General features: G+C 39.0%; 4 protein-coding genes across 6 annotated transcripts; 3 read left to right on the forward strand and 1 right to left on the reverse strand.

Moving 5' to 3' along the window:
* Window positions 1-6307: 6307 nt before the first annotated feature.
* Window positions 6308-15441, reverse strand: LOC102776931 (uncharacterized). The gene is given in 9 exon segments (XM_087848824.1): window positions 6308-7600; window positions 8767-8914; window positions 9107-9286; window positions 9952-10051; window positions 10127-10768; window positions 12355-12421; window positions 14509-15221; window positions 15224-15250; window positions 15253-15441. Coding segments are annotated over 9 exon segments (3000 nt in total). The 5' UTR covers window positions 15374-15441; the 3' UTR covers window positions 6308-6598.
* A 13716-nt stretch (window positions 15442-29157) lies between these two features.
* Window positions 29158-32500, forward strand: LOC118453760 (cobalamin binding intrinsic factor-like). Of its 2 annotated transcripts, XM_087848703.1 has the most exons (5): window positions 29158-29226; window positions 30020-30096; window positions 30250-30374; window positions 30895-31010; window positions 31125-32500. In XM_087848703.1, exons 2-5 carry the CDS (start codon window positions 30025-30027, stop codon window positions 31184-31186), a joined length of 375 nt encoding a protein of 124 aa, XP_087704829.1. In that variant the 5' UTR covers window positions 29158-29226; window positions 30020-30024; the 3' UTR covers window positions 31187-32500. The 2 variants fall into 2 exon arrangements, with proteins under 2 accessions (XP_087704829.1, XP_087704828.1); XM_087848702.1 differs by lacking the exon at window positions 29158-29226 and having other exon boundaries at window positions 29917-30096.
* A 6772-nt stretch (window positions 32501-39272) lies between these two features.
* On the forward strand, window positions 39273-41098 carry LOC148100214 (transcobalamin-1-like). The gene is made up of 5 exons (XM_087849079.1): window positions 39273-39359; window positions 39701-39795; window positions 39915-40050; window positions 40488-40603; window positions 40710-41098. The coding sequence occupies exons 2-5, from the start codon at window positions 39729-39731 to the stop codon at window positions 40802-40804; spliced, it is 414 nt and encodes a 137-aa protein (XP_087705205.1). The 5' UTR covers window positions 39273-39359; window positions 39701-39728; the 3' UTR covers window positions 40805-41098.
* A 7436-nt stretch (window positions 41099-48534) lies between these two features.
* Window positions 48535-52258, forward strand: LOC148100215 (cobalamin binding intrinsic factor-like). Of its 2 annotated transcripts, XM_087849081.1 has the most exons (5): window positions 48535-48915; window positions 49717-49788; window positions 49939-50068; window positions 50726-50841; window positions 50959-52258. In XM_087849081.1, the coding sequence occupies exons 2-5, from the start codon at window positions 49722-49724 to the stop codon at window positions 51018-51020; spliced, it is 375 nt and encodes a 124-aa protein (XP_087705207.1). In that variant the 5' UTR covers window positions 48535-48915; window positions 49717-49721; the 3' UTR covers window positions 51021-52258. The 2 variants fall into 2 exon arrangements, with proteins under 2 accessions (XP_087705207.1, XP_087705206.1); XM_087849080.1 differs by lacking the exon at window positions 48535-48915 and having other exon boundaries at window positions 49114-49788.
* Window positions 52259-60948: the final 8690 nt, after the last annotated feature.

Genomic DNA, 60948 nt, shown 5'->3' on the forward strand with positions numbered 1-60948 from the left:
ACAACAACGTCACATTAGAAAGGTATAGTAATCATCCACAACTATTTTCAGTTGCAGATGATAAAGAATTCAGAAAGTTTATTCATGCAGGCCCATATGACAGAGAATATGCGTCTTCTTTTTGTTTTCATATTATAATTTATATTTGTGTTGTGGTTTGCAGTGTTTTGTGTTTTTTCACTTTAAATTTGTAAAAGGAAAAAGCTGAAAATGTAAATATTTAAAAGTTGAAATGTGAATAGTTGATTTTTGTATTATATGATTTATTTATTACATTTTATGTGGAGTGAGTGAATAAATAAAAGTATATTTACGGTGGCCCCTACAGACAAAGCACATACAAACTTCAAATCACGTACAAACTCCAAAACACGTACAAACTCCAAAACAGGTTAAAACACGTAAAAACTCCAAAACACGTAAAAAACTCAAAACACATAAAAACACGTACAAACTCCAAAACACGTAAAAACTCAGAAGCACAGAAGTGTGTGGTAATAACGGGTAAATGAACATTTTTTTAAATTATTTGACTATATATGAATGCTTGTGTATAAATACATAAACAATACACATATGGTTTCATGCTTTCAATTGTGTAATTTAAGTGATCTAGGTAGCTCTGTTTTGGAAGTTCAGTCCATGCTAGAAATGTGTTTTGGAGTTTGTACGTGTTTTGTCTCTAGGGGCTACCGCATATATTTATATATAAACATATATAAATAAAACCACTTTTTTTTGTACATTAGTAATTCCTTTTGTGCATAATTTTATATTATTGTTAATAATAAATTAATTAAAGCAACAAAACAACCTGAAGAGCCGGTTCGGAGCCGAAAGAGCCGGCTCTTTTTTAGTGAGCCAAACCGAAAGAGCCGGTTCTCTAAAAAGAGCCGCAAATCCCATCACTAGTGACTACAGGGAAGCTCTCTGTCCATATTTCTTCCTGCCATACTGCCCTCTGATGACTTCTTTGCCCTTCTCTCAATCTTTTCTATCCTTTCTTCACATCTTTCAAACATAAATCACTTTTTCACACCTCCTGATATAAAACTCCAGTGTTGTTCTCATTCTACATAAATCTCAGCTTTTTTCACCTCCTCTGCTATAGTCCATCCTTTCTCCCTTTTACCAGGATAAGAATCTGATTCTTAATACTTAGATTTAATTTGGATTGAATTGTTCTCCCAAATGCTGCCAAAAGCCAGGTTTTACTGATAAATCTTTGTTTGATGGGGGGACTTTAAATGTTTTCTTCTCTCTGCTCCTTTTCATTTTATAATGACCGTATTTATTTTATCCTGCAGTCAAGTCAGGCGTGCATGCTGTTTGTAAGGCAAAGCAGAGGGAAAGTTGGGATTATAAATGCACAAGGGGCTGATTAGACAATGAGACACAGGACAGCGCAAAAGTAAAGATGTAAGCCAAACAAACCAAACCAAACTTTTTCCACAGCTTGGTGAGTAGTTGGCATCCAACATGCAAACTGCAGGTGACCATGGCAATCTGATTGCAGCCAAAGCAATCACAATCAGTGTTGGTCAAGTTACTTGAAAAAAGTAATCAGTAACTAATTGCTGATTATTTCCTCCCCAAAGTAATCCGGTTACTTTACTGATTACTTATTTTCAAAAGTAATTAGTTACTTAGGTACTTAAAAAAAAACATGATTTACAACCTGAATAGGTAATAAAGCAATAGATCTTTCAGCCCAATTCTACTTTTTCTTCATAATCCATCATATAAAATGTGATCCAATGAAAAAGTCTCTTTTTAAAACTTGTTTTATTAGTTTTAATCTTTTAACTTTATGCGTCAAGCAAAAATTTAATTATATGCCACATTCTCTGACTGGAAGAAATTTGTTTAACATTCAAACCTATTTTCTGCACATTCCAGCACATAAAATAAAAATAGTTTTTTGTGTTTACACTCAGTCTTTCAAATAAATGCATGTAAAACACAGCAGAAAATAAATAAAATCAAACACTCAGCGGTCCTGTTGCTCTATTTTCCCCTGCTTAACAGGAGTGGGGCAGGCGGAGGTTTGCCCTGGTGCAGGTGTGCCACAGCAGTCAGTGGAAGAATCCGCGAGTTTCTCTGTGAATTTCGCATTCCCGTGGCAGCGTACTCGGCGCTTGCTTGGAAGTTTAGGCGTTTTTCCACTGTAAAAATAAGTTTTCTTCCCACCCAGTGTACAGCAGATGCTAATGTTTTTGTCACTTTTTACAGAATCAAACTCAAAGTAAGGTCAGTACTTCCACGCTGCACGGTCATGCTCTCTCCCGCACTTGTTATATTATCCATTTTTGATCTGCACACAGCTGTTGCCACTAGTGATGTGTGGTCTCAAACGAAATGGCTTTGACGTGAACGACACCAGCCAGCCATGTTTTTTTTTTCTTTTCTTTCTCTCTCTCTCTCTCTCCCTCGCACTTTTTCCCGCCACTCTGCACACAGCCTCGTGCTTTGCGCTGGGATGAGGGGGGAGGTGCGGTAGTTACACTGGCAGTAGCACAGGAACAGAGCGGGAGAGAAAGAGAGCCAGGGACAACAACATCACATTAGAAAGTAGAAAGGTATAGTAATCATCCACAACTATTTTCAGTTGCAGATGATAAAGGATTCAGAAAGTTTATTCATGCAGGCCCAATTGACAGAGAATGTGCATCTTCTTTTTGTTTTCATATTTTAATGTATATTTAATTGTATTGTGGTTTGCAGTGTTTTGTGTTGTTTCACTTTAAATTTGTTTAAAAGGAAAAAGCTAAAAAATTAAATAGTTAAAAGTTGAAATGTGAATAGTTGGTTTTTATATTATATGATGTATTTATTACATTTTATGTGGAGTGAATAAATAAAAGTATATTTACGGTGGCCCCTACAGACAAAGCACATACAAACTGCAAAACACGTAAAAACTCCAAAGCACATAAAAACTCAAAACACATACAAAATACAACAGAAGTGCTCCAGGATGCTAGGCGCAGTGTTGAGCTTTAGTTACCTAGTGGCTACACGAGCCAGCAAGTACCAACGACTGGATTTGGTGTGTGGTAGTAACAGGTAAATTAACACTTTTTAAAAATTATTTGAATATATATATGAGTGCTTGTGTATAAATACACAAACAATACACATATGCTTTCAATTGTGTAATTTAAGAGATCTAGGTAGCTCTATTTTGGAAGCTCAGTTAATGCTAGAAATGTGTTTTGGAGTTTATACGTGCTTTGGGGCCACCGCATATATTTATATATAAACATATATAAATAAAACCACTTCTTTTTTTGTACATTAGTAATTCCTTTTGTGCATAATTTTATATTATTGTTAATAATAAATTAATTAAAGCAACAAAACAACCTGAAGAGCCAGTTCTCTAAAAAGAGCCGGAAATCCCATCACTAGTTGCCACGAATGCCGCACTCGCTTACGTCATTGTAATGAGACACTCACGCAAACGAAATCACGGCGGATTAGTACCACAGTACCGCAGCGTGCTTACGGGAAAGTAACAGTAATCTAATTACCCTTTTTTGTAATAGTAATCCCTTACTTTACTCGTTACTTGAAAAAAGTAATCAGACTATGCGGTGTTTCCCATCTCTGGTCCACATACAGAAAGTATCATAGAAAGATTTAAGTATCGTGCCACATTTGACCTCTGACCTCTTGTTTATGGTTAATAAATTAAGAGTCAAAGTGAAAGACAAATTTGAATCTTTGTTACTTACTACTGTTGTTTGGAATTGATAGGAATATAGGGAATTATATATTTTTATTTAAAGACAGTGTTGTCAAGAGAAAGAGAATGACCTGCCTAGTTAATAGGAAATATACTTTAATATATAATAAGCTCAAGTTATTCATGTACTTTATTATTAAACATTTAAACAATGAAATGAATGTTACACATGTAGTATATCTGCATATCTGTATAAATAAAAAAGAATGTCAAGTATAGTAAAGTGGATTTCATCAAGACAAAAGAAAAGCCCTTGCTCTTGTTCTTATTTCAATACAAATTTCTTTAAGGAAAAACAAAGGAAATAAATAAATACAAAACATCACACTGTTGCCCTTTAATTATTTTTAAAAACCTGACATCTGTGCAGACCACAACTAGACAGATAAGCACATCGAATTCAGATTTGATTTAAACTAACATCAGTCAGTCTCTAGAAGTCTAAAAAGTCTGTTTCTACCATTACACATCCAATATACTCAACTTCCCAGAAAGATTTGACTTCACGTATGAAAATAGGAACAATTTTTGTGGTGTTTTGTAGCACGATATCAGCTCAGATATTAACCTGCATAGCATTCAGCCCGTGTTTAAACAAAATGTGGGATTTTCTGCTATTTCCTGTCAGGACAAATGGAAATGAAAATGTAATTTCCTTTAATATGATGGAACTAAAAAAGCTTGATTTTCATCATTGGCTGAGAATACTGGATCTGTCTCCCAGCCTGGCTGTCCTGATTATAATGATGTATAAACTAGTGATGGGATTTCCGGCTCTTTTTAGAGAACCGGCTCTTTCGGCTCGGATCACTAAAAAGAGCCGGCTCTGAACCGGCTCTTCAGGTTGTTTTGTTGCTTTAATTAATTTATTATTAACAATAATATAAAATTATGCACAAAAGGAATTACTAATGTAAAAAAAAAGTGGTTTTATTTGTATATGTTTATATAAATAATATGTAATATAAATATATGCGGCGGCCCCTAGAGACAAAGCACGTACAAACTCCAAAGAACGAACAAACTCCAAAACACATTTCTAGCTTTAACTGAACTTCTAAACAGGGCTACCTAGATCACTTAAATTACACAATTGAAAGCATATGTGTATTGTTTGTGTATTTATACACAAGCACTCATATATATATTCAAATAATTAAAAAAAAACCCCATTCATTTACCTGTTACTACCACAAACCAAATCTGGTCATTGGTACTTGCTGGCTTGTGTAGCCACTAGGTAACAAAAGCTCAACACTGCGCTTAACATCCTGGAGCACTTCTGTTGTGTTTTGTACGTGTTTTGAATTTTTATGTGCTTATGAGTTTTTACGTGTTTTGGAGTTTGTACGTGCTTCGGAGTTCGTACGTGTTTGTACGTGCTTTGTCTGTAGGGGCCACCGTAAATATACTTTTATTTATTCACTCTACAGAAAATGTAATAAATAAATCATATAATACAAAAACCAACTATTCACATTTCAACTTTTAACTATTTAAATTTTCAGCTTTTTCCTTTTAAACAAATTTAAAGTGAAACAATACAAAACACTGTAAACCACAACACAATTAAATATAAATTAAAATATGAAAACAAAAAGAAGATGCATATTCTCTGTCATTTGGGCCTGCATGAATAAACTTTCTGAATCCTTTATCATCCGCAACTGAAAATAGTTGTGGATGATTACTATACCTTTCTAATGTGACGTTGTTGTCCCTGGCTCTCTTTCTCTCTCTCTCCCTCCGGCTCTGTTCCTGTGCTACAGAGTGTAACTACCGCCCCTCCCCCTCATCCCAGCGCAAAGCACAAGGCTCGTATGCGGAGTGAAGCGGAAAAAAAGTGCGAGATAGAGGGTGAGAAGAAGAAGAAAAAAAACCACGGCTTGCGATTAGGAGCCGGCTCGCGTCGTTCACGTCAAAGATCCAGCTCTAAGAGCCATTTCGTTCGCGACCGACACATCACTAGTATAAAACTTCAGCTGAGGAATAGATGCCAAAAGCCAAGAAGACCATAGAATTGTGCTTATTTAGCTGTCAGTAGACGACATGAATAGAGCTGATACTGAGATGTCTTTATTTCCTTGATGCCTTGTTGGCACGTTGAATGAGTTATTGCCTTCCTTGTGTAATGTTTACAAGTTTTAATTTTTTTGACTTTGTGAAATTCCCTCCCCTCTGTGGTGAGAAATAACTTTGCTATTGCAGAGCTAAATTATTCAACAAGTTAATACCTTTGCGGCAAGGTCACCTGCGGCAGGTGAAATCCATTTTCATGTTATTTAACGTACCTCGGTACAATGACAGTCCTGTAGTGAAGTCCCAAATTTAAAATGTAACATCACCTATTGGTGAAACGAGCTTCGACTATAAGACTCACATGTTTTCATTTCTAGTCTTTAAAACCTGTCTCTACCCATCTAGTATTAATTCCTTCTGGGATACAAGTTAAGTATGTATATTATGCACACACACAAACACACATGCAGCTATTACCCATTTCTTGTTTTTATACCTAAGATGAATTATTGTTGAATGAAGACATTTTTCAAACACATGTAAAATGTGACCAATTGTGTTTATTGGGTAAACAAAAAGGTAGAAGGGGGGATAGAAAGAAGGAAAGAGAGAGAGGAGAGAAAACCCCAACAATCCCCTCTGAGCAAGCACCAGGCGACAGTGGATAGGAAAAACTCCTTTAAAGTGAAAGAAACCTAAAGGAGAAACCTATGGCAGAACCAGGCTCAGGAAGGGGCGGTCAACTGCCAGGACTGGTCGGGGGGTGAAGGTGAAAAAAGAAAAGGAGGGAGGGGGAAAATGAAGATGGAATAGAGGTGGAGGAAGACGAGGTTACATCAGGTGAGAAGCAGCAGTGTCCCTCCTCCAGAACCAGTTGAAGCGTTTTTTCTTTTTTTTCAGATACTCTTCCACGAGCACTATTTTCTCAATGATGAGGGTTTTCAGCTCATCCATTGTTTCTGTGTTTTCTTTCTCAAGTTTGTTGCATCTTTTCACCATGTCTTCTAATTGTTCTTTTTTTTCTTTAAGCTTGTCTTTCAGTTCTTTAACTGTTGCCTCCTCTATTCGCATTGCCTTGTGCACATCTGTGTGCATGTCTTGCAGCTGCTGGTTTCTCTTCTGGATATCTTGAAGTCTACACTGCAGGTCTTCATGTGTTTTCTGTTGTTCTTGCTTTTGCGCCTGGATTTCAGTGTTTTTGTACTTCAAGTTCTTAGAAAGTTCCTCAAGTTCTGTATTTTTTCTCAGCATTTCATTGATGCTACTCTGCATCACTGAGCATTGTTCTTCCATTTTTTTATTTTCCCCTTCCAGTACAGTTGTTTTGTACCTCGTTTCATTATACAATTCTTGGAGTGCTTGATTTTTTCTCTGAAGAATAAGTTTGTCTTCTTCCTGTTGTATTTTCTGTTGGTCTTTTTCTTGAAGCAGCTCTTTATTTCTGCCCAGACCACCAGAGTGGTGGTATCTGGGCTTGTCTGTTAAGGCGGGGTCGACATGCCGTCCAGGTGGGGCATCTTCAAGTCCATGTCTGATTTTCTTGAAAAATGAGGCATTCCTGACAATTGAGTGTCCATCCCTTATAGCTGTAATTTCAGAACCCTTAACTTTAGTCACTTTATAGGGTTTTGCACTGTATGGTGTGGATAATTTGTTGTGCTTGGGTTGGCGATGCAGCACTGTATCACCCAGACTTAGTGAGTGTGGTCTGGCGCGACGAGTTGCATCTGCGATCACCTTCATCTTGATCTTTGCACTATCATCCCTTGCTCTCACTTCAGCATCTGAACACTTCCGTGGAGTGGTGTTAACAAAAGGGAGCATGGTGTATAGCTGGCGTTGAAACAGTACAGTAGATCTGTACTCGCGAAGAAAGATGTTTAGTTGCTGTTTCCATGGTGTGCCCTGCATCTCGGCAACTCTCAGTGCTTTGCCTAGGGTTCTCATAAATCTCTCAGCAATGGCATTCGCAGGCCAACAAAGGTGTGATTTTGCGATGATGAAATCCTAGGTAGTCTGCAAACTGTGAGAAAGCCTCACTGTTGAAAAGAGGACCATTGTCAGTTTTTACTGTCCTTGGGATTCCAAACATGGAGAACACTTTGTCAATGACTGGGATAACAGAAGATGCTGATGTTGAGCGTACACTTTCAACGACTGGATAGCGAGAATACTCGTCTGTGATAACGAGCAGTTATTCCCCCGTAGGGAGTGGTCCATAAAAGTCTGCACTGACACTTTGCCAGGGCGTTTCGGGTAATGGTGACAACTGCAGAGGGTCAGTGTGTGTGACAGGTGTGCTAGCTTGGCATGGCAGACAGTTTTGAACTGCAGATTCTGCTTTCCGATCGATCTCTGGGAACCATACTTTGGTACGTAGCAGCGCTTTGGTCTTGGCGATACCCTGGTGCCCTTCTTGTGCCAGTTGTATTGCTCTTTCTTGTAGGACAGTTGGAATAACTATCCTCGTGCCTCTGAGTATGAAGTCAGATGAGTCAGCTACTGTTAGTTCACTTTGAACATATTTGAATGATTTCAAAATGTCAGCATGCTGGGATTTATCTGTTAGATGCCACGTGTTGTTCCTGATGTGACCGATGACTTCCTGCAGAACCTGGTCTTTCAGAGTCTCTGTTTTTATTTCGTGAAGTGTCATGGCTTTTGGCTCACAGTTCATTTGCTTCACTTGTTTTTTCACATCGGCTGTGAGATGCATAGAGTCACAGATCAACAGCGATGGTGATGCGTGGAAAAAAACACCTGGTCTCCTTACATACACCTACCTCAGCCACTCTTTCATCATTTCCTCATCCATCCAGCCCTTTTCATTTGCCTTAATGATGATTCCTGCTGGAAACTTTTTCTCTTAAAAATTACCATAGGCGGCAGTTTCTGTCCATTAGCATGGCAGCCAAGCTAAACAGTAAAAGAAAACTTTTCGTGCCCCGTTGTGCGTATCGCTACCGTGCTGGTCCCTGCTTCTCCACAGTGTGACTCACCGGGATGTCGAAAGTGAGCGGCACCTCGTCCATGTTAGTGATGTGGCTGGGCTGGATGTGTTTGTCGGCGATGTGTTTGCTGCAGTAGGAGCGGAAGATGGCCAGCTTTTCATTATAATCCGCTGGAAGTTGATGCGCTACCGTAGTCCTGGTCCGGATGGAAAAATGTCACCGTTTCATGAAACGAAAGCACCAAGACGGACCTCCTTGGAAATGTTCAATTTTCATTTCTTCTGCTAGCGAAACTGCTTTTAGTCGAATGGTGACCGTCGAAACGCTTCTCCCACTCGTTCTTTGCTCGATGATCCACTGCTCGAGTCTTTCCTCCAACTTGGCCCACCTCGCCTTATGTCCGCGGAAACTCAGCTGCGTCTTCTTGACCTGTCGGAGCTTGCTTTCCAGCTTCCTCCACTTGTGAACCATCGATTCATTAATCTTAAATTTTCTCGCGGCTGCTCGATTTCCATGTTCCTCCGTGTAGCTGATGGCCTTCAGTTTAAACTGTGCTTCATAAGCGTGTCTATTTGCCATTTTCAGGGTTGTTAAAACAACGATGTTCTGCATAACGCACATACCTGTTCTTTTATATACAATCAACGCCCACACTTCCCCCTTTTGTGTTCTCATGGTGTTCTCTACTACGTCCTCCTTACAACAACAACACACACAGGACGCACTGCACTATAGGGTGCGCCGCACTTTTTGAAGAAAATCTAAGACTTTTATGTGCGCCTCAGTCCCCGTCTTTCTATTCTGGCAGGTGGTTTTGATCTTGGGTTATTCCAGATGATTTTGAGTGCCTTGTGATCGGTCACCAGTGTGAATGGATGTCCATAAACATACAAATGGAAATGTTCGCAACTCCACACAATGGCGAGGGCTTCTTTCTCAGTCTGCGAGTATCTCGTTTCCACATCACTCAGTGCTCTGCTTGCATATGCAATAATGTGCTTCATCCCCTTTTCATCCTTTTGACAGAGAATGGCGCCCAGTCCTACTGGACTAGCATCAACTATCAGTTCAGTCTGTCTGCTGGGATAGAAGTAGGACATTGTCGTGTCGCTTGTGAGACTGACCTTGAGTGCCTGCAACGCAGTTTCTTGGTCTTGAGCCCATGTCCAAGGGGTGGCCTTGTGTGTGAGCCTGCGCAGTGGCTCAGAGATCTATGAGAAGTCTCTGATGAACCTTGAGCAGTAATTGGCCATGCCAAGGAGACTTTTGATGTCAGCAGGTGTTTTTGGGTTGGGAGCGTGTTGAACTGCTGCAACCTTTTTAGGATCTGCACCTGCAGAGAAGATGAAACCAAAAAACTCAAGTTTCGTTTTATTAAATTCACACTTCTCTCGATTCAGAGTAAGACCTGACTCTGATAGTTGCTTAAAGAGAGCTGTAAGATTGCTGTCATGATCAGCCCGGTCCCTGCCAAAGACTATAATGTCATCACTGAGATTTTTGACTCTGTTCAGTCCTTGCAGCATCTGCTGAATAGCATTTTGGAACACTTCAGCTGCAGAAGAGACTCCAAAGCTCAGTCTTTTATAGCGCCGAAATCCCAGATGAGTAGTGAACGTTGTAATGTAGCGGCTGTCAGGGTGTAGTTCAAGTTGGTGGTATCCTGCCCTGAGATCAAGTTTTGAGAACTCCGTAGATCCATTCAGCTCATGGATTACATCATCAATCGTGGGCGTGACGTGTCGTTCTCGTTCGATTGCAGTGTTTGCTTGTCTCATGTCCACACATATCCGTACGTCGTCCGGATTCTTTGGTTTTGGCAGTGTTACCATGGGTGAAACCCACGGTGTTGGTCCCGTAACCTTTTCAATAATGTCATCAGCTTCTAATTTCTGAAGTTCGTCCTCCACTTTTTGACGTAGATGAAAAGGAACACGTCTGTGTAGTTGACAGGTTGATTTTACATCTGTGTTTATGTGCAGTTTCACTTGAAAATCTTTGAGTTTTCCAATTCCCTTGAAAAGTTCTGGGTGCTGTTCTACTAGCTTGTCTGCAACAGAACGTTGAGACTGAGAAGAGACCGCAGTGACAATATGGAGGAGTCCCAAGGCTTTTCAGGTTTCAAAACTCAAAATATTGAAACCTCCTCCTTTAATGACAAAGAAGGAACACCTAACTGTTTTGTCTTGTTTTTCCACACTGCACCTGAATGCACCACACACAGGGAGAGACGTAGATGAGGGATATGGGTAAATCTTGATGTCTGTAGAAGTCAATGTAGGACGTGGTGTCAGTTTGTTGTAGGTGGCTTCAGTTAAGCAGTTAGCAGTGGCCCCAGAATCGATTAGCACCAGTATCTGGGTGCCCATTACTCTGACTTCAGTATGTGGGAGTTTAGGATGTTGAGCTGTGTTCACCACATATACATAGGCGTCTTCACTGCTGGATGTGTGCCCTGTCTCCACATGTGCAGCGCTATCTGTTACTTGATGAACAGTTTGCGGTGGCAGATTTTTCTTATACTTCTTTCCACAATGTGTCACTTTTCTCTTTGAGTGACATTGCTTTGCAAAATGATTGTATTTGCCACAAGAATTACAGATTTTGTCTTTGGCTGGGCAGCCTTGCTCATGAGGATATCTGCCTCCACAGTTTCGACAGCGGTTATTTGGCTGCCATGAGGGTGTCCATTTGTTTCTAGCCGTGGTGTCACGTCCTGTTTTGTGCTGTACTTTATTAACTGCAGCTGTCTTGTCAGCTTCCATCCCTGTAGCTTGCAATTCAGACAACTTACATGCACGCCCATGATTTAATAAATCATCCAACGTTAAATCAGGTTCTCTGAGTGCTTTTCTACGCAGTTGTGATGATGTACAGCTTTGGATAATTTGTGTTTTGATTTCTGCAGTCATGTCTGCAAACTCACAGTTTTTGGCTAGAATCCTAAGCCTGGTGTGATAGTTGTCCAACGTTTCACCTGATTCCTGCACCGCTTTCCTGAACAGATAAATCTGATACTGCACGTTTTTCTTAGGCGCAAAGTATGCTGACAATTTCTGTTTTGTATCTGCGTACTTGTCTCCATCCGTTGCTAACGTGTCGTAAACGTCATGCACTTTTTCACCAGCCACATGCAGCAATAATGCTCTTAATCTCGCATCTCCAGTAATATTCATTGCTGTGGTGTAGTTTTCAAACCTCTGAAGCCATTTCGTCCAGCGAGGTCCGACGGAACCGAGGTCGGTCTCCGCGTCGAAGGGTGGAAGTGGAGTAGCCTGTGCAGCCACATTACATTATCTACATTATCTACAGCTACATTATCTGGTATGTAAGTGCAGCATGTGGTGTTGAATAAGATGCACAATCCTCCTTTCTCAGCCAGGATCATGTCCAGTGCTACACGATGTTGCATTCCAGCAATTCTGAGAGTGTCTATTTCTTGGTTTTTGTCCCTCGTTGACCTTGCAGGATGCATTGAGGAACAAGCCAAATCTATAGTCCAGTGTCTCAAATCCGAGAGCATGCTTTCCAACTCCTACCCACGGGAAGAGTGAGTTGAGTACCTTTTGTCCAGTTGTCCAGAGTTTGAATTCTTCAGGTACAGTCGGTTCCCCAGATTGAGTCATGTGGTCTGACTGTTGAAGTTGAGCGTTCCTTTCTGGATGAGGATGGTGATGTTGATGTGCAGTTTACACAAGTCATTCTGAAGATGTGGTCAGAGATCAGAATTGGTGCACATGTTCCAGGGTGTTTCCCATATATGATTGGTTGTGCTGATGTGCTCGGCATGTGCAAGCAGACGTAACAGTCTTTTATCTGTATCAGGCATTGTTCATCCAAAGATGGATGTGGTCTTGTGTCATGTCCGGTAGATGTGAGTTGTCATGTGTCCATCTCTTATCTCGGCTCGTGTATGGGTTTCTGCCGTCTTCCAGGGCTGATAGTCTGATGAATAGAGCTGTTGCCAGTAGTAAGACTCCAGTCATCACCTGAGAACACTTCATGCTTGAGGTTGGTCACACCCAAATGTATCAGTAAGCCTAAAGTTGGTCAGTGGCTGGAGAGAATGAGAGTGCGAGTTGAGCTCAATCAGCACCCCTCCCTCGCCACTGGACCTACTGACACCTGGTGAAACACCCCTTACACTTGTGAATCTCTGGTGGTCTGGGCTTCAAGTTCTACTTTCTTGCAGTGGCTCTGATGAATCCAAGATGGTCTCTCTGCTATTTTACAGGCTGTGGGTGTGGTCAGTAAAACTTGGTATGGGCCCTCCCAGTGGGGTACACTCCAATTTTTCCTCTGGAGTACCCGTATTAGGACCCAATCGCCTGGTTTCAACCTGCAAGAGACTGGAGAAGAGTCGTACGGCAGTTTATTGTTCAAAACAATATCCTTATTTTCTAATAGTTTTGTCATCCATTCTGCCAGAGTTGTTTCTCTGACAGATTTGTCTAAGGGTTCACTTGTCACTGGTAGTGGAAAAGGTCTCCCATGAACGACCTCAAATGGTGTTAGTTTTTGAGAGCCTTGTGTTAATCTCATCCACATTTTTACTAGGCCTATGCATTCAGGCCATGGTCTTCCTGTTTCTTCCATGCATTTTCTGAGTCTCTGTTTTATGGTGCCGTTAGTTCTCTCCACTAACCCTGCACTTTGTGGGTGATAAGCACAATGGTTTCTTATGCTGAATCCTAGTGCTTCAGAGACTTTGCTGATCACATCATTGACAAAATGTGTCCTGTTATCTGATCTTATCAAAGTAGGGATGCCATATTTTGGGATGAAATGATTACATAGACATTTTGCAACTGAGATTGCATCTGCTTTTTTCACTGGATAAATCTCTGGCCATTTTGAGAATCACTAGAGCGTATTTTGAGCCTTGACTTTCACTTAATTCAATAAAGTCCATGTGAATGATGTGAAATGGATGAGGTGGTGTGGGGAAATGTCCTCTTATGGGCCTCAGATTGCCTTGTGAATTGTGTTTTTGACAGATCATGCATGTTCTCACAAATTCTTTTGCTGAAGTTTCAAAATTTAGAGTGTAAAAGTGTGTATTAACGATCTGTATCATCCCTCCTGATGACACATGGGTCACCCCATGGGTCACTAATGCTGCTGTTCTGTGTAGGGACTTAGGAAGTATTGGTTTTCCCTCACAAGTCATTAGATCATCTTCTATAAGTGCTCCACACTTTAACCATTTCTTCTGTTCTGTAGTTGGTGCTGCTTTCTGTTCATCTTTAAGTACGTCAAGTGGTATTTGCATAGTGGATGCAGACATTAATGTGTCTACAGTTTGTTGTGCGGCTAACTTAGCTGCTTGGTCTGCAAAGTTATTGCCTTTAGTTATTTCTGATTTATCTTTCTGATGTGCAGCACATTTACATAATGCTAACCGTTTTGGCAATATTATTACATCTAATAGTGTTTTCAGAAGATTTCCATGTTGTACTGGGTGTCCAGTAGATGTAATCATACCTCTGTTCTGCCAAATTTTTGCAAAGTGATGTACTGCTGAAAAAACATACTAACTGTCTATGTATATATTTATATCTTGGCCTGCGTGCAATTCACCTGCACGTATTACTGCTTTGAGTTCTGCACTTTGAGCTGAGTATGAGGATGTGAGTTTTGTCATGCTTCACCTGCAGCGCTTTGTATTTTTTCTCCATGGCTTGGAGTTTGCTCTGCAAGTCTCTCTGCTCTACGGGCTCTTGTTTCTTGTCTTGGAGGATCTCTTTATTTCTTTCCAGAGCTTCATCAAGAATTACTTGCAAGCCTTCGTTGTGTTTCTCGATGCAGCTTGCAATCCATTTCTTCCTGGTGTATTTTCTGTTGGTCTTTCTCGTGAAGCAACTCTTTATTTTTGAGGAGTGTTTCCTCAAGAGTTATTTGGAGCATTTTCAGTTTTTCCTCCAAGACTTCAAGCTTGGAGTCCGTTTCTTTCTTCAGCATTTCTTGTTGCTCTTTCTCTTGAATGAACTCTTTATTTCTCTGCACTTTTTTACCGAGCCTGATTTGGAGCAATCTGTGTTCTTCCTCCATCTCTTCAAACTTGGAGTCCATTTCTTTCTGTTTCATTTCCATTTGCTTCTTGTCTTGAAGCAACTGTTGATTTTTGTGCAGAGTTTTATTATACTTTACCTGCAGCGTTTTGTATTTTTCCTGCATGCCTTGGAGTTTGCTCTGCATGTCTCTCTGCTCGGCCTGTTGTTTTTCTTCTTGGTGGATTTCTTTAAGTTTTTCCAGAGCTTCATCAAGCTTTTCTTGAAGTTCCTGATTCTTCTTATCTTGGAGAGCCGATTGTTTCTCCTCAATAATACCTTCCCTTTCCTGAAGCTGGTAGGATAATTTTTCTAATTCGGCGCTCTGTCTCTCATTTTGTTCCGTCAGGATCTTAATCTTCTCTCTGTTCATGAGATTTTCATTCTCCATTTCTTCCAATCGCTTTTCCTCTAATTCTACTTGTTCGTTCCAAGGAAGAGAGCTGATATAAGTTCTAGGGACTCATACCATGGAATAGAGCGGGGTCAACTTCTGGTCTTTCTTGCTCTTTCTGAGACATGTTGGAGTCTGTATACCGTGAGTACGAAAAGGATCCAAATGTTTCAAAATGCTTTACTGGTGAACGTTTGAATGCTGCTAACATAAGTGCTGCAAATAACGGACTAAAAGTTGTACATCCTCACCCCTACTTAAGGATTCGAGGCTCAAAGCTTCAAAGGATCAAAGCTTTAGAAGCCTGTGACATCAGAATTCCATAAGCCAATGAGGTTGTCACATGACATTTTTGAATGAGGTCATATTTTTGTATGAATTCTTTTTAAATAACATCAACATTCCGTAAGCCAATGAGGTTCTTACATGACTTTTGAATGAGGATAATTTTTTTGCTTGGAAAATTCCAATAAAGTTTCAATTCTTGTTATTTTTGTAAAAAAAAAAAAAAAAAAAAAGTGTTATTGCAATAACATAAAAAGTGAGTAAAGTACAAATCAGGATTTGAAACCATGTTTTGTTTGTTTTTCATTTTGACTCCTTGTTTTGTTTAATATTGCAATTTATATGATAGTATTATGGGTTTGTTAAACTTTCCGATGTGCAAATGTTGGAAAATGAAATATCACAGCTGGAAATCAATGAAAGTGGAAATTCAGAAGAATTTCTGTTCAATATCTCAGTCTTTCCATGTTCTGTGCAAAATATTTTGGCTCATGTGCAATATCTTGGTCCCAGTAGAACTACCATCTCCACCCTAAATGACCATAGCCCCTCCACCCTTATTTATTTATTACATTATATAACTGCCCTTGTATACAGACCCATAATGTTTCTGTTTCAATATTTCTTACACATACACCATGTATATAGTTTCACTCACATATATGTATACATATACATTGCTTTTTATTTTATTTATTTTATTTTATTTATTTATTTTCCCCCTCTGTTGTATATTGGTTTCTCTTCTTCTTCTTACTTTTGCACCTTTGTGGTCAAGCCACCCAATTTCGCTGTGCAAGAAACTGCACAATGACAATAAAAAGCTCTAAGTTTAAGTCTTTTCCTCATTAACGCACATCATAGATAACTATGTAATGTGTCTGTTGCACACTTTGTATGTCAGGAATAACCATAAATGTGTTGTCTTACAAACGGCTGTATCAGGTCTTTGCATCCACAATAAGCGAGGATAACAGGACTCCTGGAAAGCAAAAAAAAATCTGGTTCTTGTTTTCAAGACATTCACCTTTAGTTTCACGCTGAGTGATGCTGATTATGTTTCCCACTGGGTTTTGATCTTCAGAGGCAACACAGAGTAAAGAGCAGCATTGTTATTTCAGTTTAACTTTAGTCTCAGTTTAGTTTTATCCCCTTGTAAATTTGATGAAATGTGTGTGGCCAGAAAATGTCATGGTGGCTTACAAACACATGTCACAACAAAATACGAAGGATAAGACATCACACGTATAACGGAAAGAGACGCAGAAGAATTCATCTCTGAAATTTCTCACTTTATTGAACTGGCATTTGCCCGAGACCACCGGAATTGGTGGAGTGGACACAAAGAAAATCAAAGGTAGACAAAAATCTGTCAGGAGGGATCAGGAGAGAACAACGGTCTGCCAAGCCATTCCCTGTTTCAGAGTTTTGTGGTTTTGCACCTGCTGTCGCTTTATTATTAAACTAATGAGGTTGAAATGGACTCACAGTGGTTTCTGCTTCTTAATTGGACAGATTTATATCCCTTAAGTATAACTAACTTTGTGTTATCATCAAGCATAACCTATTTTTTTTAGCAGTGTAAAACCATCTCATACGAACGATCTCATATGAAAGATCAAATAACAAACATAATGGAAGTTTTGGGCTTAACGACTACTTTTCTCTCTTTTGTCTCTATAAGCACTAGAATCAGCACCTTCACGCAGGCTGACCTGACATCACGCAGCATCCAGTATGTCGACACCAGTGAAGAAGAGAAACATGCCGACCGTTTCTCCTTCACCGTGTCCGACGGGACAAATAAGGTGAATGGCAGAAGATTTTTACGATGCCTGGTAGCTTAACATGTTTTAAAATTAATTTATGAAGGAGGTCTTGATTCAGATATCTACTGACTACAACAGAAGCTCTGAAATATTATTTGTTCTTCCTAAAGACTAATTGGCTCAGCCCTTCCCATGAAGGTGGCACGGATGCCCCTCCGGTGGTCCTCCTTGGGCTCTTGCACTCTGGGGCCTCTGGATGTCTGGGGCCTGGATCTCCTCCATGCCTGCTTCATGCCCTGGGGGACAGGGCTATGGCTCTCTACATCCTCTTGCAGACCATTACATGGGGAAACCATTTGAATACAAGCGCGCCGATCCACACAGGTGTGCACACAGGTGTTCACTGTTTGTAGACTTAAATCACACCTTTCTTGGCTGCTACTTCAAAGCACATTGTGCGCTGTCTGTCCTGCGTGCTGCACAACAACATTCAATATTTAGTATTTACTGCTGTTTACACTTAGCTAGATTAATGCGATGGTGTTGTGTATAGTATGTTGCTTTGTTTTTTGTTTTTTTTTGCTTGTTTTCTATTCTTTTTCTCTCAACAGGTGATCCCGGAGATATTTTTTTTCCCCCCCTTTCTCACTGTCCCTCTCCCCTTCTGTTTTTCTTTTCCTTCCTCTTTCTTTCTCCCTTTCCTATCCCTCACTCATGTCTGTCCCGTCTGTAACAACTGAAAATAAAATAAAATAAATAATAAAAACAAAGGTCGATCAAATGGACCAATACGGCAATGCCATGATGATCCATTTGGCAAAATAAATCCATTGGGTATCCTTGTTGGTCTTCAGACAACAATTCTGACGGCTAAAGAACCAAATGGGACAGGCAAAAAAAAAAAAAAAAAAAAAGACTAATTGGGTTTTAAAAATAACTTTGTTCCCATTTTGGCCAAGAAATAAGTCAACAGTCCTTGTGTGTCCAAATAGGGACATTTAATCTTTAAAGTGCAGGGAACAACCTTAATTGGTGCAGAAAACAAGCTGTTGACAGGAATTAAGAAAGAAAACCAGAAAGAGAAATGTTTTCTGATCACTTAAATGCTTAGCTTAATTAAAAAAAAAACCTTAATGATGTAATTAGATTTAAATATATTAAAGAAATGTGAAAACTAACAAACTCTACAGCTTTTATAACAGCGGGAAAGTAGCAGCTTCCTGTCCTGGTCACCTCGTGCATAAATCTGCCTTCAAACTAACTAAAACTAAAATTCAAACTAATGAGGATCACAAGGACTCGAGTAAACATGTGAAAAAGGTCATCTGACCTTCACGCCTGGCTGACTGCAATGTGTGGAAGCTTTGTGGCCACTGTGGTGCTTGGTGAAGTTGTGTAGCCCTTTGGGGTTAAACTTTTTCATCACAATGAGACTTTTCTATTTGCTGAATTGTTGAGAAAGTTCTCAGTGAAAAGTAGGAAGTTGATGGCAGGATGTAGTTTTGGTTACACATATGTGTAATGCTCTTAGGTTGTTTCATCATCTTATTATTGTTCTTTGTCTTCAGGTTGCTCAGACTTTCTACATCACTATCAAGCCTGTGGACGACTCCCTGCCTCTTCTTCAGGTCCCTGGCATGAGGGTGCAGGAGGGTGGGGGAAAGACCATCACTGAGTTTAAGCTGAAAGCCACCGATGCGGACACAGAGGTAACACACTGGCTACATACGTTTTCTGCAAATCTTTCACAGCTTTAATTACAGTATATGCATGACATTATGACTAGAATCAGGTGTCACCTTCTGTGGCGGGAACTACAACAGAGACGCTTTGAGCACTTCAGAAGGTCTTAAAATAAAACAAAACAAAACTTTTCAAATGTTTAACTGAAGTCAAAATACAGCATTCAAGGGCTGATTTCTTCAGCATGCACACTCATACTTCTCCTTTAAAGGCTAAACTAAAGCAAATGTTGCTCTCCATCCTCTGCTGCATATATTGTAGAGTTAATAATATGTATGAAGTAATTTAAATTAGCTTATTTGCCTTTTTCCTTCTTTAAGTATCTGATTCTCTTTATGAGCTGCACAATATAAACAGATCATATCTTTGAAGCTTGGTATGATTTGTGAACTAATTGGCATCATGTTTGGAATCATCCCAAAGCACTACAGTTACCAGTTTAGAAAAGAGCTGGACCTCTGAATGTTTATTTTGAGATCATTACCTAAGCTGGCTAAACTAAGCAGCCGGTTTAAAGGATAATTCAACACTGTCAATCCCATAAATCTGTAATTCTCAGTAAAAACTTGAAGATTTATTTTCTACTGCCTTATTGTAGAATTTTAGAGAATAACACCCAAAAGTGATGTTAAGGTTCGCCACTATAGATATTTTGAAGCTGATTCCTGAATTTGAGTTCTCATTTTTTGCTGGTTTGTTGGTTGTGGAGAACAAACACTGACTCCTTAAAATGAAGCCATGGCTTTCTGACTCCCTTCAAGTTCAATCTTTTTTCTATTCTGAGATAGTTTCATTTGAAGGACTTTTTAATGCCTGAGGATCAGCTATGCCTCAGAGCTGTTGGGACTCACAAATTGGAAACCACTGCTCCTGGGCTTTCCTTCTAAACTCCCTCAGTGGATGACATAAACCACAAAGACTTCTCTATCAGTGTATAGAGAGCCACCCGTTTCCTTCACTGCATCCAGTTTAGTGTTGCATCGGTGCCCTCTTCTGTTCATCCTGCATCCTTCGTGCTGCTGCAGATAAAACTCTGTGCCTGTTGGAAGGTAGAGGAGGGGGAAACAAGACTCCTTTACATTTGGCCTTCACAGTGAGAACGAGGGCCAAAAGCTTGACCCCACATTCTTCGCCCTGATCATTTCTCCTGAATGACACCATGTATCTGCTGTGTTTTCTGTTGCGCACGTTTACTCAGCTAATTTTCAGTTTAAATCAGCAGTTCTCTCATTATGAGCCTGCGTATGTTCACCTCAAGGTTGCAGATGAGGATCAGTGTCCGCCTGCTGTTGTAAAATGTTGGTCCTCCAGGCTGCAGAGAGCAAGTGTAAACAGCCAATTTGATGTGTCGCATGCTTAATTTGAAGCTTGTAAACATCATTTTCTTAATGATAATACTTTTCCAATAACTGAAATAAATCTTAGCCTGAGCGCGAGAGATGGAGGCAATATGAATAAAAAGATGAGATTTCTTGTTCAAACTGTAAACATCATCCCGACTGTGAGCATTTGCTCCCATATTCTGCCAAATGCTTGTACTCAATCTAAAAATATGTTTGAGATATTACTATTCTGGATATTAATGCATTATTTAGTACTGTCTTCATCTCTGTGGTGTTTATGCTGAGCTTCCTGAAGGTCATTTGGCCAATTTTGAAGCAGTGGGGCTCTCATTTAAGTGTTTCCTTTTCGACAACCTTATGTGGAAGGTGTAAATGAGCAGAAACCCAGAGCCAATAATAACTTTCATATTTGATATTTTCCAAGAAATTCATTATTCGCAAAATAAGATTCAGTCTTTTTTGGGTGTCCTGCTCCTCACAGTAAAATTGTGTGCAAGCATAAAAATCAGCACTAATTGTCTTTAAAGACCATCGTGTGAATTAGGTTCTCCTGCTGATTTAAAAACCTGCTGCAGTGCTTTGTAACATTTTTGGCATATTTAAAACATTCTTTTTAACCCATTTTGAACCCGTGTGGTTATTTTTGACTGATTCCTATCAGACCTGATCTGGAAACCATGGACAACTTCAAGTTCCTGGTCTAAGACAGCAAACCAAATGTGGTCAGTGACAATGTCTTCCACATCCAGTGGTCCCTCATCAGCTTTGAGTACAAAAGGTCTGCACCATTTCCAAAAAAAATACATATTTTATAATGATTACCCGTTGCCAATGTAGGGACTAACGCGTTATTAAGTAACGCGTTACAGTAACTACTTTATTATTGTGGTAACGAGCACGGTAACTAGTTATTAAGCCAAAATCAGGAACACGTTTATCGTTACTGGGAATTAGATAGGGTCGTTATTTGTTACTTCGTGTGTTGCGTTCGACTTACCTCGGAAATCGGAACACGGACCTGGGAATGATGTCTCACTCGAGTAAACAGCGTTCTGGTTAACCTCGTCCGAGAAGTCGGGATTCCAATATGGCGACGCCCTCGAAAACGGTTGTTTTGCTAGCCCTCTATAATAACAAATCACTACTAAACACATATGCAGCTCATCTGCAGTCTGGAGTTACCTACATCTTCCTACTCGGAAGGCAGAATTTCCGAGTTCTGAGTACAACCGAAAGCACCACGACTGCAGTTTCCGTGTTGGACGTAAAAAGCGCACGTGACGCTGTGACGTAGGCTAGAATCTTAGACCACTGAAGCACTTAATCTACCATCATATTTTATTTATCTACATGGCCTGACTGGAGAAAATATTATTTTGGTTAAATATTAACTGTTTATGAGGCTGAAAATACTTTTAAGTTTGCCCATCATTACTGAACATGAGGTCTCCAGTTGGTGCAGTTCAGCTGTTTTCAGTTAAGTTTACAAAGAATGGACAAACCTCACTGTGTTTATGTTGAACCATTTTTGCACTATTTTGATACCTACAGCTCCTAAATGGTCTGAGCCACAGTTTAATGTTGGCACTGCTAGAAGTAAACTTTCTACCCATTTCAATGGCAAAAATAAATGTACTTTTCAAATGTTTTAACACACTATGTGGTGTTTTGTGATCGACTGCTTCTTCCTAGTGATACTACGTACAATGATTAGATTTATAACACTGCTGCATCAACCCCAAAATGATGTGTTTGCATTTATAGAGGTTTGAAACAATATAAATAGATTAAAACAGACAGAGAAAAAGTGACACATAAAACAAACACTGTTAATTTCTAATTTAGTTTCATTCATTTCATCATTAACTTGCACTCGCACTACTACACTGCCATTTTAGGTTCAGGCCATTAGGTGGCACAGTGCACTTGTGGCAGGATAGTGCTAACATGTAAGCAAGATAGAAGACTGGCATCCAGTTAGGGAAGCAACACATTAATAAGAGAATTCTGAGTAAAACCAAAGTTAGTTTCTAGTAACTAGTTACTAGAAGTAACGAGAAAGGAACGGGTAACTTTTGATAGAAATAACTACTAATGTAACTAAGTTACTAATTTAAAGTAACTTACCCAACACTGCGCACATGTATTTTTATTTTCTTTTGTGCACTTGTCTCAAAATTTCAACAAATTTAAGCAAGATTTGTGTGGAAACAGTGATTGAAAGCCTCAGCTGTAGGCTTGCACACACCTTCTTTTAAAATCACTACATAAGTGAAGAGATAGTAACTGAAAAAAAAATCACTGATCATTGCTTTAGTTTTCACTTGACAGCTCACATTATTAATCAGTGCTCTTCTGGATGATATTTTATTATTCACAAGACCTCAGAGCTTTGTAGTGTTGCCACTGTGCTCACTGCTTGCATTACAAACATTACCTTAATGAAGTAGTTGGTCACAGCTACAAGCTGTGTTTTGTAGCTCTTTGCAGTGAAAACCTCGAAGTTTCTCCTTGTTTTCTGCTCTGTGAGAGGCTTCATCTGAATAACAATGACAGCAACATCATAATGAATGACAGGCCCCCTGTGTGTGAGTGTAAAATCTCCCTCTTCTACTCACTGCATCACAGATCTTCTGAACTGCTTCATCAACCTGCTTCACCTCGGTCAGCCCTACGCACATTTCCACTTTGACAACATTTTGTTGGTAAAAAAACGACCAAAAAGCTAATAAACACACGCCAATTCACAAGACTCTGCATTGTGGACCAGCGCAGGGGAAGAGGGGTGTTTGTTTGTACGATATTTGTAAATGATCATGTAAAAAACCAAATAACACAACATGACTTCGCATTTTGGACCGTACCATCAGCTCAAAAAAAAAAAACAAAAAAACAAGCACACTTAGACTAGCACAAGAAAATAATCACTTTTGCCTACATTTTTACCGCATGTGTGGGTTTGTCGGAGCGGATGACAAAATACTCTCAAGTCTGCTAAGAAGTGAAAATACAGGGTGTGAGCTGTGATTGAAATCCAAATTTCCAAAAACTGTATTTATTTAATACAATTTAATTATACCTACTGAACTTAAGGGGAATAGAAACAAAGTATCGATCCTAACAAGCTAGTATCAATCAGATACCAATACTAGAGTTGGTATCGATCCACTTACCTCTAGTGCACGCAGGTGTCGAACTCCAGGCCTCGAGTGCCGGTGTCCTGCAGGTTTTAGATGTGTCCTTGATCCAACACAGCTGATTTAAATGGCTAAATTACCTCCTCAACATGTCTTGAAGTTCTCCAGAAGCCTGGTAATGAACTAATCATTTGTTTCAGGTGTGTTGACCCAGGGTGATATTTAAAACTTGCAGGACACCGGCCCTCGAGTTCAACACTCCTACTCTAGTGTATACTCCTCTCTGTGGTTTAGATATTGTTTTATTACTATTATTTGTTTTTTAAGGCTGTAGAGATTAGATTTTACTGTTCCCTAGTTGTTGTTGCTGAAAACTGCTTTATTTGAAAGACCACACTGAAGAGTGTCAAGAAAGCAGGGAGAGTTCAAGGAGGAAGATGTGCAGCAAGCACCACAGGTAGGATTCGAACCAGCGCCAACTGGTCTCAAGGCAGCTGCTCATCTCACTGAGCCTTGAAACTTGTTCTCAGGTGATTGAAAAGATATGAAACTGAAAACTGTCCGGAAAAGAGGTGAAGATGCTGAAAATTCTGTTGAAAAGAGCAGAAGAGCCTGAGATTTGTGCTGATAAGAGGTGAAAAAGCTAAAAATTCTGCTGAAAAGAGGTGAACTTTTTGAACTTTCTGCTGAAAAGAGATGAAGAAACAGAAAATTGTACAGAAAAGGGGTAAAGAAACTGAAAACTCTGTTGAAAAGAGAAGAAGAGGCTGAGATTTGTGATGAAAACAGGTGAAAGAGCTGAACTTTATGCTGAAAAGAGGTGAACTTGTTGACCTTTCTGCTAAAAAGTTTTGAGAAAACTGAAAATTCCGCTGAAAACAGGCCAAGAAACTAAAAATTATGCTGAAAAGACGTGAATTAGCAGAATTTCTGCTGAAAAGAGGTAAAGGAGCTGATGTCTGCAGTGAAAACAGCGAAAGAAGCTGGAATTTGTGCTGAAAAGTATTGAAAAATGGAAAATTCTGCTGAAAAGAGGTGAAAAAGCTAGAATTTGTGTTGAAAAAGTTGAGTTAAAATAGTTTACTGAAACTGTTTACTGAAAATGTTTTTGTCATAAGTGGGATTTGGCAAAAAAAAATGGCATAAAAAGTTTAATATCTCAAAAAGTATGAAAGGTATGAGCACCAAAAGATATAGCTGGCATTAGCATAGGGAGCAGAACAGAATCAAGTTTAAATGGTGGAAATCGGCTGAAAACTGAGGGAGTACTTAACCAGCAAAGGTCAGAGCAACTAGAATAAGGTAGAATAAAGTTTAAAGAGAAACAGGATATCATAGTGTGAATGCCTGTGAGGCATTTACACAACTAGGAGCTGGTTTCACAGAACCTGTGCCTGAGTGCTGAAGGCTCTGTTTTCTAGTCATTGCTCTCTCCCTCTCTCCTCTTCTCTCAGTCTTTGTGCTGTCTCCCAAAAGTTAAATGTAACACTGAAACTGAATTTAAACCCATATAAATTTACACCAATATTCAGACTGAATGCAGGCTGCTACTGAACAGAGATAAGTAACACCCTTTGACTCACTATAACCTGGAGCTGTACTGTAAACAAGAAATGAAGCCCAGAATAGGAATAGAAATCTTTTACAAGTAAAATAATAAAGCACATCAGCTCCTTTACTGGTAACTCGCGATACACAAGCAGACTAGTGACTCAGAAAGCTAAAATTAGCTAATAATCTTTAGCGACATAGGCAACATTAGCTAATGTTTTTGATGTGGTGAGAACAAATGAGAAAAAGCAGAAACTTTAGTAATCAAAACATCACCCCTGCATTATCAGAACAGTTTGAACTTTTGCTCTATTTCAGATAAAGTGTACTAAATCTGAATCACTGATTTGTGTCATATCAGAAAGAATGAAGTAGTGCTGGCGCAGCCTTCCAACATCTTGCTAGCTCTCACTTATATGTTAAAGCTAGTTAACCAGCTGCGAGCAAAACTTGGAACCCAAAGCATTAGCAATAGGTCTCCTTACTGTCACAGGGCTGGGTCTCTGACCCAATGTTTTCTGTATCCTTTTTCCTCTTTTGTCATTTTTAGGAGATAATGTTGATTTAGGATTATTGATTTGTTTACCTTGGGTTTATACAGTTCTCACGGCATCGTTGGTAGTACCTGTGTCCAATAAATGCCAGTAAAAATCCAAAACACATTGTGTCTGTTTTTCAACTTGGAGGGAGTTACAATACCTATTTTAATTAATTAACAACACATTTAATTCATTATTTAAATTATGTATTTATTTAAGTCATTTTGGCACTTTGTGCATTCCATATGCCATGGCAGCAGTGGCAAGACGGAGCAAGAGGTACAAGCAAGACTGTAGACTGACAGAACAGGTAGTGAGAGACTATCTGATGGCCCTGATGAGGGCTTAAAAAGCAGAGGCAAAGGGAACTAGCTAAGGAGGAAGAACTGAGACTAAAAGATCAGACTAAAGGCATGCCAGTTATCTGGCACAACTGGTTGGGAAAGAAAAAGGAAAGAAGAATACACTTAAAATAGTCTTACAAGCGGTTTCAGCACCAAACCTGAAAAACAAATGAATGCACACAAATTAGGTCGGGAGGAGAGAGTGAGACTGAAAAAAACAAATTCAGGGCGGGCCAGTTATCTGCCACAACTGGTTCGGGTAGAACAAGGAAAGAAGAATACAATAGTCTTCTAAGAAGTTTTGGCACCAAACCTGAAAAGCAATTGAAGCCACAAAATGTTGGCAGCACACCTTACTTTGTGAAGCATGAATGGTGACAATGTGTTATTCATGTTCCAAATGATACAACGCAACACCAAAATATTAGCATTTCACAATGTAACTTAAACATTTCATTCGAGATGACTGTCTGATTGTTTCATTACAGTGATTTAATTATCAATTAATACAATTGCTCAATTACATAATGAAAAAGAACAAAGACCAAAGTCTAAAAAATATTTAATATGCAACTTACAAACAGATTACGCAAACATGATACACTTTCTTGGTCACCTTCCTGGTCTATATGCATGGTTACTCAGTGAGGGCAAAAGGTAAAAGTGGAAAAGTGTCTCTGTGCACCCACTAAATAATGTCCACAGTTTACACCAGTAAAGATACAGGGAAGCATCTCAACACAGTTCACACATTATTCCTCAATGGCTGAAGGGAAAGCTGCAGCAGAGGTCCGGCAAACACACGCTGTGAAATAGAGCTACAGATCAAAAATAACTTATGTGGTGTCTACAAACATCCTGAGTGAAAAAAGATCAGTGCATCATGGAAAGCCCCCACTGAATCATAACTAAGGAAAGATTCACGGTCACCTGATCTAGCCCAATACCCATAGCCACTAAATGTTCTGTCAAAAAGAAAGGTTTTACACCTAATCTTAAAAGTAGAGAGTCTGAGTCCCAAATCTAAACTAGGAGCTGGTTTCACAGAACCTGTGCCTGAGTGCTGAAGGCTCTGCCTCCCATTGTACTACTATCCTAGGAACCACAAGTAAACCAGCAGTCTGACAGCAAAGTGCTCTACTGGGATCTTACAGTGCTATGGGGTTACTGAGATAAGATGGGGCCTGATTATCCAAGATCTTGTATGTATGAGGAAAAGAACTTTGAATTTGATTCTGGATTTAAAAGGAAGCCAACAAAGATAATCCAGTATGGGAGAAATAATATCAGAGATATGGAAGAAAACAGTTCTACACATTTGTTTAATATACACATTGACGGACATATCCTGGTCAAAACTGACTCCAAGATTCCTCACAGTGTTACTAGAGACCAAAATAATCCCATCAAGAAAAAACATCAGGTTATAAACCACATGGCTAAGTACAATAGATAGTTGTATCTGAATTTAGAAGCAGGAAATTAGAGGTCATACAGGTTTTTACGTCTTTAAGAGATTCCTGCTGTTTAATGAGTCATTGTGTGTTATTTGGTTCATGGATAGATAAGTTAAATGACACTTTGTGAGGAGAAACAATGCGATGAGAACAAATGAGAACAAGCAGACACTTTATAAGTCAAAACATCACCCCTGCATTATCAGAACAGTTTGAACTTTTGCTCTATTTCAGATAAATAAAGTGTACTAAATCTGAATCACTGATTTGTGTCATGTCAGAAAGAATGAAGTAGTGCTGGCGCAGCCTTCCAACATCTTGCTAGCTCTCACTTATATGTTAAAGCTAGTTACCAGCTGCGAGCAAAACTTGGAACCCAAAGCATTAGCAATAGGTCTCCTTACTGTCACAGGGCTGGGTCTCTGACGCAATGTTTTCTGTATCTTTTTTCCTCTTTTGTCATTTTTAGGAGATAATGTTGATTTAGGATTATTGATTTGTTTACCTTGGGTTTATACAGTTCTCACGGCATCGTTGGTAGTACCTGTGTCCAATAAATGCCAGTAAAAATCAAAAACACATTGTGTCTGTTTTTCAACTTGGAGGGAGTTACAATACCTATTTTAATTAATTAACAACACATTTAATTCATTATTTAAATTATGTATTTATTTAAGTCATTTTGGCACTTTGTGCATTCAATATCTCATGGCAGCAGTGGCAAGACGGAGCAAGAGGTACAAGCAAGACTGTAGACTGACAGAACAGGTAGTGAGAGACTATCTGATGGCCCTGATGAGGGCTTAAAAAGCAGAGGCAAAGGGAACTAGCTAGCAGTTATCTGCCACAACTGGTTCAGGTAGAACAAGGAAATAGAAGAGCCTTCTAAGAAGTTTGAGCACCAAACCAGAAAAAGGATCAAACCCACACAATGTACTTTCTGTCAGCAGCACACCTCACTCTTTGAAGTATTCATGAAGTATTCATGTTCCAAATGATACAGCTTAACATCAAATTATTACCATTTCTCAACCTAACTTACACATGCATTTGAGATGACTGTTTGATTGTTTCATTACAGTCTTCTAACTGTCAAGGAATAAAAGTGCTCCATTATGTAAAGAAAAAAAAAGACCGAAGTCTGACAAATAAGTTACGTGTAAATTCAAACAGAGATTCTGGAAACACAATTAACTTTCTCGGTCACCCTCCTGGCCTACTTGCATGGCTACTCAGCAAGAAGGCAAAAGTGAAAAATTCTCTGTGCTCCTATTAAACAGTGTAAAACAATTTCCACATTTTTTACACAGGACCAAGATAAAGGCAAGCAATACACAAGATACACAATTCATTAAATTTCAATTTAATATAGGGTTATACTTTCTAAAGGATCTGTGGACACAAGCACGCAGGATTTTCTCACCCTGAAAATCCTTAATAAATTGCACATTGAATTTTTAAATGAGCATTATTTTTTGTCCTTTTATAGTGACAGGAAAGCAGCAAGAGAGAGAGGGGGGAACAAATGTGGCAAATTCAAACCTGCAATTAAACAATTAATTGCAGAAAAAATGCCAGATGTAGCAAATGTTATATAAATTAAAACTCCTCCTATGCAATTTAATATACATGGTCACCTTTTGTCATTCGATAACATCCATGGTTAGTCAACACAGATTTAAGCTTCTCTTTTTTTGATTGCACAAGTAAAGGGCTTGGTTATTTTTCTGTATCATCATTGGTTGTTTCTGTATAATGCTATGTGTGGCGCAGAGGTATAAAAGTTCCTTCTCTGTAGTTCAGCTTCAACTTGAGGAGGAGGAACTGTTCAGCTGAAAAGTTACAACCTCCACGGCTGCATTCTTACACATTTATTGAAAACAGAACGTGAAAAAGGTAAGAATATCTTTAAATATCATTGATATTAAATAAAAGCAGTTTACCTTTGATCTACTAACATACTAAAGCAATTTCCATGTCTCCTTTTTTTTCAAAGGCACAGTAACCTTTAATATTTAAATGTATCCAGTCTAAGGTTTCAGATTTCTAACATGCAGTCTTTATATTAGAAATAAAAGGCAGCACCCAAAGCGGTCAACATTAAAATAGTTTACTTGAATTAAAATGTTTATTTTACTGCTCTGTGCGGTTCTGTTACATTTTTCATGTGTTTTTTACAGATTTTTGTCACCATTTTATCATCTGCTAATGTCTCTGATTAGAGTAGGCTACACTCACAGGGATAATATGACACATGAAATCCTGGGCATTCACAGAGTCTGAAGCAGAAAGCCCGACTTAACAGGGAAAGTTGATGACCACTAATGAGATACTCTTTATCTCCAACTTAGACTTTAGGGTTTATCAAGCAAGAAAAGCTTAACTTTGTTGAACTTTCTTAATATTGCACACCTCACTTTTAGGGCCTATAGGGGAGATGCTGACAATGGGAGCAATGCCAACATCCCAAACACTGGTTGTGAGAACAAATACCCTACCAGTACTACAATCAAGTGAACCTTTAGTTGACTTGATAAACCAAATAAAAATAATAATAAAACATTAAGAGGTTTTATTCCGATATAAATGCTGTATTTGGGGATGGTGATACTCAGTGATCAGGAACCGCTTTCCACAACGTATGTTTGTGTTCATGTTTGCATATCAAAATTTTATGTTTGCCCTGCAGTTAAAATGAAGAAGCCTGCTCTCCTCTCTGCCTCCCTGCTGCTGCTGTTTTTTGTTGGGACATCAGCTCAGGGTAACCTTTAGTGTTTTTTTTTCCTGTGTTGCTAAATTTAAAAAAAATTAAATGCCAAAAAATCCTTGAATAGTCACATAGATTAATCGCCTTTATTGTTTTTCTGCTCATCTTCTGTAAACTAACTTCACCCTCCTTTGTTAACAACTCAAGGTCACACTAACTTCAGAGTGCGGGTGAATGTGTCACCCACTAACATTAGGACCTACAGCACTTTTACTGCTTATAGAGGAAGCCTCTTCGGTGGACTGACGAGACTGAGATACTCAAACCAAGGCTTCAAGTAAGACCATGAAATCAACTATTTCCTTACTAGAAGAAGCCATACATTTACTTTTGTTCTCTTAATGTTTAATTAAAATTGAGACCCTGTATATCTGGGTGTGAATTTTTAATTTCAGATGACTAATTGTGCCCTGTAATCTTAAAAAAAAAACAAATCTTCATACTTTTTTCTTACAGTAAACCACAGAAACCTGTATATGTACAGCACAGTCAAAAACCACATAACATCTTTAGATTTAAGAAATGCCTTCCTTTCATTAATGTTTCACATGGCCCCATATGAGCAAGCACTTGGCGACAGTAGAAAGATAAACTCCCTTTTAACAGAGAAGAACTTCGCACTGAACCAGGCTCAGGGCGACCCATCTGCTGTGACCTGCTGGGTGTGAGGGGAGGGAGACAGGACAAAAGACGCACCGTGGAAAAGAGCCAGAGATTAATAATAACAATAAGGATTTCATAGTTATAGTAAAAACTGTCCACTTCACTCTTTAAAAAGTCATTCCCTATGTTTCCAGCTTTCAGTACATACCACATGATGACTATGGACCATTCCTTCAGAGTGTAAATGGTTTGGCAGGAAATTCATCACACTACTGGCAACTGCTGAGTGGTACAACCCCACTCAATGTTGGTGAGTGAAACATACTCACGATGTGTTAGATAAGCTGAGGTCAGACATTTGATGCACACAGTCCAACTTGTCGTATTATATAATATTCTCTGAACTTTTAATTTTTTTTTACAGGTATGGGATGTTACCTTCCAACAGCAAATGAAGTCGTCACCCTGAACTACACGAAAATTTAAGACCATCTAAAATCTTATTGTGACTTACGGTCAACCAATACGCTTTGATCTTTGGCACGTTGAGGTTAATAATTGACTTGTTGTGTCATTTTTTTGCTTGGGAGTCTTCTAATCATAAATCAGTAGCCTATCACTAGCTTAGATTCTTTTACTGGGTTTCTGTCAGACTTTATGAATTAATTACAGCGTTAATCTACAATTCTGCCACAGTGTAGTAATCTGGAGTAATAGAAAACCCCATTAGTCACAAGAGCAGTCAGTAAAACATATACAACACAACAACTTGAACTGTTTTTTAATTTACTGCCTTTATGGCAGCTTTTATTGTGTTTGAGAGCAATTAGTAGTTCTCAACTTGCCCCTGACTGCCATAATTTTACATTCAAATTCCATTATTTGATGCTTACAAGTGGTCTCAGTTTTACTGTAAAAGGATGGTATGGTTATACAGTAGACTGCCCAGAGACTGCTGGCCAGCAAAAACAGCAAGGGGGGTCAGCTGCTGACTCCATGTCAAAATAGCTTCTTTATCCTGCAAATCAAGTTATCAACAGCTTGCGAGTCAAAAGGCTTCTGAGATTGACTGGGCTGCTGACCTCCCCTATATTTGAGCTTTTTGGGGCTCCTAGAGGGGTGTGAGAGTGGCAAAATAAGATCAAATTCATTGCTAAATAATTTTTGTATTAGTGCATTTTTATTGTTGAATAAAATGTTACTGATTATTAGTGTTATCTTCCTCAGGCATTAAATAAAGCATAGGCTTATTTAAAGTGTTGTTAGCATGTCCACCATTATGTATCCTAAGACAATGACAGCTCTAGACCAAGGGTGTCAAAAATAAGGCCAGAGGCCAGAAACGGCTGTGAGATTATCATACTATCTTATGCCACCTTATCCTTCTAATCAAATAATTGTTGAATCATTATACGGCTATAGGCCACATTATGCCTTGGATTAAAGATTGTGAAATCATTACACTGTTTTATGATGCATTATACTGCTGAGTTATAAGAAATGCTGCTTGTATAGAATCATGGCCTTCCTTTTCTGATTACAAAGAGAACAGAACATACTGTAGAGGTTTTCTGCCCCATCTCATCAGGCAGCGATAAAACAGTAAGCCAAAGCCGTCACTCGGGCACTGTAAGAGATAAAGAATGTGGATGTTTAGGTTTTATGACTTTGGAGGGGGGCTGAAGCTATAAGAATGTGAGAAACAGTCAGACACTTCCAGATCTGGCGGACACCCTCCTGTCCACATCTCCCCTCCGGATGTTTATGCTCAAAGTGTTGTATGGAATAATGAGAATTGTATGGAATAAAGAGATTGTTGATTGAGCATTTATACACTGAGTGTTGTTCTTCCTTCAGCCCAAAGATAAAAGAATTGGGAGATTTAACACGATCCGTCAAAGACTCCATTCCGACCCTCTGGATGGCTCTGGAAAATGTGAAGGAGTGCATAGATTTTGAACTTCTAACTGTATTTTCATAAGTTTAAAGCTTTTCCTATCAATAAAGAGCCCGCCTCAATTATACTACAGCAAAGTAATTAATAGATAAACAATTAAAAGACAGAAATCTCTCTACTATATAAATTCACAGGAGAAAGTATCTTTTAGATCTTTAGAAATATGGGATAGTCTGGATAATGAATTACTTTTTGTGTAATTTTACACATTTATCATGTAAATTCACTGGTCTGGCCCACTTAGGATCAAAGTAGCTTGTAAGTGGCCCACGATGTAAATTGAGTTTTACATCCCCGGGTCAAACTGCAAAACTAACATTTAGTTTACAGTAAAAGTATTCTGACAACTAACAACAAAGCTAAGAAGCTACTAAAAACTGTTACATTTAGGAGAGAACTGTTATTAGCCAAAGTGTTTTATATATATTCTTGAGGCAGGTTAACAGTGTCCCTATGAAAAGGTAACAGTGGCATCTTTGGAAAGATCATTAGCAGCTGCACAAATGTCTTTGACCTCAGGTTAATTCATGGACTGCTCAGCATCTGAGAAATCACCCCCACAATCAAACAGACCCATATGAACAAGCACTTTGCTACAATGGGATGTAAAAAACTCTGACAGAACCGTGTTAAGGATGGGCCAGCCAACTCCCCTAACCACGAAGATCTTCTAGATGAGCGCAAATCCATTTCCTCTTCAGCTTACTCATTATTAGACCAAGTCCTTTTCCACTGCTTCCAAGCACTTTGCTCTCCATTGTGTGCCTTTCTCTTGTTTTTTACATGTTCCTCTAGTTTGTACATAATCCTCTATGTATGTATCTCTTCTGTTTGATATTTGTTTCTGATGTGTTTACTATTAACAAGATAATTGAAAAGTGAATAAGAATAGCATTTTTATTTTATGACTAAAAATTTCATGTATTCTACATGCTTTTGCATTATTGTGAAATATATTTAGATACCATTCAGAAACTGTCACTAGTTGTTTTTTACAATGTGAATTTTTGTATTAGTGTTCTCAAATATTGAACTTCTTTGGGTGGTGTGACGTTGGTGGGGTTTTGTTTTGTTTTGTTTTGTTTTGTTACATACTAGTCAATACTCAGACATTGTTTATATATCAGATTACAGATCCTGATTTATTTCAATGGTCAGGAAAAAACTGTGAGAACTTCAGGCTTTCATCTTCAAGTGGTTGAGATATCATGTTCAGCTATTAGCTTAGATTTCAGTATACACAAACAAAACAAGGGTGTGAAAGTAGGTTGGCTTTTTTTAAATCTAGAAAAGTAGTTTTACGGCACTTATCACAGATGTTCAACTTTGCTCCATAGAATTTGTATGCAAATGGTTGACCAGAAAACAGAGCACACGGGCAGCACCTAAAAATGAACCTTGGTGAGGGCCAAAAAAGACTTGATACTGGCATGACATGTAGGGTGAGTGACTATCTAATGGCCCTGGTACTGGATTGAAAGGCAGAGACTGGGGGAAGTAGTTCAGGAGGAAAGCCCGAGAGTATGAAACAGACTCAGGCTCAAGGAGAGGCAGGCTTCTGCAGCAACTGGTTGGGGCAGAAAAACTGCCTGTCCCGTTTGGCTCTTTTGCCATCAGAATTATTGTCTAAAGGCAAAGAAAGATGCCCAACGGATTTACTTTACAAAATGGACCATCCCAGCCTTGCCCTATTGGTCTAGTTGATTCACCTTTTATTGTTTATTTTATTTTATTTTAACCTGCTAAATACGGGACAGACTTGACAGGGGAAAAGAAAGGGGAGAAAGAAAGAGGGAAAGAAAAACAGCGGGGAAGAGGAACGGTGATAAAGGGCAAAAAACAACAAAACAAACAGACAAAAAATACATATATCAATCACCTGGATCACCTGTTGAAAAAAAAAAGAGAGAAAACAAGCAAAAAAAAAAGAGCGATATAATAAACAACATAATCGCAATGATCTATGTGAATATAATAGTAAATACTAAATATTAAATATTATTGTGCAGCACGTAAGATCGACAGCGCACAGTGTGCTTTGGGGTAGGAGCCAAAAAGGGTGTAGTCTGTGTGTGTGAGCACCCGTGTGTACTCCTGTGAGCATGAGCACGCTTGTATTAAAAGGTTCCTTCATGTAATGATCTGCTAGAGGGTGTGGGGAGCCACAGCCCCGTCCTCCAGGGCATGAAGCAGGTATGGAGGAGATCAAGATTCCAGACATCCAGAGGTCCTCAGAACACAAGAGACCAAGGAAGACCAACGGAGGGGCAGCCGCGCCACTACCCCGGAAAGAGCTGAGGAGAGCCCCAGATGAGGGGTCACTCAGCAGCTGTGGAGCAGAAGCCAGGGGGCTTCCTGGCATTCCTTTTCACCTTAATATGAAACGCGTAATATTTTCTCTAAATGCGGGATGATTCAGTTTTTTAGGGGATGGTTGGCAACTAACTAACTAACTAACCTTATGAATAAAATAAAGTTCAGCATTAGTAACATCATAGCATCCACCCAGCTGTATAGAAACTCTGTCATGCTAGCTAGTACCCAGTATGAAAAAGCCAGCATAACGAAAATAAACTACACCTAAACTTGGTTTATATCTGACCCAGATAGACTGCAGTTCATAACTTCTTACCTGAAGTTCAGTTCACCTGACACTCGGACCGGATGGGTGAGAGAAAAAGAAGTTAATTTGTTTTGGTGTTGTGTGCATGCACTGCGTGTGCGCAGAAACATTGGGTAGGATGTTTTATGAGGTAGGATGGATTCCCAAAACACCCGGCCCCGCCTCGGGTCTCTCGTCTTGCCTCCCCTTTCTCTCATCCACCTGCTGGCCTCCACCACTTGTTAATGTTACTGAATCTGTGGAAGCTCCGCGATAGCCACTGCAAGAAGTAACAAATAATGACCCTATCTAAATCCCAGTAACGATTAACGCGTTCCTGATTTTGGCATAATAACTAGTTACCGTGCTCGTTACCACAATAATAATGTAGTTACTGTAACGTGTTACTTAATAACGCGTTAGTCCCTACACTGGTCTCATGACATAGCAAAACAGAATGGCTTTGGAGATGCTATTGACAAAAAGAGGGGAAGTGTATTCAATTTTTGAGGGAACTTGTTGCGCATTCATTCCAAATAACACTGCCCCTGTATGCCCCTTGTACAATCCCATGTCTGAGAACTTTAACAGGTAATAGCTCCCCAAAGATTAAGCCAAAATTTCTCTATCGCCCCCTGGTGTCTGGCTGCAGTACAGGTCACAAACCCCACCTCCTCCATTGTTAGTCGATGGGTCTGGGGTCACACTAAAATAACCAAACCTGAAAAACAACTGAACCCACACAAGGTCAGGAGGAAATAATGAGGCCATTTCTCAAAGTTTAAAATTTTACTGTTTCTGTGACACAAAATAAACTTTTACAATATTTTCAGGCAAAAATGTCGATTTGTAAATTTCAAATATCTTCTCAAGTTATCAATATATTACTATTCGCTAAGATAATCTGATATTTTCGAGATGTCTGTTACCCCACGAGCTTGATAGTTCAAGGCTCACTATAGCTGGTGAGAACGCCTGACTCCCTGCACACTGTTTTCAAACCCCCCGCGGGCGCGTCCTTATCGTCTGATGTAAAAATGTGTTGTTCTCATTTTAACAGCTTACTCTGAATTAAATCTAACATTAAAAACATTTTAATCCAGGAGGAAGTATTTCACTGGGAGCAGACCCATATGGAAAAGATATATATAAATCTTATAAAGTTTTTATCTGTCTTGTATGAAACTTGTATGAAAAGCATACAAGAGTGAAAACACATATAAGATCCCTTGAAAAATTATATAATGAAACTTGTATGTTTTGTATACTTACTAAAAAAAATATATGAAAGTAATGAGAAAGTGGCCACTTTCATGAGTAAATCATGTAAGCCTTATATGATTTATATATGATTTACTCATGAAAGTGGCCACTTTCATGAGTAAATCATATATGTTTTTTTTTTATTTTTATTTTCCATATGGGGAAACAGCATGTTGGTACATGGAGATACTGAAATGATCAAATTATGTTTTGAATATTTGTTCTCTTCCAAACACCAGCTGTCTTTTGTAACTTTTGAGTGTCTACTACTTTTTGACCAATCATGTTAACATTCTGTTTAACCACACGCGATAAAAGTGTTTACTGCTTGGGTGCGGCAGCCTTTATCTCTCGGAGCCATGTGGAGAGGCCGAGGTCCGTGGTGCAATGTAAAACTAATTTGAAATTCTAACTGTTTGATAATAAATTTTGAAAACGTATAACTTGAACATATTAATCTTCACTCTCAAAAACAGAACACAACAGCATACATCCATAATCTTTTAGGAGAGATAAAGTTTGTGTTTCAGTCATGTAGTGACTGCATTTAACTGGTGAAGCTTATTAGACACAATGAAACAGAACGTATGTAAAAGTGAATTTTGTCAAAGTGCTTAAAATACTTGTTTAAAAATTATCCTTTATCTTTAAAAAAAAAAAAATCAGCTTATTACATAACGTGTAATTTTAGATCATGTGTAATTTCCACAGTCAAATTAAAGAGGGGGTGGTAGTAAAAACGCTGGGGCTGACGTCGTCAAGTGCCATTTCAATTGTAAAATGATGGTGCTGTGATCTCCAGTTCTCCAGAAGTCCAGACTCCTGTGTGAACTTGCGAAAGCAAGGATCACCAAGTACTGAGAATGAAAAAACAGAAGAATTTATCTGCCACAACTGGTTGGGGAAGAAACCGAAAAAGCAGTTAAACCCACACAATGTAGGTAATGGGGAAAATATGTTATGCAATGTTCCAACGAGTGTGATCTGCATGAGTCAAGTATACACTTTACAAACAATTATTTTGATAGTTGACTAGTCACCGATTATTTTTGCGATTTGTCGACTAATCAGATCATGCATCCATTGAATGTAAAAGTACAGCTTATTGCGCCAGCATGCATCTGCTCTTATATAACTATCATTAGCTTACAGCTTGAAGTGTTTAAGGTATGTGCTAACTAAAAATAAAGACAAGATGATAGTTTATTAAACTTTTAATTACATTTGCAGATTGTCTCGGTGGAGTTTAATAAACTCAGCCGTCTGCTCCTTGCTATCTAAAATATAACAGGAGTATATTCTCGAGCATCTCACACTTCTGATAATCAGTTCTGTTTGACGTTTATTCAGCTGTGTAAAAACTATAACTTTAATCTCAGCCAAACCGATTTACTCAGGAACAAATAAAACAATGAAAAAAGCCAAACAACATTTTTAAGTTATCTAAGTGACTTATATATCATGTTTAACCTGAGTAGCGAAAGACAGCGGTGGGTTTGAAAACGATTTTCTGGGTGTCCGGTGTTCTCACGGGCTCTAGTGAGCCTTGCCCCCAGCTACCTATTGAGGTGCTGGGTAACAGACGTCTCCGAAAACGTCGGAGCACTTTTGCAAATAGGTGATGTCTTAATAAACTGAGCAGATATTTGAGGTTTACACAGCTACATTCGCCTGAAAATATGTTAAGTTCATTTTGTGACCCAGAAATAGTAATAAGAGCAATATTAAAACTAAGTAGCTGCCGCCATTGTTGGAGAACTGGAATTGGCTGGGCCACGCTATGAATCCTGGGATAGGATGGGCCACGAATGATACACTTGACCCATCCTTCAAATCGGGGGAAATGCAGAACGCATTTGAACAGGCTTCGCCATGTCGCTGTAATGTAATCAGCCTAAAAAATGCGGGCACAGCTTCTTCTTCTTCGGGGTTTAACGGCAGCTGGCATCCTTGTACATGCGGTGCTGCCATCTTCTGTTTAAGTCCGTTATTACACTCTTAAATCCTACTACATCCTACTAGAGCTTCAAACGACGCGTCGACTATAAAATTTAGTAGTCGCTGATTTTGATAGTCGACGTAATTGTGACTAGTCGACTAATCGTGGCAGCCCTACTACACTTAGTACACTTAGTGCCTGGAAGTACTCCCAGGTTGCAAAAAAATGTTATCTGCTTATTACAGTACACACATTCACAATTGTTCTTCTGGGAAGCCTGTAGAAGAAAAAGTGTTTATGTGTGACAGTTTTAAGGCAAAGAAGGGTGGGATGGACAAAATGTAATAAACAGGTCACTGGGGACTTCCTCCTTCAAGCACTTGCATGAAACCTTGCATTTGATGGTTTTGCGCCCTTGGAAGAATAAATACTCCAGTTGTTGACTGTTGCTCGTTTTTTTTTTAATATTTATTCTGACAGTAGGTCCAGAGGGTAGACTGATAATGAAAAAACAGACTCAGGGAGGGCCAGTTATCTGCCACAACTGGTTGGGGAAGAAACCAAAAAAGCACTAAAACTAGTCAGGAAGAAAATACTATTGTACAAAAAGTCTTTATTCAGTGCTTTAATGTAATGTTATAACTTCTAAAGGTTTAATGCAATCAGGCATGCAGATAGATTTACTGGTGGGTGTGGGGATCCAAAGGCAGTCTGTCAGGAAGTATTTTTCAGTATCATCATTGGTTGTTTCTGTGTAATGCTATGTGAGGCATAGAGGTATAAAAGTTCCTTATCTATTGTTGAGCTTCAACTTGAGGAGGAGGAACTGTTCAACTGAAAACTTACCAACCTCCACTGGTGCATTAGTTGTATTTGTTGGAAGGAGTAGGTGAAGAAGGTAAGAGTTTTCTAACTGGATATATATATATATATATGAATAAATCATTTTTCATTTTAATGTAAAAAGAAATTAAAAAAAAAAGCTAAATAACCAAGCTCTTTGTCATTGTTGACAAAAAACAGCCAACAGTGATTATTATACTTTTATTGTGTTGCACACTGACCACTTAGAAATTTTTTAGTGATTTACTGATTATCAACATTTAGTTAATCGTACTCTTACTCTCATGTACCTAACGGAAAAAAAGACTAAGAGGTTTTTATTTGCTTTCCACAATGGTTAGATTTATGCATTCCTGATGTATATTTGTGTTCATGTTTGCATATCTAACTTTTTAGGTGTGAATTGTGTTACCCACCAGTCAGAATGAAGAAGCCTGTTCTCCTCTCTGCAGCCCTGCTGCTGCTGGTTTGTGTTTGGCAGTCAGCTCAAAGTAAGCTTCAGTGTAGCTAAATTAAAAAAAGAAAAAGAAATGTAAAAATGTCCTTAAATAGTCACGTAGGCCTGACCGGTCGCCTTTATTGTTTTTCTGCTCTTCATCTTTGCATACAGGTAACGATAACACTTACTTCAAAGTGGTGGTTAATACGCCACCCTATAGCATTAAGAACTACAACACTTTTACTGCTCCTAATGGAAGCCTCTTCGGTGGACTGATAAGACTGAAAATGTCAGACCAAGGCTTTGAGTAAGACCATCTAATCAGCTATTTCTTTTCTAGAGGAAGCTATACAGTCTCTCTTGTTCCCTCAATGTGTAATTCTAATTGAGACCCTGTGTTTCTGGGTGTGAATTTTTGATTGTCAGATGACCAATTGTTTTCTCCTATTTGTTGACATTTAGTCAAGATGAAACAGCTTTGCTGACCTTTACAAACAATTCTTCACATTTTCATCTGATCATTGTAAACTACAGAAACCTGCATGTATTTAGAAAACCACATCACATCTTTAGCTTCAACAAAATGCCTTCCTTTCATTGATGTTTCATAAGTCTTTATGAGTTCTCAAGAGTGTCGGTGCTCTTGTACTTTTGCAATTACAATAACCTTCTTTTGAGCTTCACAGTTATTTCAAAAACTGTGCATAATTTTGTCCATGAAAAAGTCATACCCTGTGTTTACAGCTTTGAATACAAAGTAAATGATGACTATGGACCATTCCTCATCAGTGTGAATGGCTTGGCAGGAAATTCATCACACTACTGGCAACTGCTGAGTGGTATAACCTTACTTGATGTTGGTGAGTGAACCATACTTACGATGTGTTAGATAAGCTGAGGTTAGACATTTGATGCACGCAGTCTGGCTTGTCCCATTATAATATTCTCTGAATTTTTTTTTAACAGGTATAGGATGTTACCTTCCAAAGGCAGATGAAGTCATCACCCTTAAATACACCTCAACACAACAGGATCATCTGAAATCTCATTCTGACTTATAGTCAACCAACATACTTTGGTTTTGGCAGGTTTAAGTTAATACTTAGTTTTTGGGTAATTTTTCTGTTTGGAAGCTTTTCATGAGAAAATGTGTCTAATCATAAGTTAGTAGCCTATCACTGTCTTAGTTTCTTTGACTGGGTTTGTGTTAGACTTAATCAATTAAGATTACAGCTTTTATCTACACGTCTGCCACAGTGTAGTAACCTGAAGTAACAGAAAACTCCATTGGTTACAAGAGTAATCAGTAAAACATATTAAAGTTTAAAGACATGCAACATTTGCATATTAGTCAACTGAAGTTCTTGAACTGTTTTTTTAATTTACTGCCTTTATTGCAACTTTTATTGTGTTTGAGAGTAATTAGTAGTTTCTCGACTTGCCATACTTTTACATTCAAATTCCATTGTTTGAGAGGTACTTATATACTGACAAGGGATATCAGTTTCAGTGTAAAAAGATTGTGTGGTTATACAGTAGACTCTCCAAAGGCTGCTGGCCAGGAAAAACAGCCAATAAGGGCAGCTTAGCTTTAAAATGGCTTCTGCATTCTATGAATCCAGTTATCAACAGCTTGGGAGCCAGGAGGCTTCTGAGATTGACTGGGAAGCTGACCTCCTCTTGGACACCAGCAAGTCTCTAAGATCAGCTGTGAAATTACAACTATTTTTGAGCTTTTGGGGGCTCCTATGGGGTTGTGAGCAGAATAAGAACAAATTAATTGCTTAATAATTTTTGTATTAGTGCATTACTGTTGAATAACTGTTGAATAAAAGCCTCCACTAACCATTCTGGTTTGGTGAGGAAAGGAAAAAAAAACAGTAAAATATGGTGCTAAAAGGGGAAAAAATAATAAAAAAAAAATTCAGAGCTCTGAGAATTTTTTTTTGTCAATCTACCCGGGTAGTGTGTGTATGTGTGTGGATAAGCCCAGTGCTTATCTGTAAAGTTTAGTAGAATCTTTGTTCGCCATCCTCCTGGGTGGAGCGATACGTCTCTGGAGAAGAACTGCACTGGATTCACATTCTAACTGTTTCTCACATTATGTCACAACAAAGTAAAAAAAACAACAACTGGAGAATGGGATGTATGGTGAGCAAATCCCCATAAGTCTTTATCTGTCAAAACCTTAACACTTATTTTTTTAAAGTTCCTATTCACTCCGGTGAATACTCTATGCTCTGTTTTTTTTTCCTGGCTTGCTGTCTATCTGCTTGCACTGCAATTATTCTTATTACCTCATAATGCTTTGCAGGACAACTATAGTGCCATCACTGCTGGATAAAATTGGTACTGCATATATTAAACATTAAAACTGGCTTGAATAGCAGTGGATAACTTTGAGAGGGTTACATTCTCTTCCTCTTAAGCCGCATGCATGTGGAACTTTACACTGTTTCAGTGTCCTGGGGATAAGTTGATCTACGCTATGTACACTGTCAAGGGTCAAGGCTCAGGTGAAAGCTTGGTCTAACCCAGACAGAATGGAGTGCATGACTCTCACTAAAGGATTTCATAACGTTGGATAAGTTAGCTTTTTTGGAGCTGTCCTCTCCCTTGATGACCTCCTTAGTCCCACATGCTCTTCGTGATTAGGAACATCTTTAGAGAGATTTGGTTCTCCTCTTCTTTCTTCCTCCATACCATTGATTTTTTTGTTGCTTACTTCTGTAATCAAAGTATGAGTATCACCCAACCTAGTTAAGCAATATTCAGATTGATTGTCTTCAGCTGGACTGATCTCATGCAGGGGCGATCGCTGAACCTAGTCCTTCTCATTGTCTTCATTCTGGGCCATCATTGGTTGGAATTTGTGAAATTTAGAGTAGAGAGCTCTTGACTCAACTCAGATTCAACAGGCTGAGGCTGATCAATTAGTCCCAAAATGTCTCCCGTAGATTACTTTTTGTGAACTTTTATTCCAGCCAGTCTTTCTGTGACTACAATCTGGTCGGCTTCTTATGGTCCATCTTTTAAATGATGAACATAAAGGGCATGACATTATAAAACTGCAAAACAAAAGCCCACCAGCCAAGGTTGACTGTAGAGGCTCAACCATCAGGGTTGTATCAGATGTTGTTGTGATCTTCCTTGCATATCCAGTTAAGGACATTTTTTTCCTGCAGGAACAATGATGCACTTTTTGCTCTGCAGCTTCAATTTCCCTACTCTGCCATTGTCTTGATGGGTTTTGAACCTGTGCTAGAGATGCTTCACCAGTGGGGGCTGATGGATGTGTTTTTCCTGTAAAGAATGACTTGGCTGAGCTTTCCCTAACCCAGCTGTTTCATACAAAATATCCAGGTTATTATTCCCCATCAGCAAGGGCACTCCTATGTTTGTCCTGTGATCAGGAACCACAAGAACTGTGTCAACTTCAGCTGATTTCTCCATGACACCTTCAGGGAAATTGATGGTTGCGGATATATATCCCAGATAGGGCACCTTCCTGACCACCAGCACCTTCAATGTCCAGCAAATCCTGGATGGGAAAGATTTTCTGACTTGAAAGGTTCCTGTCATAAAAGGACTTTGATACTGTGGTTACTTGGGAACCTGAATCAAATCTGTTACACTGAATCCCTTCAATGAAGACCACTGCAGTACACTTCAGACCAATAAACCTTTTTGGAAGACGGTCAAAGAGTAAATGGGCTTGGGAATGGCTTCAGCATGTGATTTCTTCTTTGTCCTGAAATCATATGGGACATCTTGGCTCATTCCCGGGGGCAGTCAGTCCCTGCACTGCAACCTGGTCCAGTTTAAATGACCATATTTGGATTCCCACTTTCTTTGTCTCTCTTTTAACTCCTTGTATTTCTGATCAACCAAGGTCTTATTTAGAGGATCTTCACTCTTTCTGGCTATATGATCACGCTTAAAACAGAACCAAGGTTTTGGTTTGGGTTTAGGTGCTATTTGTTGGGCTTTTACTGCAACTGTAGTTTTAGTAGAGGAGGCATTTAGGGTGGGATTTATCTTATCAGCATGTTTTTGTTTTCTTTGTTCTTTCTTGTTGTTAAATTGGATTTGTAACTCAGTTACCTGCTTCCTCAAATCCTCTGTTTGAAAACTATGAGGATTTAAAAGTTAATATTTATTTAGGATTAGTAGGAACAACCTAAAGTCAAGTGCAGTAATCCAATAAAGTAATCCAGTGACAGTTGGTCTGTATTTCCACTGCTGCACAGTAAATAACAGCTCCTGATAAAGCACCGAGTCCTCACTCAAATATGCCACACGCGCACTAATTGTAGAATTTACGCACAAGGAATTTAATTGTGTCTGTAAATTTTTTTTTTTTCTAGTGCATTTGTTATGACATATTATTCTATACACTCTTTGTGTCACAGTTAGCGGAGCGGACTCAGGCGCAGACCACAAGTTCCTTCAAATCAAAAGTGAATTTATTTACAGTGTTCTCCACAGTGACATATATATACACACACAACGGTGTCTGGGGAAAAGGGGCCGGGGTTCCAGGCTCCGGGAGTGAAAGGGGCAGGAGTCCAGGGAAGGAGATACCCATACAGCTCTCGCAAACACACACAGCTCCTCTTCTTTCCTCTACCACTCTTGCTCACGCTCAGTCACAGTGCACAGGGAAACGGGTCCGGGGGGAATCTATACACAGACAGAGAAACAGTTAGTCTCCAGGTTCAGACGTACTCACGACCAAAACTTTGCAGAGTGCAGGACGACTGACGCTGATGGCTCAACGATCCAGCGACGAGTAGAGCAGACTCGCCATCTTAAGTAGTACTCTAATTCTCGTAATCAGCGGCAGGTGTGCTGATCATCCCCAGGTGCGTGGGCCAGGGGCGGGAGCCCATACTGAGCTCCGCCCTGGCAGGAGAAAGAGAGAGGACGAGAGAGAAAGAGAGCAGAGGCAAGAGAGGAGAATAAACAAAACAAAACAAAGGGCCTGACTGCTGTCAGCTGGCGAGGTGCGGGGACCATGACACTTTGTCCAAGTTACAAATGCATCTCAATAGTACACAGAGGTTAGATGAGGAGAAACACAAATTTTCTATCACAATAAAGAATTGTGTGCTTCAAACATAAAATAACACCCTCATCCAACCAAGCTGTAGATTTTTCAGTTTATGAATACCAGTCTAAAGTGAATTCAGTTTGAGCTCAGTTTTGGTCCTAAATCTCCAAAAAACACCTGTCTGATTGTCAGTTTACAGTGCTGCTGCTTGCTCCTCCAACTGTCATGAACAAGTGAGTGATGAAATGTTTCTCTCACTGAAACCCATTGTGTCCAGTTCAGTTGAGTCAAACTTTTGAGGGTAAATAGTTGTTAGCTGTTTAAATGCTCAGTGAAGTTGAAGGCTTTTCTCTGTCAGCGACCCTGAGCCTAGATCAGGCTCTTCGCATTCGCTTTTTCAGCCTTCTGCCAGCACTCTGTTCTGTCGGCCATCATCTCCACGTCTCATCTCTCAATCTCCATTCACGCAACCTTCATCTCCACCTTCAGCGTCTAGGCTCTGGAGGTCCTGCTCTAATCCCTTTCACAGCAGGGGTTCTGTTCTGCAAAGATGGGCCATCGCAGTCTAACTGCCTAACATCTATTTTCTGTTCATCAGTAAATCATGTTCCTTCTTTCTAATGATCTGTCCTTATTGATATATAATAACAATAATAACTTTATAAATAAAGTGCTTTCAAACAAAATGCTGTACAACTATTTGAAACTTAAGACAAATAAAATAAAAGTGATACATAGCAATACAAGTAAAAGACACAATACAAGTTAGAAACAGTAAAAATTAAGAAACTAAAAGCCGTAGAATTAAGACCTGTAGGACAGGGTGAACAAATGTGTCTTCAACTTAGGTTTAAAAACCTCCACAGAGCATGCCCGCCTAATATCTTGAGGGAGGTTGTTCCACAGAAACGGGGCACGAAAAGAAAAAGCTCGCTCTCCAATTGTCTTTTTTCTGGCTCTAGGAACTTTTAGAAGGCCAGAGTCCTGAGATGGTAGAGCACAAGATGGAACATAAAGGAAAAGGTCAGAAAGGTATGAAGGTGCCAATCCATTTAAAGCCAGCTCTTTTTAAAATGTGAGCAGCTGCATTTTGCACCATCTGTAGACCTCTAAAACTTTTCTTTGGTAGCCCAGAGGGAAGAGCATTACAATAATCAATACGTCAAGACACAAATGCATGGAACCTCTGCAGTGTCGCTTGACAATACTTGTCTGATTCTGGCATGTTCCTCAAATGATAAAAGGCGGTCTTTGTTATCTCTTTTACATGAGACTCGAAGGAGACCATGTCGAACCTTTTTTGTTATTATTATATCTTTTCAAGGGACAACACTAAAAATATAAAACTCTGATAGAACGTAAAGTAATCAGCTTGTATAATTGTGTAAATTTGATGTCCCCTCAAAATAACTCAACACACAGCCATTAATGTCTGAAGTGCTGGCAACAAAAGTGAGTAAACCTCTGAGGGGAAATGTCCAAACTGTGCCCAACTAGCCCTTTCCCTTCCCGTTGTCATGTGATTCGTTAGTGTTACAAGGTCACGGGTTTTAATAGGGAGGAGGTTAAACTGTTAAACTTGGGGTTATTGCTCTCACACTCTCATGCTGGTCACTAGAAGGTTAACATGGCACCTCATGGCAAATAATTCTCCGAGGATCTGAAAAAAAGAATTATTGTTCTACATAAAGATGGCCTAGACCAGGGGTCGGCAATTTGCGGCTCTGGAGCCGCATGCGGCTCTTTTGTCCTTATACTGCGGCTCCGCGTGGTTTGGGAAAATAAATTAGAAGTATTTAGCTGAAGTGTATTTTATTTGTGTTTAGTTATTTTTTTAACTTGTAGTTATAAATTGGAAGATTATTGTGATTTTGAAATATAAAAATAAAATTATATCTTATTATTTTTTCATCGCTCAAAATAAGTGTCACACATGTTAAAAACAAACACCGCTCACGCCTCACAGATGACACAGTCCTGCGTAAAGATGAAAGCCCCGATTTGCAGACGCTGTGCGCAGATTTTCAGGACCATAAGTCTTATTGTAAACATATCACGGCAGACCCGACGATGTTTCCATGAACACACTTTTCAGCATCTCTTTACTGACCACTTTTCACACGCGGTTGCTGTACACATACAGCCGGCTGTAGCTTTTCAACAGCAGAGAGAGCACAGACTTTAAGGTGGCGAGGCGTGATTGCGGGTGCCGCTCAGGTGCGTCCGACTCCCCTGCAGCGGCGCTGCAGACCACGCCCCGCCACACATATTAACCAGGTAAAATACATATTTAGGCAGAATTTTGCAAATATCTATTTTTTTTTAGCAGCAGAGTGTTTTTTTCCCAATTACTTTTTAAAAGTCAGGTCAAGGCTCCAAAAGCCCAAAGGCAATATAAGGGTGGCGGCTCACAACAGTTTTTGTTTGCTGGATCATTTTAGTTCAGCTGGGTGTCTTTCCTTTTGTTATATTTCTTTAAGAGTTCAAAATATGTTAATTACATAAATAAAATGTAATTTTCTCTGTAGCACTTCATGGATTTCATAAGCAACACACCTTAGTTGCTCTGTGGATTCTTTTAAAAAGCAGTTAAAAACTTTTCTGTTCAAACAAGCCTTTTGTTGATCTACGTATTTTATATTCTTTACATTATTTACATTTGATATTTTACATTGTGTATAATGTCTATTGATTGTATTGTTTATTTTAATATTTGTGTACAGTGCTTTGTGACTGCCTGTCTGTGAAAAGCGCTTAATAAATAAACTTTACTTACTTACTTTAGTTGTTCACACAAAGCATAAAGGTAAAAAAAAAACCCAAAAACAATATATACAGTGTTATCTTCATTTTAGATTTCAAAAAGTATTTGCGGCTCCCAGTGTTTTCTTTTGCGTGGAAACCGGGTCCAAGTGGCTCTTTGGGTGTTAAAGGTTGCAGACCCCTGGCCTAGACTATAAGAAGATTGCCAACACCCTGAAACTGAGATGCAACACATTGGCTAAGACCACTGAAAACTACTACTGCAACTGAAAACAGATAAGTAATACCCTTTGACTCACTATAACCTGGAGCTGTTCTGTAAACAAGAAATGCAGCCCAGAATAGGAATAGAAATCTTTAACAAGTAAAATAATAAAGTACATCAGCTCCTTTACTGGCAACTCGCAATACACAAGCAGACTAGTGACTCAGAAAGCTAAAATTAGCTAATAATAGGCTACATTAGCTAATGTTTTTGATGCTATTTAGAGAACAAATTTCTAAATTTGTAAGTCAAAAACATCAACCCTGCATTATCAGAACATTTTGAACTTGCTATATTTCAGTTAAAGTGTGCATTAAATCTACATCACTGATTTGTGCCATGTCAGTAAGAATAAAGTAGGCCGGGTGCAGTACAGGAGCAGGAAATGATACTGTACTGTAGAGAGAGCCAATTTCAAGTTAAAGTCAAAAAGGAAGGAAAAATACACTGAAAATTCTTCTAAGACGTTTCGGTACCAAACCAGAAATAAGGTTAAACCCACTGTCAGCAGCACACCTTACCTTTGTGAAGCATGAATGCTATGAATGGTAACAACAATGTGGTATTCATTTTCCAAGTGATACAGCTCCACATCAGAGTATTACCATTTCTCAACATAACTTACATATTGCATTTGAGACTGTTTGATTTTTTCATTACAGTGATCTAACTATCAAGCAATAAAAGTGCTCAATTATGTAAAGAAGAAGGCTGAAGTCTGACAAATCACTTAGGTGTTAAATTCGTGGGTCGAATTCGAACCTGCAATTTAACAATGAAATGTAGAGAAAATGTTGGATGTAGCAAATTAAAACTCCTCCTATACAATTTAATATACATGGTCACCTTTTGTCATTCGACAACATCCATGGTTAGTCAACACAGATTTAAGCTTCTCTTTTTTTGATTGCACAAGTAAAGGGCTTGGTTATTTTTCTGTATCATCATTGGTTGTTTCTGTATAATGCTATGTGTGGCGCAGAGGTATAAAAGTTCAGCTTCAACTTGAGGAGAAGGAACTGTTCAACTGAAAAGTTACAACCTCCACAGCTGCATTCTTACACATTTATTGAAAACAGAACGTGAAAAAGGTAAGAATATCTTTAAATATCATTGATATTAAATAAAAGCAGTTTACCTTTGATCTACTAACATACTAAAGCAATTTCCATGTCTCCTTTTTTTTCAAAGGCACAGTAACCTTTAACATTTAAATGTATTCAGTCTAAGGTTTCAGATTTCTAACATGCAGTCTTTATATTAGAAATAAAAGGCAGCACCCAAAGCGGTCAACATTAAAATAGTTTACTTGAATTAAAATGTTTATTTTACTGCTCTGTGCGGTTCTGTTACATTTTTCATGTGTTTTTTACAGATTTTTGTCACCATTTTATCATCTGCTAACGTCTCTGATTAGAGTAGGCTACACTCACAGGGATAATATGACACATGAAATCCTGGGCATTCACAGAGTCTGAAGCAGAAAGCCCAACTTAACAGGGAAAGTTGATGACCACTAATGAGATACTCTTTATCTCCAACTTAGACTTTAGGGTTTGTCAAGCAAGAAAAGCTTAACTTTGTTGAACTTTCTTAATATTGCACACCTCACTTTTAGGGCCTATAGGGGAGATGCTGACAATGGGAGCAATGCCAACATCCCAAACACTGGTTGTGAGAACAAATACCCTAACAATACTACAATCAAGTGAACCTTTAGTTAACTTGATAAACTCACGTACCAAATAAAAATAATAATAAAACATTAAGAGGTTTTATTCCGATATAAATGCTGTATTTGGGGATGGTGATACTCAGTGTTCAGGAACTGCTTTCCACAACGTATGTTTGTGTTCATATTTGCATATCAAAATTTTATGTTTGCCCTGCAGTCAAAATGAAGAAGCCTGCTCTCCTCTCTGCAGTCCTGCTGCTGTTGTTTTTTGTTGGGACATCAGTTCAGGGTAACCTTTAGTGTTTTTTTTTCCTGTGTTGCTAAATTAAAAAAAAATTAAATGCCAAAAAAATCCTTGAATAGTCACATAGATTAATCGCCTTTATTGTTTTTCTGCTCATCTTCTGTAAACTAACTTCAACCTCCTTTGTTATTTAAGGTAACACTAACTTCAGAGTGGAGGTGAATGTGCCACCCAGTGACATTAAGACCTACAGCACTTTTACTGCTTATAGAGGAAGCCTCTTTGGTGGACTGACGAGACTGAAATACTCAAACCAAGGCTTCAAGTAAGACCATGATATCAGCTATTTCTTTACTAGAAGAATCCATACATTTTGTTTTGTTCTCTTAATTTTTAATTAAAATTGAGACCCTGTATATCTGGGTGTGAATTTTTAATTCCAGATAACTAATTGTGCTCTGTAATGTTTGTTGACATCTTAAAAAAACCAAATCTTTATACTTTTTTCTTACAGTAGACCACAGAAACCTGTATATGTACAGCACAGTCAAAAACCACATAACATCTTTAGCTTTAAAATGCCTTCCTTTCATTAATGTTTCATAAATCCTCATGAGATTTTGAAAGTGTCTCTGCTCTTTTGTGCAGTTACAATAGAGGACCTTCTATAACTCTTCTTTTCAGTTGAATTTTATTTATATAGCACCAAATCACCACAACATTTGCTCAAGGCACTTTATTTTGTAAGATAAAGACCCTGCAATAACATAGAGAAAGTCCCAACAATCACATGGCCCCACACAGGAGGGAGACAAGACAAAAGGCGCAAAAGAGCCAGAGATTAATAATAACTAATAACTGAATGCAGAGTTCTGTTTAAAAACATAGAGAGTGAAACTATTTGCATTGTTAAAAAGGATTTCATAGTTATATTAAAAACTGTCCATTTTGCTCTTTAAAAAGTCATTCCCTATGTTTTCAGCTTTCAGTACATACCACATGATGACTATGGACCATTCCTTCAGAGTGTAAATGGTTTGGCAGGAAATTCATCACACTACTGGCAACTGCTGAGTGGTACAACCCCACTCAATGTTGGTGAGTGAAACATACTCACGATGTGTTAGATAAGCTGAGGTCAGACATTTGATGCACACAGTCCAACTTGTCGTATTATATAATATTCTCTGAACTTTTACTTTTTTTTTTTTACAGGTATGGGATGTTACCTTCCAACAGCAAATGAAGTCGTCACCCTGAAATACACAAAAATTTAAGACCATCTAAAGTCTTATTGTGACTTACGGTCAACCAATACGCTTTGATCTTTGGCACGTTGAGGTTAATAATTGACTTGTAGTGTCATTTTTTTGCTTGGGAGTCTTCTAATCATAAATCAGTAGCCTATCACTAGCTTAGATTCTTTTACTGTGTTTCTGTCAGACTTTATGAATTAAGATTACAGCGTTAATCTACAATTCTGCCACAGTGTAGTAATCTGAAGTAATAGAAAACCCCATTAGTCACAAGAGCAGTCAGTAAAACATATATAACAACTTGAACTTTTTTTTTTAAATTTACTGCCTTTATGGCAACTTTTATTGTGTTTGAGAGCAATTAGTACTTTCTCAACTTGCCCCAGTGTACCATAATTTTACATTCAAATTCCATTATTTGAGAGCTACTTGTATGCTGACAAGTGGTCTCAGGTTTACTGTAAAAGGATGGTGTGGTTTGTGTAATGAGGCACATGATTAATAGTGGGGTACTACCCTTCTTAAGGGACAACCCCAACTAGGGTTTAAATACCTGGGACTTTCCACCATTTGGTTTTAGAACTGAAAAAGTCTCTTTGATGAGAGGTGAAAAACTTTCCCAAAACTTAAAGTCCAACTTAATTTTTACTTCTAACAATTTGTTATAAAAACAAAAGTGTTCAATTCCAAGTGGCTTCTAATCAACCATACAAACAAAAGAGACCAAAAATTAAAAACATCTGGCAGCAGTAAAGGTGGCCAAAGATGCTTTTATACTAAGAGGACAAGGCAGTAGAAGGGTGACAGGAGACATCCTGATGATATTGCCAAGTGGCAGCATGTAAATAATAAAAAGTACTGGTCCCAGTACTTTTTTTTGGTTCTGTTATTGTGGAGCTGTTACTGTGAATTTGGATAAATTTGTCAAAACAGTCATTACAAAGAGGCTTTGAAAACAGATTTGAAAATGGGACGTCTGACCGAGTCAAATCTAAAGATTAATCAGTCATGCAACAATGAATTTGTGCTGTTGTTCTGGTATTTTATTACATGGTCTGCGTTTTACAGGCCCAACTTTTACAGGCATTGCAAACTAGCTTAGGCTATAAAAGCAATGTTGTGTTGCTTGCTTCATGTGACATACCTGTCCCAGTGTAAAATTAAACTGCATTCAAAGTGGTTTATTTTAACATTTGTCATGTCACTTCTTAAATCTTGTCCTGAAAACTCAATTAATTAATTTAAAAAATTCAAACAAATGATGATGCTGGTGTTTGTTTACTGAATACTAATACTGAGAGGATGAAACAACTCATATCTGATAATCCATATGTATTGTATAAACATACATATATGGTCATGGTCCACGGGAGTGTCTGGGGGGTTTCCACCTATGGCAATTGATCTTCTGTCCACCCCTTTGGGGTGGAGCTTCCAGCATCTCACCTGGGCCTCATCTGCAAGTAATCAGTAAGAGAGCTTCTTAAACTGGTGCAACCTGCTACTCCTTGCCAGTTCATTATGCTCTCCACGGTGGTAACTAGGCAACTCTTCTCAGTTACCTGCTTCTTACTCAAGCAATAACTCCTTCTCCATCTGTACAGCCATTACTTCAGTGTTTTGATGACGTTAAGGGTTGAACGTCTCTTAACTTTTTAAAATTCAGTCACAAAAAAAGAGCACAGACAGTCAGGACCCATTCCCTGACCCGAAGGCTAAGGGAACAAACCCTCTCGTCCACTGGGAGAAACCCCAACATAACAGCAGCAACCCGAAGGGATACCAAGATACCCACCCCAGCCCGGCACCTCTCACCAGGGGCAACTCCAGACTGAGACCGAGTCCAGCCCCTCTCCAGGAGACTGGTTCCAGAGCCCCGGCCATGCGTTGAGGTGAGCCCGACTATATCTAGCCGGTACCTCTCAACCTCACGCATTAGCTCAGGCTCCTTCCCCACGAGAGAGGTGACATTCCATGCCCCAGTTGCCGGTCTTGGTAGCTGGGGATCAGTCCGTCAGGGCCTCAACTAATGGCCGCCGCCCGACTCACACTGCACCCGACCCCTACGGTGCCTCCTGCGGGTGATGGGCCTGCAGGAAGATGGGCCCATGTCCCTTTTCCGGGCTGTGCCCGGCCGTGCACTATGGACTATTGGCCGGCCACCAGACGCTCGCCTGGCTCCAGGGCCCCGGTAACCCTATCCCGGGCAGGGTGAACTGTTCCCTCGATGGTCTTTTCATAGGGGTCTTCTGAATCGCACTTTGTCTGGTCCCTCACCCAGGACCAATTTGCCATGGGAGCAGGAGCGGATCTAGAAGGGTGGCATGGGGTAGCAAGTGCCACGCTAAATTGATCCCTTGCCACCCCAAGTGCCACCCCAGTTTTGCATATGACAGTGTTGTTTAATAAAATAAGATAGCATTAACAGTTTGAGCGTAGTTACAGTCCACAGTGAATATAAATGCTAAAACTGAATATATTGCATAGTGTTCCCCCCCCTTCCCCCCTCCACCATTAACAAATGGTTCAGCCCATTGTAGGACCGGCTTTTTTCTTGTTTTCACTAGCAAGTGATGCTTATGATTGTGCCAGAGCACATTTTGAACAACACCATGGGAATTTTGGATTTTACACAGGTGGTTGGATGTTACACTCTGGAAATGGAAGGAAGGTGAGTGTTATTAACCCTCTGTAGTCCACGGACACGCTGCACCTCCAAATCACATGACTATTTTAAGCTGACATAGCAACAAGCTACAGCCACACTGAGTCTCTATTTCAGCCCACTTTGAAAGTTCAGACTTCAAAGTTTTTAAATTTTAATTACAAGCCAGTAAATCCAGAGTTATGATAATATATATAAGCCATGCTTTTTTCTAAATAGTGTCATCACGTGTGTGTGTGTGTGTGTGGCGTTTTCTCACGAAAGCGCGAAAACAGTAAAGAAAGGAAAAAAGCCACCTCTTTCCTATCGGTGGAAAAATGCACCATGTCAACCAATTAAAAAAAAAAAAAAAAAAGTCAACAAGTGGGATTTGGTTGTTTAGGAAGAGAGGAAAGTTTTGGGAGTGACGGTAACGGCAGTGACACAGAGCGAGCGAGTGAGAGAGAGAGAGAGTTTAGATGTGGGAGATTTGTGATGTTTAGTGTGGAGTGTATACTCAGTGTGTTTTGTTGTCTTGTGTCAGTGAGGGCACTAATGAATGTCACAGAGGCACATTTGCAATGTAAACACTGTCACTAAGTAGAAAACCAGCGGAGTGATACACCTCCTGTTGTCAGGCCTGCAGGTTTATCCCTGTGATGTTCTCCTCTGTCTTTTGGTGGACAAACTTTTTTTTTTTTTACTGGCACACATCATTTGTGGGGCATCTTATTGCGAAACTTGATTGTTCTCTCATTTTAGTTTTAGTAATATTTTTAAATGGTTGTACAAATTGAAAAAAATGGCAGGTGTATTGGCTGCATTTTTAGATAAATAGTTGTATATGTTTACAAAATATACAATTTATATTTGCATTTCAAGTTATCAAAATGTACTCAACATGTCTGTGTTTTGTTTTGTTTTTTTACAGTAAAAAAATACTACTAGGATTTTAAGTTCTTTGTGTGATTTCAGATCAGTAACACTAATGCAGTATGTCAGTGAAAAAACAACTAAATTCAGTTGAGCTGAAAAGAATGATACCAAACAAGGCAAGGGAAAAAAAAATAAAATGAAACAATTTGAGGGTGAACTACAATAGCTCCAGATAAAACCTGGCGCTTTTCCTCAACATTTTGCCGCAATGTTTCAAAGAACCAGAAAGTAAATAAACGGCAGATGGAAGTGGCGCACGTCAAATCGTCTTACGTTTCAAGCATGTGCAGTACAGGAACGTAGCGTTTTCAGTGTGGATGAAAACGACTGAAAGCGATAGTGTGGACACAGAGCGATTTTAGACAAAAAAAACAAAACAAAACGCATTTTTCAAATTTATCCATATTATGGTAAATGGCCTGCGCCTTGTATAGCACTTTACTCAGTCCCTAAGGACCCCAAAGCGCTTTACACTACATTCAGTCATTCACCCATTCACACACTGGCAATGGCAAGCTACATTGTAGCCACAGCTGCCCTGGGGCGCACTGACAGAGGCGAGGCTGCCGGACACTGGCGCCACTGGGCCCTCTGACCACCACCAGTAGGCAGACATGGTTAGTATCTTGCCCAAGGATATTTGGCATGCAGCCAGGAGGCAGCCTGGGATTGAACCACCGACCTTCTGATTAGTGGCTGACCTGCTCTGCCACCTCAGCTACAGCCACCCCATTAGTGTAGACGTAGCCTCTGTTAGCAGCACACCTTGACTTTGTGAAGCACGATTGGTAACAGTGTGTTATACATGTTCCAAATGATATAACTCTACATTAAACATTCCCATTTCAAAATGCAATTCACTCATTTCATTTGAGATGACTGCTTGATTGCAGTGATCTAACTATCAATTGATAAAACTGTTCAATTATAGATAGATAGATAGATAGATATAAATAAATACAAAGACCGAAGTCTGAATAGTTTGTAAATTACAAACACAGATTATGGTAACATCATTAACTTTATTTGTTAGCTTTCTGGTGTACTTGCATGGTTACTCAATGAGGCTTGAAGGTGGAAGTTAAAAAAGTCTATGTGCTGCAATTAAATAATGTCCACAGTTTACACAAGAACAAGATACAAGCAAGCACTTCCACACAATTTAGACATTTTTTTACACTTTAGACATAAGAGGAAATGAAATTGCGCTTACTGTGGACTGAAAACACACACTGGACTTTACCCATTACCTGTCATCATGTTTTGAACCAACCTTTTCTTGCTCCATCCCCAGTTACACATGCTTACCTCATTTCCCATCAAACTGCCTGTTTCCCTGTAAATGTGCAAGGCCAGGGTCACAGAGTAACAGTTATAAAAATATACAAAGTAGCACAGTGAAATGTAACGCAGCACTTACCTGAATAACAAGATTCAGTTTAGTTAAGGATGAAATTTAAAAACAGCCAAATCTCCTGATGTCCCACCTGAGGGAAAGCCTGCAGTTCTTTAATGTAGTTGTGGGTTTGACCTCCTGGATGACCTCCTTGTAGTAATTTTGGTAGGCCCGTAACTCCTGGGAAGGTTTACCACTGTTCCGTTTTCTCAGTTTGTGTTTAATGGCTTTCACTGTGGTTCACTGAAGTCCTAAAGCATTAGAAATCAGTTTGTAACCCTTTGCAGACTGATAACTGTCAGTGACTTTGTTTCTTAGGTGTTTCTTTGGATCTTGGTATGTTGTGTTGCTTTTTGATATCTCTTACCCTGCTTCCCTTTTAGATGGGTGAGTGTGTTTTGTAAAACTAAACTCAGCTTTCCAAAAAATGTGGTTAATCACAGTTAAGTTGTGATTTAACAAGAGGGGCAATTACTTTTTCAGAGAAGGTAAGTAGGTTTGGATAAGCTTTCCATTGATGAAATCATAATTTAAAAACTGCATTTTGTATTTACTCAGGTTGTCTTTGTCTAATATTAACATTTGTTTGATGATCTGAAACATGTCAGTGTGACAAATCTGTGCAAAACACTAGGAAATCAGGAAGGGGGCAAACTTTTTTTCACATCACTGTATGTGGAAATCTAATTGTAGCTCAATCTGCACTCAAAACATACACATGGGGAGTTAAAAAGGTCATTTTGCCCATTAACTGTCATCATGTTTTGAAGCAAGCTTTTCTTGCTCCACCCTCACTTACAAAACATCTAATAATGTTGGCCTCATTTCCCATCAAACTGCCTGTTTCTCTGTAAATGTGCAAGGCCAGGGTCACGGGGTAACAGTTATAAAAATATACAAGAAGACATATTCTCCTCTAACAGGCTGGTGTAGTCCTCACAGTGCGCCTTTCTCTTCAATGCAACAACTGATAACAAACTGCAGTTTACAGTAGGAAACGTAGTGATTATTTCCACCGCAGGCTGGCTGTGAACTGCCTGCTTCTCTGCCAAGCAGCTGAGACTGGGATGGAAAAAAAAATCAACCCTGGCATTTTTTGTGCAGGTGACTCATGATCACTCAATATATGTACAGCGGGTAAAATAAGTGTTGAACAGCTCACCAATTTTCTAAGTAAATAGGTTTTAAATAGGTTAAAGGTGCTGTTAACATGAAATTCTCACCAGATGTTGGTAACAACTGCTCCAATCCACACATGCATAGAAATCAAACCATAAATTATGTGTAATAATGAGAAATGACACAGTAAAAAAGTATTGAACACATGAAGAAAAGGAGGTGCAAAAGGCATGGAAAGTCATGACAACAGCTGAAACCTATCAGTAATTTGAAGCAATCCTGCCACCTTGTGCAAATTAATATCAGATGGTTCAGTCCCAACTGAAGGCCTACACACAAGATGTCTTATTACCAAGGTGTTACACAAGTACATCTTATGATGGATAAAATCAATGAGCTCACACAGGACCAGCAAAACATACTGATGGCACTGGTTACAAAATAATTTCTAATTTTCACCATAAACTGGTCACAAACAGGTGCTCCCCACATGATTTCAGACAGAGGACTAATAAGAATTATCAGAAGAGTTGTCCAAGAGCAAAAGACCACTTCTGGAGAGCTGCAGAAAGACCTGGAAAACAAGTATTTACTCAAATGCCATGGCCTGTATGCATGCTGCTGAAGAAAAAAGCATGCTGAAGCACATTCAAAGTTTGCTGAAAAACATTTAGACAACCCTGTGAAATATTGGGAGAATATAATCTGGTCAGATGAGAAAATTAAACTCTTTGGATGCCATAATACACACAGTGTTTGGAGGTCAAAAGGTGCTGCATATCACTCCAAAAATTCCATACTAAGTGATGTTTAGAGGTGGGAAGATCACAGTATTGAGCTGTTTTTCAACATATAACCCTGGCACGCTTCATGTAACTGCTTCCTTCAGTTACATGAAGCATCACTGATGAATGGAAAAATGTACAGAAACATTCTTGATTAAAAACAATCTGCTGCCATCTACCAGGATGATGAAGAGGAGACCACACAGGTCTCCTCGCAGGCCTGGACTGGTAATCTGGCACAAGAAGACATATTGCTGACCAGTTCATTTCTGTGGTCAGGCTACGATGTACTACTGTCATCCAAGAGTGGATGTTTCAGTAACACAACAATCCCAAACACACTGCCAAGGAAACTCTCAGTTGGTTTCAGAGAAAGAAAATAAAGCTGCCAGAATGGCCCAGCCAATCACTTGAAACCAGTTGAAAATCTGTGGAAAGGACTATAGAAGGGGAGCACAGGTCCTTCAGGATTTAAGGACTGTTTGTGTTAAAGAATGGGCCAAAATTACATCTGTGCAATGCATATGACTAGTTTCTCACCAGTGTCATTTCTCATTATTACACATAATTTATGGACATCTATGGTTTGACTTCTTTGCATGTTTGGAGTGGACAGGTTGTCACTGACATCTGGTGAGAATTTCGTGTCAACAGCACCTTTAGAAACACATTTCCCTTTAAAATTAATGACTTGTTCTTATTTTACTCACTGTGTGTATATTGTGTATATATTTAATTTTAAAAATCACGTCGGTACAGTTGCTGGGTTAGGGGATCTTAGTTGCACGGACGGTAATACCGCATGCGACAATTAAAACTAGCAGTGGATCATGGTTAAAGTAGCCCTTCATTTTACCTGAATCCTTGAATCTCTCCCTTCCTGATTAATTTCACCTTCCTCTTCTTTGCTCTGTTGTTGGCACTGCTCTCTCTCCTGCACTTCTCCACAGCTAATGTTCAATGTGCCAGATTACCAGTCCAGGCCTGCGAGGAGACCTGTGTGGTGTGTCTCTGCCTCCCAGCCCTGCCTCTTTGCAGCCATGCCATTCAGTGCGCCACGGGAAAAGTGGCACGAGCACGCCCTCTGCTGACCAGTTCATTTCTGTGGTCAGGCTACGATGTACTACTGTCATTTTTCAATCCAGAACCAGCTTGAGTGCATCTAAAGATACAAAAATTCCAGAGATGTGAATCTCTTAGGTGCACAGTCACACCATGCTCACTGAAACTGTCACGGTCCTGGGTCTGTGACCCAGTGTTTTGATTGTGTATTATTGTTTATTGGTCTGTTTTCTTTATGGTTCATGTTTACTAGTATTTCTGTTTTATTTATTACAAAAGTTACTAAGCGTTAAAAGGTGCTTTAGATTTAAATTCTTATCATGAGTCAATAACGTTGACAATGAAAACAACTCTTGTGAAACTGCTGTTTCCAGTAGTAAACGTGTGCAGTTTTTTTCCTCTGAGACAAACAGTTCAGAATGAGTCATGCCGGTTACTGTTACTAATACTACAGCTGCAAGTCCCGTGTACGAATCTTCATTCTCACCACTCATAATGGAGTTCTCAAAACAGGTATGTAGTTTCCCATCTGCTTTTTTCTTTTTAATTGTCGACACTGCTTTTTCAAATATGTAATAAAGAGCAAGACCAGTAACACACTAGCAGTTGTTGCCATGAATTTGCCTTTCCGATGAAAGCAAATATGAACGCTCAGAAGAGTCTTAGCCTGCAACGAATAGAAATGCAGGCTCTCAGTCTTGTGTCACAGGTGCACATCACTGAAGTATGTGTATATGTATATATGTACACACACATATATATATATATACATGTATATGTATACATTGTAGGATTTGTATAAAATATTATATAAGCCATATAAATGTTGTCACTTGGTTTGCAAGACAGTGTTTATGCAAAGTTTCATAAAGATTGGCCCACTCATCTAGGGGGAGATAGGGAACATGTTTTCACAATTTGAAAGCTTGATATCAGAAGGCCTGTATGAATAATATGTTTCTTGGGGTACAGAAGGGATGCAAATGTCAGCCAGCCAGCCTGATTGCCTGCTGACTCAGAGGTAAGCCATTTGACATGCTGACATTTCTTGGAAATGTTACATCAAGGACGTATTTTTACTTTGGAAATGATCAATTCCAAAGTAATTACCACTGTACTCAATAAATATAATACAATATTTGATTTTACACAGTGATAAAAACATGATATTATACTATACTAAAGTAAAATATCTCAATCACATACTGACAGCACAAACAAACCACTTGGACAAGCTCAAATTGAATACAGTGTTTACCACCTCAAGTTTTCCCATGTCATACCCTATCGTAAAATCCCCTCTGTCACAAAATCAGCCCTTCAACGGTGGACGTCATATTATTTAAAAAAATGTTATAAATGATTTGCATGTCACTCAGTGAAATAAGTGTTTGATCTTCAAGCACATAACATAGTACAGAGGTTCCCAAAGTGGGGGGTGCCATTGCTGGAGGGGGTTAATTAAAAAACAAAACAAATAATGTTTGGATGCTGCTAGCATAATAAAAACACAAAGCAGAGGATGAAGCATTGCCAAATATGCTTCCAAACCAACTTCCTTCCAAGCCAAAGACCAGAAAATATGATGAAGCATATCTTGCCTTTGGCCTTACCTGCACAATGGTACTGCCAAGGTTGGTCTCCCCAACAGAGACGCTGGACTGTCCAAATTACGGACAAACAGTATCCTGCATTCTTGATTTTTACTTCACAAACACTTCTTATAATGATATTTTGGCGATGTTAGCTCTTTATACAGTAAAGTTACAGTGGGATACAAATAATATCAGGCTGATCCTGCCACAATTTGTTTTCCCAGTTCAAATCACTGACTAACAGTATCCCACAGTTGTTTATGTTTTTAAACTCATTTTGCACAGAGAAACATTTTTTGAAAAATGTATTGATAGCAGGGTTGAATATTCTTACACAGTAAAAAAAAAAACAACTATACGTAAAATAATTTCACCATAAAGATGGTTTGTTTAGTGGTTTATTTTATTGCAA

The sequence above is a fragment of the Neolamprologus brichardi genome, chromosome 12 (genome assembly GCF_056152115.1).
Source record: "Neolamprologus brichardi isolate AB-2024 chromosome 12, ASM5615211v1, whole genome shotgun sequence".
NCBI classification, from domain to species: Eukaryota; Metazoa; Chordata; class Actinopteri; order Cichliformes; family Cichlidae; genus Neolamprologus; species Neolamprologus brichardi.

What these genes read in the sequence shown, in the direction of transcription:
- LOC148100215 (XM_087849080.1), top strand. Translation starts at nt 49,614, where the DNA reads ATGCTGTATTTGGGGATGGTGATACTCAGTGTTCAGGAACTGCTTTCC. An exon ending in TACTCAAACCAAGGCTTCAA is followed by an intron (nt 50,069 to 50,725) that starts GTAAGACCATGA and finishes CTATGTTTTCAG; the next exon opens with CTTTCAGTACATACCACATG. An exon ending in TACAACCCCACTCAATGTTG is followed by an intron (nt 50,842 to 50,958) that starts GTGAGTGAAACA and finishes TTTTTTTTACAG; the next exon opens with GTATGGGATGTTACCTTCCA.
- LOC148100214 (XM_087849079.1), top strand. Translation starts at nt 39,729, where the DNA reads ATGAAGAAGCCTGTTCTCCTCTCTGCAGCCCTGCTGCTGCTGGTTTGT. An exon ending in TGTTTGGCAGTCAGCTCAAA is followed by an intron (nt 39,796 to 39,914) that starts GTAAGCTTCAGT and finishes CTTTGCATACAG; the next exon opens with GTAACGATAACACTTACTTC. An exon ending in TATAACCTTACTTGATGTTG is followed by an intron (nt 40,604 to 40,709) that starts GTGAGTGAACCA and finishes TTTTTTTAACAG; the next exon opens with GTATAGGATGTTACCTTCCA.
- LOC118453760 (XM_087848702.1), top strand. Translation starts at nt 29,917, where the DNA reads ATGCTGTATTTGGGGATGGTGATACTCAGTGATCAGGAACCGCTTTCC. An exon ending in GGACATCAGCTCAGGGTAAC is followed by an intron (nt 30,097 to 30,249) that starts CTTTAGTGTTTT and finishes ACTCAAGGTCAC; the next exon opens with ACTAACTTCAGAGTGCGGGT. An exon ending in TACTCAAACCAAGGCTTCAA is followed by an intron (nt 30,375 to 30,894) that starts GTAAGACCATGA and finishes CTATGTTTCCAG; the next exon opens with CTTTCAGTACATACCACATG.